General features: G+C 45.5%; 1 protein-coding gene across 5 annotated transcripts; it reads left to right on the top strand.

The window, feature by feature from the left end:
- The first annotated feature begins 20766 nt into the window (after positions 1 to 20766).
- On the top strand, positions 20767 to 47260 carry LOC118700427 (potassium voltage-gated channel subfamily A member 6-like). 5 transcript variants are annotated; one of them, XM_036404895.2, is made up of 5 exons: positions 20767 to 27486; positions 27795 to 27881; positions 28511 to 28622; positions 29415 to 29584; positions 44824 to 47260. In XM_036404895.2, exon 1 carries the CDS (start codon positions 21346 to 21348, stop codon positions 22900 to 22902), a length of 1557 nt encoding a protein of 518 aa, XP_036260788.1. In that variant the 5' UTR covers positions 20767 to 21345; the 3' UTR covers positions 22903 to 27486; positions 27795 to 27881; positions 28511 to 28622; positions 29415 to 29584; positions 44824 to 47260. The 5 variants fall into 5 exon arrangements, with proteins under 5 accessions (XP_036260788.1, XP_036260786.1, XP_054370761.1 ...); XM_036404893.2 differs by having other exon boundaries at positions 29394 to 29584; XM_054514786.1 differs by having other exon boundaries at positions 29394 to 29590.
- The last annotated feature ends 24078 nt before the right edge of the window (positions 47261 to 71338 follow it).

Raw genomic sequence — 71338 nt, 5'->3', positions numbered from 1 at the left:
AGCCAGCTCTCAGGGGTGAAACATGGGAAAAGAAGGTAAATGCATTCCTTCGTGTGTGGAGCTACCAGAATGGGGACTCTTACCAGCCAAGTGGGGGAGTCCTCCAGTTGCCAAAAGGGACACAAATTTGGAGGTCACTGTGAGTTTAGCTGAATGTGAGGCAGTGGTTCAGCCAGGTTAGTCCAGTGCAAGTGTGGTGAACACAAAGCCAAGCACTGAAATATTTGCAAGACTTTAGGAAATATTCAGAAAACAGAGGCTGCAATGCTTTGTGTCTCTAGTAGTTTTGCATTACCTAAATTCCTTCCTAACCTGGGGATTTGTCTCCAGGTAGGTTTGAAATTAGAGAAGATGTTACTAATTTTAGATTTCTGTCCAGGCTTGCAGCTGTGCACAGCTCTAGTCTAGTTACAGTTGTGTGAGAAGTGAAAGGTTCTGAGCCTGCAACTTCAGGTCTGTGGTGAGGACTCCTGTATCTTCTCTGATGTGATACAAGGAAAAAGGTTTTCATCGTGAGAGTTGTTCACTGTTGGTAAAGCTCCAAGAGACAGTGAAATCCTCATCCTTGGAGAGTCTCAAAACTGGGTAATTTTTCATGGAATCATATCAAGAATGGCTTGGCTTTGAAGGGAACATTAAAGATTATCTAGTCCAAGCTGTGGTTACTATGCTGGATCACTGGGAACCAAGCAGTGGCCTCTCCATCTCTGTGTGTGGATGGTGTGCACTCAAAGCTGTTACCAGTCTAAATAGAGCCTGAAGATATCTCTAGATCACAATTTAGACAGCTTTGGGATACAGGGAGCTGAATTTTACCCAGGAGCTGGAGTTCCTGTGCCTGCTGGCTTCATCCCAAAGCCAGGACCAGCACTGCACTTTGAAAGGGCTCTCCAGCACCCTCCAAGGAAAACCAGATTTGATGGAGAGGAGGAGCTGATCAGCCATCCTTCTCAATTTAAAAGGTTTTCTTTTCTCTGTGGCCATTTGTGTTTCTTTTTAATCACTGGAAACCACCCTGGGACTGCTCTGCCTTGGCTGCTGATTGTCTTGAGATTTGTGAGGATTGAGCTGCAAATTAGGACTGGTCAGTGTTGAAATGCTTTTTCATCCAGGAGGTTTAAGGCACCTGGCTGAACTTCCAGCCAAATCTCCTTAGTTCCAGCATGGACCCTGAGGAGAGATGTTCAATCACAAAATTCCACATGAGTTTCAGAATTAATTGATGGCAGGGCTGATTTCCTTGTTTTCTTTTTCCATGCAAAAGTGCCCTTTCCCTCCAGATTTTCCATGAAGTTTTGTTGGGTTTTTTTTCCTTGTTAAACTTTTCCACATCTCATTTTAACCCTTTGAAAATAAAGTGGGATTTCCCCTTTCTTCCCGCCTAAACCCTGTAGATGAGACACTAAGCCTATTATTACAGAAAAATTAAATTTCCCAGTGATATCCTGTGTTTCAGGAGTCATTCCCACAGCCTTGAAATCAATATCTGCCTGTCTAGGGGGGATTTCACCTCTTCTTTCCCGTGTGCCACAACGTCTTCCAAATCCTTAGGTCTTTGCAGTTGAAAAAATGCAACTCCACTTGTTCCTTGTAAATACTTTTTGAAAATGATGGAGAAAAGCTGCATAATTCATCAGAGAAGAATTCTGTTTTCTAAATAGTTGAGCTGCATCTCTTCCCACTTCCTACTTCTGTCTATATTCACCCCCTGATTAAAGCCAGGAACATGCAGTGAGATAGGCAGCCAGGGATTTAGCCCCAAATGTGTCTCAGTCACTTTCCAAAATGTTAACAGAGCACTCACACAAGTTCACAGCAGGCTTAACATGTGGCTGCCCTACAGGAAGAGCCTTTACTGAATTTCTCAGACAAAGCTCAAGATGCAGGCTCTGTGCTGCTGCCCCTGATCAGCAGCCCTTGTGTAACCACTGCAAACCTGACATTTTCCTGAGGAATATGTGTGCAAACACCCAGGGCACACATCAGGAGACACCTGAGCACTGGAGCTGATCACATCTTATTTCCTGCACAGGGATGAATTGTGAAATGATTCTTCTTTGTTAACAAATGTTGAGATTTTTTTTTTTTTCCTTTGGAAGGGGAATTTCTAGGCTTTCTCTCCTCTGTGGAAACTTGCTGTATCAGAGATTTATGGCCTTCTGGTGCTTTAAGTTGAAATCACGCAGTGGTGGCACTGCTAGAGAGACAAGGGCAGCTGCTGGGGCAGAGAGAAATCACGTGGCACTTGAGTAAAGAGCAGTTCTTGGACACTTTTAGCACAGGTCCTGCTCTGAGGCTGTGTTTTATGGCCTCTTTCTAGATATGCTGGCATGTGAACTGACAGGGAATGAGCTAGTGAGGGTTTCCAAGGCTGATTTGATTCAGGTGCTGCTGATAGTGGCCATGAGGAACCTTTGTGTCCTCTGGGGGAGCAACAGTGCTCTTGGGGAGTCATTTTCGTCTCACAGGTAGGAAAAGTTTTGGGAGCTCAGCTGTCAGTGGTTGGTGCCTCAAGATTCTTTGACAAGGGGTAATTTCACACACACTCCTATTCAGTTTGCGAAATTGGTCTAAAAATGTTACTATAAAAAGGTTCAGTTATTGTAAAATACAGTTTATACTGACACAAACCAAACCTGGCATGGGCAAGGACACCTTCCACTACCCCAGGTTGCTCAGAGTCCCATCCAGCCTGGCCTCGGACACTTCCAGGGATGGGGCAGCCACAGCTGCTCTGGGCAACCTGTGCCAGGGCCTCACCACCCTCACAGGGAAAAATTTCTTCCTGACATCCAATCTAAATTTCCTTTCAGTGTGAAGCCACTCCCCTTTCTCCTGTCACTACATGCTCATATAAATAGTCTCTCCCTCCTTAGCAGATTATTATTAAAATAGTAAAAAGTTGAGGAATAGATACTTGGCTAACAGATAATATGTCTGAAATTGATTATTTCCTCCCCACCCCCAATAATAAATCCAGCTCCCTGGATTTATGTCTTCGTGACAGTGCGAGAGTGCAAATATTCACTTGTATAGAACTTCCAGGTGAGAAAAGCTGCAGGTCTTGGTGGAGTAAAATTTCATAATGAAGTTCTTATTATAGAGTTTTGGTCTTAAAGTTCATTTAAGGTTGGCCACTGGTACAAAAATGTTGGCCTGGCCTCAGGATCAAACTTATTTTTAATTCAACTGATGGGAAAACACATCAGTGAGAGGTGTGCACCTCTCATCAACAGACAAGTTTCAAAATAAGTGTGTGACAGAGCTCAGCTGCATGGGATTTGAATGTGAATGACTGGCCGGGGCAGAAAAATTTCTGGCAGTGTTTGTACAGCATAATATAGCCTGGATGTTGCCTTTGGGAAATGTTTTAACAGGGACTTGAGGTATCCACTCACTTTATTTTGCATAGAATAGTCTATCTAACATACCTAATGATGATGGGTGAGAGACTTTATCTAATTTTTCCTGTATTGAACCTAAGAACTACTTCATATGCCCTCTCTAGTTAGGTATAATCATCACATTAAAAAAAAATTTGAGAAAGAGCAAAGTAATCCATGTGAAAGTCAGAGTATAAATGCAGATTTTTCTTTCGCAGTAAAACTACTAAATTACGTCTTCTCAGCCTGAAAACTCAGTGTCTGCATATGAAATTGCAGAGAAGAGGATATTTACTTTACCTGATCCCTTTGCTTTCCTACTTAAGGAGTGAAGAGCTTTGATCTGAAGTTAATAAAAAAGAAGCATAATCTGTATAAAGCAGATGTACCCAGGAGACTTTTCAAATAGCTTTTCCAAAAAAATTGGGGTTTTAATTGACAGATAGGAAGTTGGGCCAAAAAAGAGACCTTTTTCAAGCTGAGATGCACATCCATTTTTCTATCTGACTCTTTAACAGAGACTTCATGAGGAGGTATCAGTTCTTTGACTCCTGAGCTGATCTTTCTGCATGAAGATTTGATTCCCCACCTTCCTGCTGGAAAATTCACGTGGTGAATAGGATCTTTGTGATTAGGATGGTAAGTGGAGTGGCTACAGAGTTTTAAGAGGTCTGTTCAATGTGACTTTCATATGCACTTCTGTATGACCAGTGAGTTGCCAAAGTTCTGCTGAGGAGCTTTGGAAAAATCATGGAAGTGTTGGCTGGAGGGCACCTCTGGGAATCCTCCTGCAAGGGCAAATTGCCACCAGATCACATCAGCCACGGCTTTGCCTGTCTGGATCTTGGAGGCTTTTGCTGATGAAGTTTCTGTGACACAGAAGCCCTTGAAAATGATACCTTGTCATTTGTGTTAACTCATCCCCCACAAAAGCTTTGCAGGAATCCATGGCTAAAGGAGAAAAAAATGTGCCCACAGCTGCAGAAATAAAGATTAATTGGTTTGTTGCTTTTCAAATGAATTGGTGTATTATATTTTAATAGTTTAAGCTGGTTCTATATTTAGCACCTATACTTCTAGAAAAAATTAAAAGGCTTTTGTTCCACTGATCCTGAGGATAATTAGGCTTCAAATTGGAGATCAGGACATGTAGAATGGGTTAGGGGAGTTAATTATTCAGAAACTGAATGGCTCAGATTTTTTCCTGTCTTTCAAAAGCTCTAAAGCTTAACTGTTTTTCCCAAAATAGGAGATTTTCATAGAATCAGAGAGTTATAGAATAGTTTGGGCAGGAAGTAGCCCTTAGGATCATCCAGTTCCAATCCCCTGCCATGGGCAGGGGCAGCTTCCACTATCCCATGTTACTCAAAGCCCCATCCAGCCTGGCCTTGGACACTGCCAGCAGCCACAGCTTCTCTGGGCAACCTGTGCCAGGGCCTCAGCACCCTCACGGGGAACAATTTTTTTCCAATATCCAATCTAACCCTCTTCTCTGTCAGTGTGAAGCCATTGCCCCTTGTCCTGTCACCCCAGGCCCTTGTCAAGAATCTCTCTCCACTACGGACACACAGTTTCAAGAAACTCATGGCCTTGGTCTCCATCTTCTGCCTTTCCAGGGGTTGGTTTAGGGAAGCCTTGGAGGACAGAGTGACACATCCTGTTCATTATTAGTTTCTGTGTGTTTGCACAAAACACAAAACAAGTCAGAGCTGCACAGGCCTCTGAGCTACTACCATTTTATGGCATAATTCAGGGCCACAGGGCAGAATGACAGAATTACTCAAATTAATAAAGTGTTTCTGGATGTCCATAGTCCAGCCTGCTGCTCAAAGCAGCATTATATCTGAAGTGATAGCAGCATTATATCTGATAGTGATAGCTGAAGGTTGTGCAGAAATGTGTCAGGTTGGGTCTTGAAAACTTTTAGCTCTGTAGACTGCCTGTCACCACCACATTTCTACGCAGCCTGCTCCTGTGCTTTGATATTTTCCTGTGCCTTTTTTCCCCACCCTTATGTCCAGTAAGAACCCCTCTTGCTTCAATTCAAACCCCTTATCCATTGTTCTGAAGCTGGGCATGTGAGATCCCTGCTCTTTGGCCTTGGCAAAAGCCTGTCAGGGATTGGGTGGCTTTAACGTGTCCCCGGAGTTTTATTTTCAGGGTAATCAAGCTCCATTGCCTCAGCTTCTCCTCACAGGACAAACTCTCAAAGATGGACAACTTTGGTGCCATTCCACTAAAGTCATTCCAGGTTACTTTTAAAAGACTCCCTGAAATAGCCGTTCATGTTTTAGGAGTGGTTTATGATTAATCCAAAAGGATGGATAATCCTGGCTAAAACATTTTGACTGGCTTTCCTACAGGCCTGTGCACAAATATATGAACACAGCGTCTGTTTTGTGTTCCCTTGACCTCCTGTCTTGGTCATCTCTTTAATTTTGTGTCTCTCCCATGACACCCAAGAAATCCTATAGTCTTGCCACAGAGAAAATACAGAGGTTTTGCCTTGGACTTGAATGAAGCAAAAAAGTTTGTCTTACTCCTACTGCTTGTGTCATTAATTAGGCAAAACATCAAGAAAATGCTTCTTAGAAATGTACATCTGTGGTTCTTCAGGTAGAAAAGACCCTGGATACTACTGCATATGTCTTATTATCATGGTAAATGTTTAAAAGTGCAAGTAATGTATGTTTATATTGAGTTTTCCTGTCAATTCAGATGAGCACATTATGAATAAAGCCTGGATTCCCAACCCCTCATGCCACTACAAAATAATGTTCCTTCTCTTCTCAGACTTGGTCAAGAAAATCACTTCAGGAATAGAAATGAATTATATAAGGCTGTACCCTGGCTATCTGACAACCTCACATCTTCCCAGTAGGCACAGTACTAACTTTATCCCAGCACAGTGCTCAGGCTAATATGAGTCATCTGATAACCTCTTCATTGTGCACTGACCTCAACCTTGGACCAAAATAAACACAAATTCAATTACAAACCTCTCCTTGATGCTCTCACCCTTCCTCCAGTGTGTCTGAAGCTCTGAGCAGCATGGCAGACTCGGCTTGGCTTTCTTTCCCATCTGGCTGTGGTGAAATGGGAGCTGAGCCTTGGGATGGGTTGTGTTTGTCCTCCAAAGAGCCTCAGACTCTGATCCTGTGTTTAGTGGGTTCAGCACTTGCTCTGCTCAATGCACGTGGGTTGCTCCTGCCTGATGTTGAGCAGGAGTCCTGTGTGATATGGGGAAAGCCTTGCATCTCCCCCTCAAGGCAAGACCTGGTGTCTAATAACTCATTTCTTCACTTTCCCTACTTGCATTAACAGTTGGGAAAGATTTTTTGTAGGTTTATAATTTTTTGCCATTCTCCCTTCCTGACAGCCAGATGCAAGATGGGGATCTTCAGGAAGAGAATAGGGCACTTGGGGCAGAAAAAGAGCAGGAAGGATCAGTGATAGGATATTTTTGGGATAAGTTTTCCTCTGAAACAAGTCCACTTTGAAGACACAAACCTCTGTCTGTATCCAGGAATGACCACCTGAGATGTGCTGTGTGTGACAAGAGAGGGATGGCACATTGTTACACATGGATATGGACTTGTTAAAGCACTGCACCGAACAGTGATAACTCCAAGATTACTTCAGCCCTGCCACTGAGGGGCTTTGTGTCCTTGGACACTCAGCTTGTGCCTCTTCCCCATCTACAAAATAGGGCCCACCACTAAGCCTGTTCCGAAGTCATACCCTTTTAAGGGGAAGATTTAGGGTTTTGTGGTTTGTTTTGAGAATATTCCACGGGCCCAATCAATGGAGGGTGCTGAGCATCCCTGCACCAAAAACTAAGCTGCTCATCTTCTAAAGCCTTGATTTAAATCTCACTGAGCTGTTCTCTGTGAGTAAATTATAGAATAAATTACCTTCGTTTCTGGAGCGATCCAGTCCTGATCTGCCTTGAAATAAATATTTGAAACTTCACAATGAAAAGCAGATGTTAAATTCATGTTATTCTGCAGCGCCTCTGAACTGTTTGCTTGAAGATAAGCCCCCTTTCCTGTTCTTGCTGTGCATTGGTCGTCTGTTCTCCAATATCTGAAACCACTAAAGCAGGAAAGTCATCGATGCGGGGGAAAAAAGGATAATGCAACAGTTTTTAAGGTGCATTTTCAGATGCATCATGCAAAAACTCCCTAAAAGATTCAATAACATTGTCATGTGTGAATTTACAAGGACACATGTATTTCTACAGCCAGGGGATAATTCTGTAAATAAGCACAGCCCTGCAACTAAATATGCATGCAAACATGCCCAAATATACCAAAATATTCGTATGAAGCCTGCACTTATTTGGCTTTAATAACTGCCCCCATACCTGGGAAGAGTAAAGGTGAATTTGACAAAAATGCTAAGTGTGAGTCAAGAAGTTTGGGTGGAAGGCTCTACTGAAACATGGAATCATTCTGTTGAAGAAGACCCTTTAACAGTTGGGACTTGCAGACACCAAGCACCAAGCACTGAATGTGACAGAGAAAGAAAAGATTATTCTGTTCTAAGAAAGCCTACTCACTTAATTTGTACCCAAACCACCCCGGAATGAAAGGATTCTTTCATCTGAATGCTTCAGGCTCGATGCACCTTTTGTTTTACATGAAGCCTGAGGCATTCACCTCCTGTCACTTTGCTGGTGAGGTGCTTTACCTCCTTTATGATGCAATCTGAAGATCTTTGTATTCAGTAGAACGTTTCCTTTTCATGTCAGTTAGTTGGGGAAGAGCTGTGCACCTCACTCCTTTGAAAAATGGATTAATGATTCAGAAGTGCATTAACATTGAATGTACACAGTCAGGCGGCACCTCAGAGAGTGTGATCTTGACTAACTTGGAAAATTAACTTTCTCTTTCCAACATGGACTAAAACCACACAAACATAGCAGTTTCTTGTGGAAATGAAATAACAAGCTCACATATAAGTTCAAGTTTCTCTGGAAGCAACATTCTTGGAGTCTGGGGCAAGATTTTGAACTTGAGATCTAGTGTAGTGTCTCTGTAATAAGCACAGAAGGGGAAAAAAGGAGGTGGAGATAATGGTTTGCTTCCTAAGAAATCAGTATGAGATTATTTGGCATGGTGTAATGCTTGGAGCTCATGGAATTCCTTGGTGCAAGTAATGGCAATCACTTGGGAAGAGCAGAGAGAAATCCATCTTGTGATTATCCCTAATTTTTTGTTCCTCACCCAGTTATCTGAATTGCAATGTCACTCTGTGCCTCTGACTTTATGTGCAGTTCACCCACGGAGAAGATTGTGGAGCACACAAATTCCATCCCTCAGCAGTATTTAGGTCTTTTTCTCTTTCCACGAATTCGACCTGTTTTAATACCTTTTAAAGGAACAACTCTGTAGCTTAAATAACTATCAAGTTTATATTTGAAATTTAAACCTGTGTCTGTTAGAAGGTCCTTGTCCATTCATTTTCTCTTCTGATCCAGGACAAAGTTCTGCATATATTTGCCATCTTGGAAGTAAGATCCCAGTGTCCTGTGGGTTCCTTGGACCTCAATTACCTTGATGTAATCCTGATGGCTGCCAGCAAATGTCTGCATGTTTACCCAGGAATAATAAATAACACATTGGGCTCAGAAACAATGATTATTGACTGGAGGCTCTTCCATTTGTCTTCCTGTGAATTAAAAATTGATGATCAGACAAACCTCCTTTCAAACAATGAGGATGGTAGTCCATCCTTACTTGCAAAGATTTGGGAATTGCATTTAACCAAGGCTGACTGAGAATCTTCTGTGAGGACAGTTCTCTGATGGAAAATGCATATTATTAGCCATCAGCAGTAGCTGAGATTTAATGGCAAGGAAGCTTTTTATTTCCCCCTCTCTAGGGTGAATATAGGGAATGATCCTTCGTTCTCTGCTCAGAGGAAACTCAGGAGCAGCTGCCAGGTGGGCATGAACTGCAGCCACCTTGCTGCCTGTTCCACTCATCAGCATCCTTGGAAGCCAGGCACTGGGAAAGGGCAGAGGAGGCTGTTGCTCAGCCTTATGGTTCTTACAAACAGACACTGTTGGATCCTCTTTCTCCTTAGGAGCAGGTGGGGAAAATGGGGCAAGAAGGAAATGCATACATAAGGCACCAAACCCTTAATGACAAGCATGTTGAATTTCCACAGGTGTATTTCTGGTGCAGTGAACTGATAAAAAGTGGAAGTCAAGCATATGGTGTTCCTTTAGGTTATCATTTCCTTGGCTGTCAGAGGTCAGGTGAATTCATCTGACATGAGGCAGGAGTGGATATAGAATCATGGAATGGTTTGGGTTAGAAGAGACGATTAAGATTGTCTTGTTCCACCCCCCGCCATGGGCAGGGACACCTTCCACTATCCCAGGTTGCTCAGAGCCCCATCCAACCTGCCCTGGAACACTGCCAGGGATGGGGCAGCCACAGCTGTTCTCTGCAACCTGTGCCAGGGCCTCATCACCTTCAATTCTTCTCACGGAAGAATTTCTTCCTAGTACCCAATCTAAACCTCCTCTGTTTAAATGCATTCCCCTTTGTCCTGTCACTACATCTCCTTGTAAAAAGTCTCTCCATGTGTTTTTTGTAGGTTCCCTTCAGGTGCTGGAGGGCTGAGCAGTTTGCCGTTGCTTTGTTGCCACAGTGCTCAGCTGGATCCAGCTGCAATGTCCCCATAAGTCAGAGATAATCAGCAGAGCAGGAACAGCATGGCCACAGAAACCTCTGAATCTGTCACTGCAAGCTGGGAAGGCTTACATGTAATTGAAGAAATGCTGTAAGCAAACCTATTAAGTGGGTTTTCAGTAGCACCGATGTCCTTCTAACAATACAGCAGAGGAATGACTCAGGTTGGTGTTGCCCCTACAAGGAGGCTGGAGCTCCTTTCTCAGAACATGTTCTTGCATTACCTTTGCAGAAACATCTGCCAAAGGGGCCCACTGGAGTGGAAAGCAGCCTGATCCTTCCAGTGTTCCTGGGGGATGTGCTTGGGAGAGAGCACTGCTTGGCTGCAGAGAAAGAAATCTGTGCAAGAGTCATCCTCTGAAGGCTTGGCAACTATTTTTCTGGTGTAACCTCCCTCCTACATTGTTTGGGAGCACACAGGGAGTGTTTTACTGGGCTGCAGTGATCTCCACAGCCTGGGCATCAGGTGCTGCAAAGAGCTCAGCATTTGCAGAATTAGCTCAGCATTTGCAGAATTATTGGTCATTTTGGGCTTATAAAAATAGATGTGATCTTTAAGGCTCCATTCCAATAGCTGGCTCTGATGACAGCTCAAAATGCCTCACAAAATGAAGTGCAGTTAATGCTATTTCTGTCCTGAGCTAATCTATGGGTTTTTTGTTTTTTTTTTTAATTATTATTCTTAAATATTAATAGCAATGTCTCCACAAATGATCCGAAGTTCAGAATTCCACATTTCCTGATCATTTAGTCAATCCATTCCTTAAGCTAGGTGCTACTTATGCTAAAATGGCTGAAAGAGCACTTCTCAGCAGGGTAAAAACCTGAAGGATTGGGCTCAGTGTCCTTAGGTGAAATGGTTCCCTTGGGAAAAATCCTAGAGAAGCTGCTCCTGAGAACCTACTGGGAAATAAGAGTAGTTTTGTTTGCTTTTTAAAAGTCCAGAATAATTCATTTATTTTTAGATGTCTGGCAGTGAATCTGGCTGCTTTAGGGATGCTTAAGCTCTTAAATTCAAGTGCAGTTTCTTGTTTTTCCTTCAACACCAAGATGCCAGCAATAGTTTTGATTCCACAGACCTGTCAGTTCAGTTTTGTTTGCTTAATTGACAGTCTGATAAAGCCTTGTTTACAAATATTTTGGTTCCAAGAATTTGACTGGCCCATCACAAAGGTAGGGATTTATAACAGGAAAAGATTAGGAGATGATATATGTTGTAAAGAAAGCTTTTCCTAAAAATCAGGGGCTACTCAAAGCAGAGCTCTAGAAAGGGTTAGCATGTGATGATGTGTACAAACAGGAAATGAAATTTCTGGGTTTTCAGGGCTGTGGAACTAAAACATGATAGGAGCTTTATGGCTCATATTCAAAAACAGCTTCCATGATAAATTTAAGGCTCCTCTTCATCTTTTAAGAAATAATTAAGGTATTTTCCCACAGAGGATTATTGACTTCAGTGAGAGCCAAATCAGAAAAAAAATCCAGTCTGAACAGAAGCAACTGGAGTTTGAAACCTTGCTATGGGAAAGGCATTATGTATTTTTCATAGAAAGCAATAAAATATTAATTCCTTTTAGTGACTGAGATGAGCACTATAAAAAAAAGTATTAGAACTGGGGCAAAAGAATTGCATTATTCAACCACATCCTCTTCATTACATGTTATTAAAGAGATGCTTGATATTTTGAGAGGAAAAAGGCTTTTAGAGTTCTGGTTATTAGAGTAAAAAGTTAAAATTTTGTCAGTCTTGGGAGAGAGAGCTGAGGCTGAGGGAGATGTTCCCACTCCTTTCTTTCTAAAGAAGTGAGCATCAACATTATAATTAAGGAATTTTGTTTGACCCTTGTGCTGAAACAGCATTTTACAGAAACGTTCATCAGTACAGCCCTCAGCAGTGTTAGAGCCTGGCTCCACTGACATTCCAGGCTCCCTCCCAGTGATCCCAAAAGAGGTCAGAGGGATTCCACCAGCCAAGGAAAACTGCTCCCATGCCTGTCCCTCCAACAGTACCTAAATTACTATAAAAGGCTGCTCCTGGGTCCAAGATCACGTAGTATTTGTTCCTTACAATCACAGTCCATTGGGTGCTGACATCTTCACAGCAAGCCTTGACCTGGTCAATGCTATAAAAAGTTAATTTTATGGATTTCTCATTAAACTCCAAAGGGTGGTTTAGGAAAGTTTGTTTTACAGGCAGCTTGTGCCTGTTCAGTGTGGGGTTTTCAAAAAACAATAATGAAAGTGGTGCTGCTGTTGTTCCTCCTCCCAAGAGCTGAGGCCTGGCTTGGCAGGCATTAGGAAACTGTTGGATATAAGTGGATAAGACAGATCTAATGGGAAAGATGTCATGGAAAGAGCGTGATGCACTGCTTTGGGCTGTGCACAGAGCTTAAATCCTTGGTTTAATCTGGTTCCAGCTCCATTATAGCTTGCAACTAGGATAGAGAGCTTTTTTCCTTGGCTTCTGGTGATCCTGAAACTCTTCTCCTTTGGAGGAGCCTTTCCCACATGCCTCAGGTTAATCACATCCCAATGAGATAATTACATATTGGTTCTGTAGATGTGTTCTGCAAGCAGCAGCTGGAGCTTGAAGAAAACACCCTTTCCTTGGAACCCTTGCTCTCAAAGAGGTTTTACAGCAAAGTTCTCCCAGGTCTGCTTCCAAGATTAACACAGAAGGCTTTAAACTGCATCTAGTGCTTAAAACTGTGACTCTGCCAAGCTCCAAACCTTGAAAAAACCTAATATTGGAGTTCTCATATCAGACAAATTTGCAGTATAGCTCTCTTCCACTGCAGTTTAACACATTGCTCAGATTCCATTAAGCTGTAGCACAGGACATAGCCAGGGAAGTGCAATGGCTTTTGTTTCCTAGATAAAGGACATTAAGGATGAAACAACACTGTATTCCTGATAAAACAAGGGAGGCAACATTGCTGGGAAACTAAAGAAAAACCCCAAAAATCAGTGGGCACCTCAGACTTTCTCCTGTCATTTTTCTCTACCTTCCCTACCTCACTGAGCAATTTACGTATTAATTTTTTTTTTTTTGCCTTTTTTCCTTTTATTTATGGAGTCAGTTCCTCTTGCCCTGAAATCTGATTCAGACTGAAAGAATCAGAACTTGTGGCTCTCCAGTGGTTTCTAGAAAGTCCTGGAGCAGACACAGATGATTTTTGCATGGGTGATTTCTGTCAGATATTTTTCATCCTCACCTTATTTGTGACTCTCACATTTCTTATTCAGTTTCTCTGCAATGCCCCACTGCTTTCCAGCAATTTTCATTCAGGGGAAGAGATGGGTTTTGTTACAGAGCTAATCTTACATCTGTTTTTATTGCTGTGTATTTGAAGATCAACTTTGTGTTCCAGTGGTCAAGAAGAGGGGAAGTCATTTCTGCCCTTTATAGCCAAGAAGGGTGGGAAGGCTGTGTGAATGGACTTAGTCTGATACTGAGTTTTGTACATCAGGTTGAGCTTTAATTGAATTTGGTGTCTATTTGCTTTTTATTCAGTAATAATAATAATAATGATAATACCAAAATACTAAGTTCAGTGATCATGCTAATGTTATTTTGAGGAATCTGGTAAAGCCCTCTCTGCCCCAGCTGGAAGGTTTCTTGTTGATCTTAAGACTGCTCAAATGAGATTTTTTTCATGTTGCTTGTCTACCTCTGAGCTAATTTGCTTGTTTGTTTTTGTTTTGAAAGCTTCTGCTAAAACAAACCAGAGAAAAAAAAAGATTTGGCTGTCTCTAAAACAAAGTTGGTGGAAAATGTTTTGCTCTGCCTGTCAGAAATTATTACACTCATTTTGCTACAAAGCTCTCCTACTTTTTGAGTAGAGCCAGAAAATTTGGCAGGGAGGCTATTCTGATGTCATGGTGGTCTCTGCCATCCTTGAAGAAATTTTCTCAAAGCATTTTTTTTAACACGTATTTCATTACAGACTTGTCAGAGCTTTACTATAGAAGTGCCTGAGGATTTCTTAGCTCTGGGATGATCAGATGTTCCCATATCAGTTGGAGGGAGCTGTTCTGGCTGGCCAAGACCTGCTGCTCCTGGCAGGGAGAGATGGGATAACAGGTGGCAGGCCGAGAGCTGTGTCTCCAGGGCTCTCCATGCCTCAAGCAGGACACTGGGAAGTGGGAGGGCACAGAAATCAGAGAATGGGATGAAGGGAGAGGCAGCCTGAGGTGAGAGAAGGAACACAGTGCTGTCAGCTGTGTCCTCACAGGTGGGGACATAAACCCCTTTTGGCCAGATGACCTTTGGAAGTCTCATCACTTCCATTCCAGGGGTGAACAGAGATCTCTGTGAAGGGCAATTTGAAGTCACAGAAAGGCCAAATCCTTTCCCTTCTCTTTGTGGCTGGGGACTCTGGACAGGCAGAGGGGGTAGGATGGATGCATGACACACAAGGGATGGGGCTTCTCTTGCAACAGAGAGTTCCCTTCACATCAGAGCGGTACAAATCTCATTAAAATCTTTCTTTATTGTTCCTTCTTAATAAAAGAGAGGGTGAGTTTTATGATGATACAGGCAACATCTAACAAACTGTTAGAACTTGTTAAGGACTAACAACTTCTAATGAAGTAATTTAAATGTAGCGAATTTCCACAGCTGAGGTGTTTTGCTACTGTTGGTTGGTTTTCTCTTGGATTTTGTCTGTCTCTTTTGGTTTTGTTTATCTTTTTAATAAAGTTGAAACAGGCTGCAAGTGCATGTGACTTTAGAGATGCCCTCTCTAGTAGGCATCTCTAAAGTCACATCATCTAGTCCATCACCCAGTGGATGTTTCACTGGGTGGTCTCAGCCTCTCAGGGATGTGTGTTAAGGGATGCTATAAGTGGCCAGCAGCTCCTAAACTCTCCCCAAGTTTTCCAGACTTTCACAGGCCCCCCTCAATTGTCATGGCTCCTCCTGTTCCTCATTGCCCTCATCCATGGAAATTAGTGACTGAAAATTTTTGGTCTTTGTAATTTCTCAGTTATCCCTTTGTGTCTCTGTGTGTTTTTTTTTTTCTTTTTCCCTTTATTATCACCTTTCATAGAATCATAGATTCACAGTATGGTTTGCATTGGAAGGGACCTTAAAGATCATTTTGTTTCAACCCCCTGCCATGTGCAGGGACACCTTCCACTACCCCAGGTTACTCAGAGCCCCATCCAACCTGCCCTTGGACACTTCCAGGGATGGGGCAGCCACAGCTGCTCTGGCCAACCTGTGCCAGGGCCTGCCCACCCTACCAGGGAACAATTTCTAATTTCTTTCCAATATCCCATCTAAACCTACTCTATGTCAGTGCAAAGTCATTCCCCCTTGTCCTGTCCCTCCAGGCCTTGTCAGGAGTCTCTCTTTGCATTAAAAGGGTCCTTGACTGGGATGCCTTAAAGAAGCAGAAGCTTTCTCCTTCTGCATAGCTTTACACAGGATGTAAGGCACTGATCATTTCCTGGACCACTAAGAAAACATTGCACCGCCAGCTAAAACCATCAGAGGTGCCACTGGCAGCATGTACAACCTGCTCTTAGCCAGAACTCCTTGCAAGGGCATTCTGGACTTGGGCCAACATAATTTTCCTCACTGTATGTTTGGAAGCAGTGGATGGGCACCCAGATGTAGAGGGACTAAATGCCATAGCAGAATTCTCAAGAATCTCTTGTCATTTTGGAAATATGACAAGAGATTTTTCTGCATGGAAGCAGGCCTTCATTGAAATGTTGGGGTTTTGGTTTTAGCCAAAGTTAAATGAAAGGATTGGAGCAGAAGGAACTGGAAAATGGGGAAGGATAGAAGAGCAAACTAAAAGGCTGGGAGAAGATAAAAACTGGGAAGGAGGATGGAACATGGACAGGAGCTGAGGGACAGGATAAAAGGATAAACACTTGGGACCACCTCAGGGCCTCTAGGATGGAAATAAATTAAAGAATGTAAATTGAATATTGGAGTGCAGGAACAAAAGGGGTTGAACAGACCCACAAGAAGACAAAGTCCAGTTGAAGCATGACCAGAGCTGTCCAAGTAGTTGCATCGGATGCTGCAAAACCTGACACAGTATTTGTATACCTCAGTCATTTTAAGCTGCCTGGCAGAGAGCTGTGAAACCCTCTGTCTTTCCCTGGTGAGGGGTCTGCACGCTGCTGTCACTGCCTGTCACACTCATTCATTTGCTCACACACCACAGAGTTGTGTTGTGAACCTAAAAACTATGACAGGCCAGAATACTTTTCCTCCTGTGATAAACAGAAACGTGAAGTCCCTAAAGTACATCCACAGTGTCTCTCTGGGAAAGGGCATTTGAAAAAACCCCAATGTATGTACATGGGAAATACTTAAGAGATTTAAAAATAAAGGTTTAAAAGTTACTCGTCTGTAGATAGAATTTTGGGGGGAAACCCAAGACAAACACAGTATTAAAGGCACTTTGGGTTAACAGAAGTACTTGAAAGCTAGAAAATATTTGTGAGAAAGTTTCTGGTACAACCTGTTTTGTCTTCCCCTCCCTCATTTATCCCAGTATTGTGACAAAATCTTTAGTTATACCATTATATATTTTTGCCAGTACATGAACCTGTCCTCATTCAACAAACAGAAAGGACAGCATTCCAGAAATAGTCTGGGCTAATCCAGGGAATAGGATGTCACCTTCACTTCGTGGAAGTGCAATTCTTCCTCCATCAGTGGCAGTGGCACAAGCACCCCTTTCAAAGGGCAGCACAGAGACTGCCCAAGGCCTGGCTGCATGGGACTCTGAGCAACCTGGGCTAGGGGAAGATGTTCCCCCTGCCCATGGTAGGGCTTTGGAATAGGATGGTCTTTAAGATCCCTTCCAACCCTGGCCTTTCTGTGATTCTGAGATGGGGATGGAGGGTTTCCCATCAGAGAATATTCAGGTTTGCTTCTTTTTTGAGAAAATTGGGATTTTTTTTTTTAATCCCTGCTCATTGTGGTGATACATGAAATCATGATTGATACGTGGGTATTGTTAGATGCCCCAGCCTTCCTCACCTTGTCTGGTTCTTTGAGATCTGCAGTTACATGAATTGAGAACTCTTTGAGTACTTTCTTCTCTCTGGGAGTGTAATAAAAATAGGAAAGCCAAGGTTTCATTGCCCATATGCAGTGAAATCACTGCTCTTTCCTACCCTAAGTGACTCTGGCATTCTGTGAGATGCAATGTTTCAAACCCAGGCCTTCACTTGGACTAGAATAAGGAGGCTGAAGGCCTCAGGGATCTGACCATGAACATTTTATGCCGCAGGAGTTGATGCCTGGAAGATCATTAATAAACATCCTTCAGGTTTCTCCTGCTTTCTGGTGAGAGAACAAACCAGGAGAACTCCTGTTTCCAAGTGGTGTGCCCAACAGCGCTAAGGCTCAAGCTAATTCTGCTTCCCTCCCCTGTTCAGCATTCTCATTTATAGATTTATGGCTCTGAGTAAGAAGGGAAGTATGAAGTTGGCTGTAATTGGTACTGTGCCTAAGTGTAAATTACCATTTCAAATGGGGATGCTCTGCCAGCTATTGCATTTTTTTTTCATTTTCTCTGTCTATTGCTCTTTTTAGACTGGGGGGATTTGTTTGATGTGTAGAATATTTTGGCTCCTGGGAAATGAATCCTACCCCAGGGCCTCCAGCCTGTGGGAGGTTCTGTTGTGCCTCCCAGCCTGTGCATTAGGGTGCTGATGGATGATTTTAGAGGTGCATTGATCACCAAAATATATTGCAGGCATGGAAGGTGTTCTCGTGTCTCCATTTAATGGGGGTGAGAGTTACAAGATGTCACATGAGCAAAGCATGTCAAGCTGTTCTGCTGAAGGCCCAATGGCCATCCAGCATCCCCAGCATGTACTGGGCAGCCTTCAGCCCCAAAAGGAGTTTTGGAAAAGGGATATGAAAAGTATTTTGCTACCGGGTTGCAAGCAAGTGAAGAAACTGTAGTAGGGTTATAGGGACGAGAAGCTCCATAACTGGGAAAAGTACCTGAATGTGGGAAGCAGAAGATAGGGGTAGCACAGGAGCCATGAAGGAGGGAATTGTAGAGTTCAGGAGATGATGAGGTGACTGGGAAATGCAGGAAGACAAGGAAGTGGCTAAGAAGTTTTGCATGCCCTAGCTTCAAACCTGGATTCCCACTTGGGATATCTTAGTTTTGGAGTGAGTGTCTCTGGGTTTGGCTTTCCTGAGAAAATGCTACACAGACACAATTTTTTGGCAGCTGCAGTGCTGATCACATCAAATCCTGCAAAAGGGAGCTAAAAGAAATCCAAAGGTGGCAGTGTTACCCAAAATGCTGAGCCACGTTTGGGGGTGCATCCAAAGGAATGGTTGAAACTGAACTCCTATGCTGCAGATTGACAGTGCCAGTATGGACCAGGCCTGGAAGGACAATGTCCCTCCAGTTTTTGGAGCAGGATGAGGGCCCAGAACTGGGTGTCCTGTGCAAGCCAGAACAATTCTCCCCATGAATCTCTGAAGGGATTTTTGTGCACCTTGGCATTAATGATCAATACAGCCTGCGGGAGGATGTGGTCATCAGAAACTCTTGAACCACAGCGAGATGCCAGACCTGCGTTGGAGATGTGATCACAGCTACTGCCTCAAAGAGGAGCTTAATGGCACTCTTAGGTGGCACAGGCCTCATGGTGTTGGCTTCAGAGCCAGCACCCAAATCTGTCTCCAGGGAGCGTTATGGTACAGCAGTGTGGCTTTTGGGGACGCTGTTCTTGTCCCTCCCGACATCTCCGCATCTCCCTTGCCTCCAGCTCCACAAATTGTGTGCCATCGGGATCTGCTGGCCCAGCAGGATCTGCACAGAGGCTGAATTGTGGCAGCTGGTATTGCCTCTTAATATAGAAGTGAGGGAGGGGTGTGGCTGCACAGGCAGCGCGGTGCGGAGCCGCTCGGGAGCAGGCTGCTTGCTGAGAAGAGTTGTGTTGCACGCTGCAAGGACTTCTGGCTTTAACACTGAGCCTGAGCACACCGTGAGTGCACCAGAGGGACAGTGGCTTCTGAAGGGCTGTCAGGAGCAAGCCCGGGTGGTGCAGAGCAGCCGGAGCGCCTGCTCGGAGCTGGGCTGTGGCAGGAGGGTTGGAAGGGATGGGATGTGGGAGCACCTCGGCTGCCTGGAGCACGGCTCGCCCAGGTAGCGGGAAGCCCAGAGCTGTGGCAGCATGGAATGTCTGTGTGGGCTGGAAAATTGTCCTGCAAACCGGTCTGGAGCTCCACGCTGACTCTGCTCTGCTGACTGAAGCTTGCTCCTTCAAACCCAGCACAGGGTGAGCTCCATCATGTAGACATGCCCTGTGTGTCCTCTTAGAAACCTCGGAGCTTTCTCATCCCTCCTGAAAGCTGTTTTGAAAGGATTTCTCAACAGTTAACCCTGCAAATGAATAAATCATAATTATGATTCAAATAATCCCGGGAATGAATAATTCATTGTAATAATTGAAAAAGAAATTTCAGCAACAAGCATTTTACTATTACAAAAGCAAACATTGATCCTTTTTTTTTTTTTATTTTTTTCCAAAGACTAGGTATATTCTCCAGCAAAGTCTTTTTCATCTGGCTGCCATACCCCAATTATGTTTAAAATGAAACAAAAATACACTTCCTTGTGTGACAGCCATCTCTCCATAAATGAAAAAATATGCTTTCTTTTGCAACAGCCATGTTCAATGCTAATGAGCAAGAAAGGAAAGGGGATTAAGTGACATTTAATTCATATTCACCTTCTTCCTGAGAACAGAGACAAAGAAAGCAGCCACAGTCAGCTGATCAAAATGTCCAGAGCCTGAACCAGGAATTGCCAGCTAGTTAGGAGGGACTGTGAGGAGGGAGGCATAAAAAGGGGAATGTTTTCCTCTAGATCTGTGCTGCTAAGAGATGGTGTAGGCTAAGCACATGGCTTGCAGCCAGCAAAGGCATCAGATGCTGCGATGGTAAAAGCCTGGTTAATAACGTTTAGCACTGACAAAGGGCTTTCAAGGGAAAGACAGACTTTTGTCCTATGAAGGATGGAACCAGAGTCACCTGTTAGCCAAATTTCTGTCTTTCAGGAGAAAGTACAGCGTCGTGAGTTTCTCTGTGCTTTCAAATGCCGAGCATGACAGGGATGGGGCAAACCACAGGTTTCTAAAGACAAAAGGAGCTGGTAGTCTGATTGCTTGTGAAATGCAGATTCTGATTTTGTGATTTTGGGAACATTTAATGCTGGCTTTGTAGTGATGGAACAAAAAAAAAAAAAAAAAAAAGCAAGCTTATGTGCTTGGTATGTGGGAAAAGAGGCAAACTCGATCCACCCCAAATGAGGAAAGAAACTGCATTTACCTGTATCTTTCCCCGGTTGCACTGTTCACCGTGACAGGTTGTCTCCATCTGCGGATGGTCCGATGCCACCGTCGTGCTTGCATCATGGCAATGACATTTATAAATGGAGGTCCACGAGCCACAGGCATGGAGTGACTGGCTCAAGGTCAACTCCAGCCTGCGGCGGGGACGGGAACAACACCGAGGTCAGCCCGGTTCCACGGCTGAGCTCTGAGCCCTGCCCGGAGCCGGCGGCGTTGGACAGCCCCTGGCAGGGGCTTGCCTGAGGGGACAAGGGCAGGCTTCCAGGGGGGAGAGGTGGGCGAAAGAAGGGAGCCGGCGGTGCCGCCCTTTGGACCAGCTGTTGCGAAGCTCCTGGCCGGAGAGCTGATCCGCCAGCGGCTTCCCCTCGAGGGTCTCCCCCGAAAAGCCGGCGCCCCTGGGCTGGGGCTGCCGCGTCCTCCGCGGCGGGGGGAGAGGTGGGGCGAGCATCCCCCGTTGGCGGGTGCGCGCATCCGTCTGTAGCTGAGCGTGTCGGCGCTGGCGCGGCGTGCGTGTCTGTGTCTGTCTGTCTCCGTGCGGGTGCCTGCCTGTGTCTGCGTGTGCCCTTCTCCCCGTGTGTGACACCGTGCGTGTGTGCTCGCACACCTCCCTCTCCCGCTCTCTGTCCCGCGTGTCTGTGTCTGTGTGTCCCTGTGTGTGCGCGGGGAGCGCAGCGCGGAGCCGGGCGCGGCAGCAGCGGCAGCAGCAGCAGCGGCGCGGTGCCCCGAGCCCCTCGGCCGGAGGAGGAGCCGCGCCGGGAGCCCCGCGGAGTCGCCGGGCGAGCGCGGCCGCACCGAGGCGCAACAGGCGGATGGCGACGGGCGGCGGGCGCTGAAGGCGAGCGGGGCGAGGCGGAGGGGCAGGGAAGGGCAGGCGAGGAAGGGTAGCGCCGGGCAGAGCGGACGAGATGCGGGCGGAGGAGCCGCTGGCGCTGGCGGCCCCGCGGGCGAGCGGAGAGGGGGAGGCGGAGGCGCCGGGCGAGGAGCGGAGCGGCGGCAGCTGCTGCAGCAGCGAGCGCCTGGTGATCAACATCTCGGGGCTGCGCTTCGAGACGCAGCTGCGGACCCTCTCCATCTTCCCCGACACGCTGCTGGGCGACCCCAGCCGCCGGGTGCGCTACTTCGACCCGCTCCGCAACGAGTACTTCTTCGACCGCAACCGACCCAGCTTCGACGCCATCCTCTACTACTACCAGTCCGGGGGGCGGCTCCGCCGGCCGGTCCATGTGCCCCTCGACATCTTCCTGGAGGAGATCCGCTTCTACCAGCTGGGCCAGGAGGCTATCGAGACATTCAGGGAGGACGAGGGCTTCATCCCAGAGGAGGAAAAGCCCCTGCCACAGCACCACTTCCAACGCCAGGTCTGGCTGCTCTTTGAGTACCCCGAGAGCTCCGGGCCAGCCCGGGCCATCGCCATCGTCTCCGTGCTGGTGATCCTCATTTCTATCGTCATCTTCTGCCTGGAGACCCTGCCCGAGTTCCGCCAGGAGCCCAAGGGACCCCAGCCTGGCTTCGGGGAGGCTGCGCCTCTCGGGGACGAGGCATTGCTGCTGCCGCCGCTGCCACCGCCGAGCGGGACGCCCCCGCCCCTGCGCCCCGCCGCCGGCTCCGGCCCATTCTTCACAGACCCCTTCTTCCTCATCGAGACCCTGTGCATCATCTGGTTCTCCTTTGAGCTCCTCGTGCGCTTCTTCGCCTGCCCCAGCAAGCCCGAGTTCTCCCGCAATATCATGAACATCATCGACATCGTGGCCATCATCCCCTACTTCATCACCCTGGGCACCGAGCTGGCCCAGCAGCAGCAGCAGAAGCAGCAGCCCGGGAGCAGCAGCAACAATGGGGGCCAGCAGCAAGCCATGTCCCTGGCCATCCTCAGAGTCATCCGCCTGGTCAGAGTCTTCAGGATCTTCAAGCTCTCCAGGCATTCCAAGGGGCTGCAGATCTTAGGGAAGACTCTCCAGGCCAGCATGAGGGAGCTGGGCCTCCTCATCTTCTTCCTCTTCATTGGGGTGATCCTCTTCTCCAGTGCTGTCTACTTTGCAGAGACTGATGACCCTGACTCGCTGTTCACCAGCATCCCTGATGCTTTCTGGTGGGCAGTGGTGTCCATGACCACCGTGGGCTATGGGGACATGTATCCCATGACCATTGGTGGCAAGATTGTGGGCTCCTTGTGTGCCATCGCTGGTGTGCTCACCATTGCCCTCCCTGTCCCTGTCATTGTGTCCAACTTCAACTACTTCTACCACCGAGAGACTGACCATGAGGAGCAGTGCCAGTACACCCACGTCACCTGTGGCCAGCAACAGTCACCCTTCTCTGAGCCCAAGAAAGGGGACAGTAATCAGTCCCTCAGCAAATCTGAATTCCTGGAAGCAGAAGACCTGGAGTCTATGAAATATTCCAACTTCATTCCTCCCAATAACCAGGGATATAAAGAGAAGAAAATGCTGACAGAGGTGTGATGGGTTTTGTTGTCCTGGGTCCAGACACAGAGCTGCAGGCTGCTGTTACAGTTGTCTTCCTACAAGCAGCTGGATCTATTCAGCATTTACATGCCAGACTGTGAATTGTGATACCGTAAACAGAATGATTGTGATAATGGGCTCTTCTGGCCTGATTTGCTGTTTCTCATTACTGTGTACAGCCAGAAATGTTCTTGCTTTATTCTGTGGAGTGCTAGCTGTCATCCCCACTCCCTTATGCATTTCTTTCTCTGCTTTTGATGACTGTTTTAATCCAACATTTGCTCAGAGACCAAGTCTTGTAACTCCACTAGCAGAGAAGTCCTTGCCACTACTTCAGTAGAGTAAACAGTTAAAGGGGCTACAAACATCTGGCTCGAACCATGCTCTCAGTCCCTGTGCCAGCACGGTGCCCTTGGCTGTGGAATCAGTCACGCCTGCCATGCCATTGCCTTTGAATAATGGAAACGCTGCAGCCAGGATCACAGGGAGCTCTGCAGCTCTAAGGGAAAGCCAGCAAGCAGATGCCTGCCTTCTTTGCAACCCTTGGCATGCTAAAAGATCCTCCTGGTTTGTGTTTCAAAAAAAAAAAAAAAAAAAAAAAAGAAAAAAAGGTGCATAAATCTAAAAGCTCTTTGCTACTTGTGACCATACATCATGTATCAAAAACAGGCTTAAAGCAGTCAACAGGCTTGGTGAAGATTCTCTGTGTTTTGAGCTTATCTCAGCCTTATTTATGCCAGTGCCCTGATGTTAATTGGCTTTTATAGTACCAACTTAATCTTCATAGTGGTAAGTGCCTTCTGATACAAGGCGTGTTTGAGTAAATTCATTTGTTATCTGCAGAGTTCATCTTCACACAATAGCATTTAATGAGATGTGCTTTGTACTTCAGATACCCAGCTCTGTATTCGGGCATATGAGAGCAGTTGACCCCTCTGCTTTTTTTAATTGAGCATTTGTGTAGCTGAGGGAAGTTTGCATGTTGGTGTTTTGTTGATGTGGCAGGAAAATCCCGACCACAGAGAGCTCTGCACCTGTGCTGTGTGAGGATCGTGCTGGTTTAGCAAGTAACAGGCATAAAATGCTCCAGGGTGAGTGTGTCAACATTTGAAACTGAGACTGGCATGGATACAAACTTCCCTAAGCTGTCTCCAGACCCTTTAAATGAGGGGATCCTCCAGACCCTTTAAATGAGGGGATAAACAGCGAGCCCTGAAGAGAGGCTCTTGCTGTATTGCTGGCCTAGCCAGTTCCTGGTATTTCATGGATAAGAGCGACGGTAGTGTTTTTGTAATTGGTTTTGTGAGAGCAGTTTACGTCAGCCATGCAAAATATGCATAGCTTGGCCTGCAGTGCCGGGTTTGCCAAGGGACCAGAGATTTCTATCTTCAAATACGCGTTTTACTTCCCAGATAATTTCATTAGTTTCAGTCAGATCAGCCTTACACCTAACTTTAAAAATGTTTCAAGCTCTGCCAGCAGGTGAGAAAGGGAAATGTATGCTTTCAGATTCCACTAGCAGATTTTCCTGCAAGGAAAAATCCTTCTTGTTTGCATTCTAAGTGTTTATTCTGCATTCACGTGTCTGCATGTGTACGAAAGCAAAGGCAGCCATTAATGCCTTGCATCACACTGTATGAAATGCATATTGGAATGTACTGCATATTGCATGGCACACGTGTAATACATAAACCAGACATAATGCCAAAGTGCAAAAATACAGATAATAGATTTTGTATATATATTGTGCTTTTCAGCCATAAGACTAAGAATGCTAAAGGCATATCATAGAATCATAGAATGACCTGGGTTGGAAGGGACCTTAAAGGTCATCTCTTTCCAAAGAGGGACACCTTCCACTAGACCAGGTTGCTCAGAGCCCTATTCTTTAATATAGTAAAAACTGGCTATAGAACTGGTTGTGAGGTGGGATCTGTTTGCATCTTCATTACTCTCCCTGTTCTCAGTTGTATTGAGATATGGCTCCATGCCTAGAGTGCTTTTGTTGTAGCCTCTCTCCATCCTGGCCGTGCTCATATGGTAGAAGTTGTTTGTGCAAATCCTAACTACTCCATTTCTCCAGAGTGCTGTTGCCTTCTCAAATGTTTTTAGTGTGCAGGGATATCCCTTGGGGTCACCACACAACCATTATATTAAAACCTCTGCTCTCTCTCTCTTGCTGAAATTAGTAGGGAATTGCCACTTCTCTCCAGCTGGGAGACACAAGTTTGATGTGTGTGTGGAGATTCTCAGTTCGGTCGAAGAAAGAACAGAGATAATTTCTCCCCGGCTGAGCCTAGGAATCGCAAAGGAAAGAATTAGAACAGTTATTATCTCTCCTTCTGTAACCATTGTTTATAGTTATGGTTTTCCACAGTGTGCTATTCATAGTGCACCAATAGTGTGAGATGTTTCTACTTTAAAACCAATCAAGTATCACCTTAACAAATCACATTATAAAAAGACCCGCTACTTTCATTAAAAATAACCTTCTAATCCACCTGAAAACTAAAATCTTTCTTTCCATCCCTAACTCAACAACATCAGATGTGGTGAGGATTCATAGTTCAGAGAAGCTGCTATTTAAGAGGGATGTTTTGAGGCTGCTGCCCTCTCCCAGCAGAATGCCCATGTTTGGGGATATTTTATGCCTGAGTCTATCAGCTGATAAAAGTTCCCCCAAAGTAAGATATAAAAAACTCAGGTTGAACACAAGTTCAGGAGGAGTCATGAGACACGCTGAGCCTATGTCAGAGAATTCCTGTGCTTGTTTCTCCCCCTGGGCCTGGCCCCTTTGGCCTTGCCAGGCGGGAGCCCTCCGTGCCCAGAACAGGTTGTTCTCCTGACCAGCATGACAGACAGCTGGACATGGAGACTCTAACAAGAAAAAAAGATCACTGGTAGCACAATCCCAGCATGTCTTATACAGATCCTCTTGGAAAGAGGTGTCCTGCCCTCGGGTGGGATCCAGCAGTGAGTTTCCAGGTGGAATCCAGCAGTGAGTTTCTAGTGGGCATTGGATTCTCTGCCCACAGATCACACCCAAGGTGTGAAGGAATTTTGTGGTGAGGAAGGCAGCTTTGTGCAGTTTTTGTGAGCCACGTTTGTCTGAAAAGTTCTGAAAAGGGCACATGAAAATGTCTAAAGCAGGAGGGGTGTTTGCTCCCTGGGTTTTCTCTAAGAGAAATACAGACCACCAACAGAAGCATGGAAACTGTAACCTTGGGACTCATTTAGGGCATGTAAATCCTTCTCAAAGCACCTCCTGAAAAGAAGTGAAGTCCCAGAGTCATCAGTAATGCTATATGTTACAGAACTTGTGGAATCTGACTTTTAAGGAGCCTTCAGATTTTTTTTTCACGTGACTGAAATGACACAGTGGTACCCATTGACTTTACCAGAGGTCTCGTGCCACTGATCACAGAGATGCTTTCAAAAACCTTACTTCAAGGTCTCAGCCTTTAGCACTCCCCCCGGCTGCTCAAAATGCAAATCTGTTTCCTTCTGAAGGTAGAGCACATCCCTGAGAAGCCAAGTAGGCACCTCCAGGGACTTGTTTCCATAACAACCTCCCGGACTGTTTCTCTCCATGCTGTGATTGTGGCTACAAGCGAAAGCACTGAATTTTGTATTCAGATATCAGCACCTTATCTTTACAGATGTTTTCTTTGCCTACTGGAGCTGATCCTATCACCTTATATCATGTACAGCTGCCCTGTCCAGCTTCAGGTGGGCAGTTTCCAGTTTCTTTTGAAAGCAGAGAGTGCAAACCTAGAGATGTGAAGAGATTTTATTTGTCCATCCTTACACATAGAGAGCTGGAGAATGTGTGAAGAACAATCTGAGCACTCAGCCAGGGAGCTGAGGGGCAACTGGTCTGATGTAGAGTCATCTGGGCGCCTGGTGACAAGGAATACGGGCTAAAGCATTACATTAAAGATCCAGAAATTCCTCTTGCAGCAATCTCACTAGGAAATAGTTTTGCACTGGAAGAGACTATTGCTCCTTCCAGATCCCCTGGCTGGTTTGTGACAGTTGGTTCCCCTGATCATTTTCCCACAGGATGTTTTTCACCAAAGGAGAACAGGGCATAAATCATCTCCTTGGAGGTGGGGAAGGAAAGAAGGAAGGAAGGAAAGGAAGAATTTTACTGAGGACACAATTTTTTTATCCACACAAGGGTCTGGAAGCATGAAAGGCATGAAGACCGGTTCTGTGGTGTTTTACTGTTGGAATCCTGCTCTTATCTCCAAGATGAAACTCCTGTTCTGCTCCTTCTCAGAAAACATTGGAATTCGGGATTTTTGAGGAAGTTTGGGCCTTTAGATCCAGCATTCATGGATAAAAATTCACTGCTACAGCAGCTGTGGGGGTGAAGGTGACTGAACTTGGTCTTCTCTCCTGGGTACTCTCATTCAGAGGTCCCTATGGGATAAAGAAGAGTGAGTGTAAAGAAAATTCAGGGCAGCAAGAGACGGGGTAAGGACTGAAGTGTCTTCCACACAGTGATGGAAAGAGCAGCATCAACCCTAAAAGCAAAGGAACAAACAGCTCCAGCATCTGCTGCTGTTGCAGAAATAGGTAAGGTTTCTTTCTGTTCTGGGAAATTACTGACCAAGAGTTTCTTGAAATTAATGAGGAAGGATTTCCTAATTAAAATTTGCAGCCTAAAGGGAGAATCTGGTTCTAGGTGAAGAAAGAAAGATAATTATAAACTACAGAAATGTAGTATGAGCCAGATCCTCACCATCTGCTGATTCAAGCTGGCAAAATTCCTTTTAGTACAACTGCCTTGGATTATATCAGGCTCCAACTTTAATCTTCTGCATCAAATCCAAGCACATGTACTGTTTGTTAAACTGCTTATTTTTCTTTGTTCTTTTCTTGAGGTCCTGTTTACATCAGGGAAAGATCTGCAGATTACAGCAGGAGACAACCACAGCTTTCCCAAAAGCTCCCACCTGACTCAAGTCCAAGTAAGTCCTACCAAACTCAGAAGAGCTAAGTTAAACTTAACTTTTGAGTTTATATTGACAGAAATTAAAAGCAGCAGCATTTTATACATTTTTTTCCTCACTGCTGGAAAGATGTGGACAGATTCATGGGGAATTGGAAGATACTGCCCTCAATGGCAGCCCCATGAGCACAAGATATCTCTGTTGGTGCTGCTGTTGTTGCTGTAACCAAGAGCACAGCCTTGAGCCGTTCATTGTTGCTCTTTGAAGCTTGCACTAGAGGCAGATCCCTTCTGAAGAGATTTGCAGCCATGTTATCAGCAGGTTCGCAGGAGAATGCCTGAATTGCAGGCACCTGCTTTAGGCATAAAGAGGGAAGCAGGTGTTGGCAGGATGAAAAGACTTAATCCCCTGATGAAAGGAACCAGGGGATGCGGTGTGTCCTTAGCTGCCACCAAAGACAGTGCCTGAGGAAACTGCCTGCCAGTTTCAAGGAGCTCTTCTTGTTCAGGCTAGGGTCCTACAAGACCCTACCCAGGGAGATAAATCCAGAAAAATATTTTTGGGGAAAGCAGACAGGGACTGTGCTAATTAACAGTGCAGCATATGCTGTTAGTACATGTTAATTCCACATGCTTTTCCCTTTTCAGGTGGGTTTTCCCTTGCTCCAGGGAAGTCTGTCTTGGGCTTGTTGGATGGCACAAGGAGTTTGAATGTCACAACATGGCTTTACATTTTGGGAAACTCATAGCTGAGATCAGTGTGAGTTGTGCTGTCCTACAACATTCAATGATGAACCCTCACCACTGGACATATTGAGGTTGTCTGTAGTGCCAATTAATAAGAGGGGGCCAAGAAATAATTGAGCTTTGCTGCGTTAAACTTCTTCATAGTGAAAGGAGAGAAAGAATTTGCAGGAGGGAAAGTGCTCATCTATTTCTGTGGTCACCATAAATACTGAATCTGTGTTGACTATTCATTGGAGATGAGAATTAGGGGAAACTTTTGTCTTCACACAAAGAAAATTCAGGAAGTCCTTCTTTGGCTTCATTTTCACTAAATTAATATAAATATATTTATTCAGTGATATAAAATTTTGGAACACCCTTAGTCCAAAACTGACATAAGTCACAATTTTATCGATTTAATTATCAAATCTAGCCATTGACTGTTTAACAAAATGAGGGCCCTCGATTCTGTTCCCTACCCAAGGTTAGATAAATGTTTCCATAGGATTGTGGATGGTATGACTCCTGATTTCAATGAGTGTGAGAGAAGAATCAGGCTCAAAGAAGAGGGCTGTAAGTGCACATGACTAGGCTGGATCTCTTTAGGGTGCTGTAGGTGCACTTTGGTCCATTCACCTAAAAGGTTGTATACAATTTTACACCAACAAAACGTCTAGCTTTTAGAGTACATATTGGTTTATTCTCTTACATTCTCTGGAGGGAAATTAAATGGTATTTTACAAGAAAATGGGAACATTACCATCCCTTCTTGCTGCTCCTTGATGCATCTGTTGTTTTCAATTAGCTTGATGGCATCCATTTTCAGAAAGCAGATGCTGCCCTCTTTTACACTGGTGCAATTCTGGAATAACTCCACTGACGTCAGTGAAGTGACTCCAAATTTATCCCCAGCAAAAGCAGAATTGGACCACAGTCTCTTTGTCTGCCTCTTTGCTCTGGAGCTCTGGGGAAGGTGTGCCACTGCCACAACATAAGGTGAGGGTGAGTGCCTGTCTGCTGTGCTGTGCTTGGCATTTTTGTGTCCTTGACACCCCCACTCACATGCGTGGATGGAACAGGAGCCAGGCTGGCCACCAAATTCCTGGTGCTGAATGTAGCACTTTCTGGCTCTGGATTCCTGACCACTCTCCATCTTAGTTTCCTCTTACCTGGATATGTTTCCCAAGGAGACAGCTTTTTAAGATGAAGAAATGTAGTTGCAATTCTTAAGTAATAGAACAACAGAAGGGTGGCAGAGGTAGATGTGGAGACAAGCTCTGCGCCTCCTACATTTTTTTTGCTGATAGGGCTATGTGAAAATCATTGCAGTCCTGGAAGGTTGGCTTTACATCTGCTGGTTTCAAAGTCTCCATTTACAGGGAGTGCTAGGTTAGAAAAAATAGGACTTACCTGCTCTAACTCTTCTGATGTCAGTTCTGCCTTCCCTGAAACTGGACAGAAAGCTTTGTGTAAAATCACCAGTCTGCTGTAAGGGAAATACCACTGGAGATGGGACAGATGAGGGTGAGTAAAAGGAATAGTTGTGGAATCATGGAATGGCCAGGGTTAGAAGGGATCTTAAAGACCATCTCCTTCCATGCCCCTGCCATGGGCGGGGACATCTTGATTGCTCAGAGCCCTCTCCGGTCTGGTCTTGAATATCTCCAGGGATGGGGCAGCTACAGTTGCTTGGGGAAATCTGTTCCAAGGCCTCACCACCCTCACAGGGAACAATTTCTTCCAAATATCCAATCTAAATCTCCTCTGTCAGTGTGAAGCCATTGCCCCTTGTCCTGTCTCTCCAGGCCCTTGTCAAGAGTCTCTCTCCATCTTTCCTGTGGGCTCCCTTCAGGCACTGCAAGGCCACAATGAGGTCACCCCAAAGCCTTCTCTTCTCCAGGCTGAACAATCCCAATTCCCTCAGCCTTTCCTCCCAGCAGAGCTGCTCCATCCCTCTGATCCCCTTGGTGTCCCTGCTCTGGCCTGGCTCCAGCAGCTCCCTGTCCTTCACTCAGCCAGAGTGTCACTAACTAGGTGGCTCAGTTAAAAAAAAAAATCGAGGTGCAAGTCTTGGAAAGTCTCAGGACAAGAATGTTCAGTAACACCTGGAAAATGTTAATTCTGCAAGGCCTCATCTGGAATGCTGTGTGCATTGTTGGTGACCTAAATTTGGTCAGGCAGGATGCACAGAAGAACAGCAAGAATTACCAGGTAGATGGAATGTGCTTTGCTAGTGGAAGCTGGAAGAGCCTGACTTTTGTAGGCCAGCAAAAACTGATGAGACCTGTAGTTAGGAAAGTACTGGGGGCAAAATAACCAAAAAAGAGGAAAAATATGAGAAATTTTAAGATCTTCACACGTTTCTTGTGTCTCCAGATCAGTTCCCATATTGCACATTTATGTACAAAACACCAAATCTTGGTGATTTTACTACTAAATACTTGGGTTTTGTGGGTAGGAGAGGAACTGTGAGTCTTGGGAGGCTTTTTCCTCTGTGGGACTGAGGAGAGAGAGAAGGAAGTCTTAGGAGAGGGGTATAATGGCCCAGAGGATACCATATTCCCTCCAGGAGTTAGTCTGGAGGCAGAAAGCAAATTCACACCCTTTAAAAAACCCCACCAAACTCTGTTCACTGTTCTTCCCCTCAACCTGGAATGGCTGCTCACCTTGTCCAGTCCTTTCTCCCTATCCAGAGCTCTCCAGGTCTTTGCTGATCTTCCTTCTTCCTGAAATCTGTCGTCATTCCTCACTCCCACGAGCTTCTGGAATCCTTGGAATGGTGCATTGCATCTAATGTTGAGGAAAGCCTTGAAGCAGCTCTGCTGCAGCTCATTTTATCTAATGCATCATTGTTATTATGCATCATTTATCTAATGCATCATTTTATTATGCATCTAATGTTGAGGAAAGCCTTGAACCAGCTCTGCTGCAGCTCAGTTAGATTATCTGATTTGAGTAACCTGCCCTGGTGGAAGGTGTTCCTGCCCCTCTGGCAGGAGTATTGGAATGAGGTGATCTTTAAGGTCCTTTCTAACCCAAATCAGTCTGTGATTCTGTGGTTTGTTACAGAAATAAGCAGTGATGTCTTCAACAACTGCTGCTCACAGAATCATTGAGGTTGGAAAATACCTCCAAGATCATCGAGTGTAGCCTTCAGTGGAATATCACAATGCCCAGAAAACCATATCATGAAGTGCTATGTCCACACATTCTTTGAATAGTTCCAGGGCTGGTGACTCCAGCACTTCCTTGGGCAGTCTGCTCTAATGATTAACTGCTTTTTCAGTAATTTTTTTTTTTCCTAATCCAATCCTGTCCCTTGTTCCCCTGGAGAAGAGGCTGACCTTCACCTGGCCACAGCCTCCTGTCAGGGAGTTGTGGTGAGCAGTATTGTTGGGTAGGAGGTCAGAGCAGTTGATCCCAATGGCCACTCTGGCCTGAAGAGATGAGCAGAATAATTTCATATTGCACGCACTGTTCCGACACAGAACAAAATTTCACATTTCCACTCTTACCTCTCTCACCTCTCTCAAATCACAGAATTCACAGAATTCACAGAATCACTAGGCTGGAAGAGACTTTAAATATCATCAAGTCCAACTTATGCCCTGACATCTCAAGTAAACCATGGCACTGAGTGCCACATCCAGTCTTTTTTTACACTTATCCAGGGATGGTGACTCCACCACCTCCCTGGGCAAGCCATTCCAGAACTTCACGACTCTTTCAGTGAAAAACATTTTCCTAATATCCAACCTATATTTCCTTGGCACAGCCTAAGACTGTGTCCTCTGGTTCTGTCAGTTGCTGCCTGGAGAAAGAGACCAACCCCACCTGACTACACCCACCTTTCAAGGAGCTGTAGAGAGTGATAAGGTCCCCCCTAAGTCTCCTTTTCTCCAGGCTAAACACCCCCAGCTCCCTCAGTTGTTCCTCACAGGGCTTGTGTTCCAAGCCCCTCACCACTCTCATTGCCCTCCTCTGGACACACTCAAGGGTCTCAACATCCTTTCTAAACTGAGGGGCCCAGAATTGTTTCCCCTTGTGGAGATGAAGATCCTCTTAAGCTCACGTGGCAGACAAAATATTGACTGAAGTGAGAGCTTCATCCATTCAGCCAGCTCTGCGCCACAGAAGTGCCAGGAAGGAGCTGTCCTTAGATTTTGTCCTTGAGATTTCCTGCTTGTTGATGCTCTTTGTTCACTTCAGTGAGGAAACCATTGTCTTGTGATTTCCATCTTTATTTTGGCCAACCAGTTCTGCTCTTTAGCTTTTTTCATGTGAGTAGTAAGATGGTGAAGGGCCTGGATAGGAAGCCACACATGGAGCAGCTGAGGGCACTTGATCTGTTTAGCTGGAGAAGAGCAGACTGAGGCCAGAGCTCACAGCAGTTCTGCAGCTTCCTCACAAGGGGAAGAGGAGGGGGAAGGCCCTAATCTCTGCTCTGTGTGACCAGGACCCAGGGAACAGATGGAGCTGTATCAGGGAAGGGTTAGGTTGTTTAGGAAATTTTCTTCCCCCAGAGGGTGCTGGGGCACTGAACAGGCTCCCCAGGGAATGGTCGAATGGTCATGGTCCAAAGGCTTCCAGAGCTCCAGGCACGGGGTGGGATTGTTGGGGTGTCCTGGGGAACAGGAACTGGAGTTTGACTTGATGATCCTTGTAGGTCCCTTCCAATTCAGGCTGTTCTATAATTCTGTGATTCATTGAGGAAAAAAAGAAAAGCCAGGCAATGGAAATGTTATGAATATCCATGCACGTCACAAAAGCCTATGAATGTGGACACCACTTGTGCTCTATCTGTGGCATTGGCAGGATGGTGCACACAAATCTGGTGGCCCTTAAGATGTCTTAAGAACCTGTCCCAAGCACTTGGCATCATTTGAGTCATGGCAACAAGCCACATTAGAAAGGAGCTGTAAGAAATACAGAGTAAGCCAAGGAGTTTGATTTGAACCATGAACACAGTTGTGCATTTTTTTCTGATCTCAGTTTACTCACAGAATTATGGAATAGCCCAAGCTGGAAGGAACCCTTAGCAGTGTATAGTTCTCAGGCTCTGAATTATTCTCATATTTTAGTGTGTCAGAAATAGCACTGTCTGGCACATTCCTTTGAGAACTGTAGACTATGGCCTTTCATGCTTATGACAAAGCAATTGATCTTTGTAGCCTGTCCTTGGAAGTGACTTTGAGAAATGTTTTGGAGCGTATTCACTGCCGCATTAGTCTGGTATTTGATGACCTAGTCTTTAGCAGTGGACTGCAAACATTTCTCCTGGATGTATTTTCAAAAGGTGCCCCTTCCTCAAAATCAGCTATATTTGTGTGAGAAGTTTCATTTCAGTTCATTTTGGTACCCTTTACAAAAGGCATGTTTGGAAAAATTTATAATGTACACAATCTCTTTCTTAATATTCTAAATATTTTTTGCCTTTTTTTTAATAAAATGCATGTAAACAAGGTAAAACACAAAATTTGGCCCTGTTTTGGTCTTTGTTTGGTTGGGTTTTGTTTGTTTGTTTTGGTTTTAGGATTTTTCTTTGGTTTTTTTGGGGGGGGGGTTTGTTTGTTTTTTTCTAACTTTGATCTGGAATGAAATACATAACATGCATTTGGGGTTTATGTTGGTTTTTTTTTTCTTTTGGAAGGAAGGGGATATTCTCGGTTTAGGGGAGTTTATTTTTAATAAACTCTTTTTTTAAGCAGTGTAGTGGTAGGCATTAGTTGTTCCTGTTCATTACCAGCGTGGCTCCAGTGTCAGCTCCAATCAATTCCTTGAATTGATACTCAAATGCTCCAGAAGAGATGGAATGACAGCCCAAAGCTCATTGGTAATTACAGCATGTACTCCCAGTGACAGAAGGGATATTCCAGTGCTTTGGCTATGGCTGAGCCAAGCCAGTTGTTCTTTTCTGCAGCTGCAACACCTGCCCAGTTGAGAAAGTATTTTTGATGAGACCAAACTGCTTTTCCAGTGCTGTTGGACTTGTTAGATCATGTCATTCTGAATTGCGAGCTCCTCCTGTTCCCACTCAGCTGGTCAGCTTTTAGGATCTTTTTACTCCAAGATTATGTGATAAGAAAAAAAAAATTAAAAAACTACAAAAAGCTTGTTATTGAAATTTTCTGGGTGAATTGAGAATGGAAGGAAAAGGTGCTATCTGCAGAGGACTGTGGCTGCTCCCTTACTTTTTTCTTGGCTCTTTAAAAACCAAACCTGTGCAGATTTGTGAGCTGCCACTAACAATTAGCTAAGGGGATTTCAGAGGAGATGAGTTGGGAGTTCCTTCCACAGTAACCACTAATCAGCATCCCCATAGAAAATGTCTGAATACATATTGATCAAGCCAGCTGCAGCTGAGAGGGGTTCTGGAGGCTGATGCAGCTTTCCTCCCCATCCTCCATCCCCAATCATGGAAACTGTGTAAAAAAAACACCCACTGGTACTTCTGGCCCTGGCATTTCTGCTTCTTGTAATTTCACAAAAAGGTTGTGTGAGTTTTTTGACAGCTAAGAGACTGCTTAGGAAGGAAGGTGATTTAAATATTGGGCTTGGAGTCAAGGGGACAGTCCCCAGTTCTGTCACATGTCCTTTGGATGTCCCTCACATCTCAGTGCCTCAGAAATAAGATGGGACAGTATAAAGCCATTGGTTTCCTTCTTTTCCCTAAACCTTTTGGACACAGAGATGTTTCTGAGTATTCCTCATCTCCTTCCTGACACCTGGATGATGTCAGGCACAGCTGGGGACCTCTCCTCCCTCAGGACACAGTGTTGTGCTGCTGTCACAACAGCGGTGACAAACAGATGGGCAGTGAAGATGAAAAAAACACAAGAAAATATTTGTCCCTGTGCATGGGACTCATGGAATACCCAAATGCTGACAAGTCCTGCTGTCACCTGGCTCTTTGTTGGGCTTGGCTGATCTGATCCCTGTTTTTCAGGCTCAGGCACAAAACACTCGGAGCAGGCCCCTCATTTTGACTCTCCCTTCCCTTGCAGGCTGCCTGATAATTAAAAGTGTGCAAAAATATTTCTGTCTGACAAAGACCAGAGCTGACTTAACTGCAAGGTAAATTGAAAGCTCTTGGAACGCTTGCTCCATGGAGATAAGAGGCTGACATCACTTTTCACAGCTAGTTCAGAAAAAGGGAATTGAAACAAGTTCTTCTCTTCTACCCCCTGAGTTCCCCTCAGGGACCAAGGTGTTAGAACAGCAGAAGAAAAATATGTTGGAGGTGGAAGGAGTTCACTATCTCTTTCAGAGATTTGTGTCAACTCTCCAAGCATGAAGGACTGGCACTGAGCAGTCAAATCTGCATTTTGAATCTGGCAAGATTGGGGTTTTTTTTTCAGATATTCATTGGCATTGTTAGGAACTAAACCTCCTAAACAATTTGGTAGATTTTTTTTTCCTTTATGGTATTTCAGTGGGATATGAGGATATGTAGAATAGCAATTACAGCTCTTCATGGTTTATATTTAGTCATATATTGGTGATTCAGAAACAAGCATATGTAAAAAGGCCCAGATGAATCCTTTTGCAAATTCCTTCCTGTCCTACAGCACATTTAGGTGCTGGAGACTCACAAGGAATGCATGAATCTTACAAAAACCTTATGTTTTTGGAGAGGGAGTCATGCCATGTCTTTGTGTCCACCATAATGCATGAAGAATTTTTTTTGATGGCTGAAATGTTTTAACAGCCCTGCTGATACAGAGACTTAATTTCAGGCAAATGGAGCCAAATTCTCAGCTGGTGTTCATCCATCAGCACATTTTTCTTCTGATGCCAACTAGGCAGCATGGTACAGGGTGCTTTAGAAGCCTTTTTTATCATTTAGGGGTTTTTTGGGATCTATTTACTCTATCATTGGGAAGCAATACCTGTTTAGCTTGAAAATTCAATGTTTTGAAGTGTAACTAAAATTGCCATTTGAATGTTTTTTGAGTTCTGACTGTCAGATGTGCCACACCATGCCCATCTGTGGACAGACTGATGCTCACAGGCACATTCTGGGTCAGGATCTGGGATGGATCTAACATTTCATTTTTCCCATACCTCAATTCCTCTGACTCTGGAAGAAAAATAACATTTTTCTCTCCTCAGCCTGCAGTTGGGTGTTTATCAGTGGTAAAGTTCTAGGTACATTCATTTGTCTTCAGATAATGCAAATGGCCATTTTTTTTCCTGCAGGGAATCACAAGTAGATGGTGCGAGACAGGCCTGGGAAATTAGAATCATAGAATTACAGAATGGCCTGGGTTGGAAGGGACCTCAAAGATGATCTCATTCCTGCCATGGGCAGAGACACCTTCCACTAGACCAGGATGTTCAGAGCCCCATCCAGCCTGGCCTTGGACACTGCCAGGGATGGGGACTGAACCTAGATGTGCAGCGGGGGCAGCTGCTTACTCTGAGATCTTCAAGGAGCTTCTCTGATCTCTTCCTGATTTCACATGATTATAACTTCCATAAAGGGTATTGTTTTCACAGCTGCAAACAGGATAAATGGGATGTTGGCCCTCTTTACTTGCTTCAGTAATGTTGCTGCCATTCATAATTTTATTTTAGGCAGAAATTCTTCCATGTGAAGGTGGTGAGGCCCTGGCACAGGTTACTCAGAGAAGCTGTGGCTGCCCCATCCCTGGCAGTGTCCAAGGCCAGGCTGGATGGGGCTCAGAGCAACTTGGGGTAGTGGAAGGTGTCCATGCCCATAGCAGGGTTTGGAATCAAATGATCTTTAGGATCCCTTCCAATGCAGGCCATTCTGTGATTCTCTGACTATTTCCCTGTGCCCCTACATCCCTTTTCATGCTTTCTGTCAATAATTGGAAATCTCACTACTGTGTCTTCAGGCGACTATAGTGGGAGTATAAATACTTAACTAAGCAGCCATACACTCAGGAGATACCATAAATTCACACTTCCAGGACTTTGATAGAAGGTGGCATTTAAAAAATGCCTAAACACACCATGGCCATTGCAAAATTTTTAAGTGACTTTAGTGAAACAGAATTGGAGCAATAGCAAGTGCATTTGAAAATCCTGCCTCTTGCTCCAAGCAGTAGGTCAGGAGTGATCCTGCCCAGCCCTGTGAGGCACATTTGGAGTGCTGTGTCCAGCTCTGGGCTCCTCAGGTCAGCAGGGACAGGGAGCTCCTGGATTGGGGCCAGTGGAGGCTGCAGAGATGATTTAGGGCCTGGAGCATCTCTGGCAGGGAAAGGCTGAGGGAGCTGGGGCTGTCCGGCCTGGAGAGGAGCCCCAGCTGAGAGGGGCCCTCAGCCCTGGGTGTCCCTGCCTGCAGGGAGGGCTCCGAGCAGGGCCCAGGCTCTGCTCCAGGGGCCCAGCAATGGCACCAGAGGAACGGGCAGGGACTGAGCCCAGGAGGTTCCACCTGGGCAGGAGGCAGAACTTCTGTCCTGGGCAGACTGGTCTCCTACACAGAGGACATGAACTTGCTGCTTGTATTGTAATTGCTGGCTTTGATCACAGGGGAACCCCAGAGACCCTTGGGACGAGGGCAGAGATAAGGAGTGGACATAACTGTGATCACTGCCACAATCATGGCAGGAATTCTTTGTCCCTAAGCCCCTTTCCCACATTTCTCAGCAACAGCTGCCATCCTGGCCTCCCAGGGCTGGGCTGGCAGCAGGACCATGGCTGTTTTGCTGTCCCCAGCAGGCTGTTGTCCTTAGCAATGCTGTCTTTGCCTGTGCTGCAGAGGGATATTCCAGACCTTGTTGCTCAGTATATAAAGTTGGGAAGAAGAAGGAAGAAAAAGGTATGTTCAGGGTTTGTTTTAGTGGGATTTTGTGTGTTGGTTCCCTTGGGATATTTCAAAAAGGCATTTAAAACAGCAGTGAAGAGAAGAGAGATGAGGATTTAACGAGGGCTAGCAATGAGGTTAAAGCTGATAAGGAAGGTTGGATTCAACTTGAGTAGAACTCTGGTTGCTTCATCTTCTCAACCACTTTAAGCTGAAAACATTGACCTTTGTGGTCCTTTCCAAAAATATTAATAAGGGCAAGCATATTTTGTTGAATTTTAATTTAAAGTCATTAACTCTGCAGTTGTCCCAAAATATTGCTCTTAAAGGGATACTTTGTGAGCCAAGGGAAACATCTAAGCCCTGTATCATAAGCTCCTCTGCACAGACAAGAAAGCTCCTCTGCTTTGAAATCTGCACAGCCCAAATTTTAACGTCCGTGGTTTGGCTGCATCTTTGACCCATAAATGGGAAAGGACTGGGAAACTCTGTGGGTGCTGTACCAGTTGAACAGGAGCTCATGTGTCAGGTGTGTCAGTGCTTGTGAAGGTGTGGTGGACATCAGTGCTGGAAAGCTGTAGGTTCCCCAAAATGCAAGTTTTTGCAGTTATCTGAAGTAAAATGCAAATGGTGGTGTGGTAAATAGCAAGATTGCAAAGTGAATTTGGTTTTGTACAGTACTTTGAAGTGTGTTGGAAGCAGTAGAATCAGAGAGTAATTGAGGTTGGGAAAGACCCCCAAGATCATCAAGTCCAGCTGTCTGATCCCCACCTTGTCCCCAGACCATGGCACTCATTCCCTGGACACCTCAGGGATGGAGACTCCACCCCCTCCCTGGACAGCCCCTTACAATGGCTTACTACCCCTTCCATGAAGAAATTCCTTCTGATGTCCAACCTCAACCTCCCCTGGCACAGCTTGAGACCATTTCTTCTCATCTTGTCCCTTGTTCCCTGGGAGCAGAGCCTGACTCCCACCTGGCTGTCCCCTCCTGTCAGGAAGTTGTGCAGAGCCAGAAGGGCCCCCCTGAGCCTCCTTTTCTCCAGGCTGAGCCCCTCCAGCTCCCTCAGGTGCTCATCACAGGACTGGCTCTCCAGACCCTTCCTTGTTATTAATTAATCTCAGGGTTTACTGAATACAGTTTCTCAGCAGCAAAAAACCGTAGTTTTTCTGGAAGGTTGGTGTGTAGCTTCCAATAGAGCCTTTTCTGGGGGGAAGATCACTGATGTTTATTACAGCAAAATGCCCACAGAAAGAGAGGTGACCTTTCTGGGCAAAGACATAGGCGATTCTGTGGAATTCTACTGAATTCCGAAAAGCCTGAAAATTCAAAGGAAATTTGAATTGCAGATTGCAGTGGGAAAAAGTCTGACTTTGGGAAAAATACTGACTGTTGCTGTCAGGAAGCGGCCCCGAGAGCCCGGGAGGAGTTTATGGAGTGTCGCAGTGCCATCCTGTGGGCCACGGAGGTATGAGACAAGGGACACCTGCACGGGTGCCCGGTGGGTGCTCCCTCACTCCCCACCAGCAGGATACGGGAGAGAATGGCAAGGGTAAAGCTGGAAAACCCCTGGGTTAGGATAATGGCAGTTTTCTAGGGAAAGGAAGAGCAGTGCACACAAGCAAAGCAAGGAATTAATTCCCTGCTTGCCATGGGTAGGCACATGCTCGGCCATCCCCAGGAGAGCAGGGGCCCATCCCACCTAAGAGTGACATGGGAAGACAAATGCCATCACCCTGAACATCCATCCCTTTCCATCTTCTTCCCCCATGTTATGCACTGATAATGATGATGCCATAAGGTCCGGAATGTCACTTGGGGTCACCTGTCTCAGCTGTGTCTCCTGGCACACACCCCCAGCTCTCTTGCCAGTGTGGCAGTAGGAAAACCAGTTGGGTCTGTGTCAGCACAACCAAAACCATCCCAGTATTATTAACCCCAGTACAAACATGAAATATAGCCCCTGGGAAGGAAATTAACTGTACCCCAGCCAAAACCAGCCCAGCCGCGAAGGCTCCGCTCGCATGAGCAGCACTGTCTGCCTCAGGATTTATTAATCCATTTCCTTTTATGTAGAAAAAAAATCAAGATTTTCTGTGTTTTTTGTCTTCAGAGTTAGCTTTGAAGGAGCTACTTTGGTGGCATCTGAGGACAAGAACTTAGGCTTGGGTCGGATTTAGGGAATGGATGTAGGACTTGCCACAAGGTGCATTTTCTGGAACAAGTCAGTGCAGTCTTTGCACAATGTCATTAAACCAAACAATGTCCTTTTAATGTCAGAATTAAACACAACATGTTCTGGAAAGTCGGGATTCCTCAAGGGAGCCCCAGATGGTTCCCAGGGAAAGAAGTGTGAGCTGCATATGGCCAGCACTGTGTGGGGTTAAACTGGGGGTTTAATTTGAGGAAAGATGGTGCAGTGTTGGGAATTTCCTTGAATATTTTGATTTGTTCAGTCAAGCTAAAACAAGCAATCTCACATGAGGCTGTGCTGGATCTTTCCACTTAGTTATGCCAGATTATTTGATGTGTGCTTTGCAACAGAGAAACACTGGAAGGAGTTCATCCTCTCATTAGGAACAGAGCTGCTTACTTCACATTCTTGCTGCTCTTTTCTGCTTCTCTGCTTTAAGATGGGCACTATAAATATATTGGATCTGGTCTGTTTAATCACCTCTCCCTTATCTCTGCACAGTGGGATAGCCTGGCTGCCACAGGGGTCTGTCCTAATGAAAGTGAGTAAAATTTGCTTCAGTGGAGTTACATCCACTTGAAGTAACTTTCCCCACGTTTTCGCCATACCCAGGGACATTCAACGCCTGAAATTATTCTCAGTTAACTCATTAGAAGTTGCTTCTGTCTGTAGATTTTCTTACTTGCTGAATGTACAGTCTGAATGGGATTGCATATCTCACCACTGAGGGGGATTCCAAGACCTTGCATGGTAGCAGGAGTCAGCAGTTTGGTTTTAAACATGAGTGCTATTCCATGTTTTCAATTCATAAATGTAGAAAGTGTCTGAAATGGGTTTGAAAAGCTGCCCAGGTGAGTTTAGATCCCATTACAGAGCATAGTCCAATTTTTCACGTCTCTGGTCTCAGAAAACTTCACTGAGGAGTGGTGAACTATTTATTATGAATTGAGGCATCAGTATCAGGCTCTCAAAATCAAGGACAATAAAGGATAGAGAAATGGGTGCCCAAAATTAACCCCCTGCAACCCTCTACAAATAAATGAGGTCCACTTTGTAAAAAAATAACAGCAGTTTAGCAGGGTTTTTTTGTGTACAAGACCTGCATTCTGCTTTCTGGAACTCAGCCCCTTTAGACTTGAAGGTGAGCATTCAATGCCATTCACCACATGGGAAATTCTTGGTTAGTTTTGTACTTTAAATGGTATTTAAAAGTAACTAAGCAATAACTGAGTAACGAGTAAGTCATAGGCAAGGAGTACTTTGGTATTTTGTTTCTCTTATGCTTCACATTTCACTTTTTGTTTCTCTTATGCTTCACTTTGCCTTATGCCCTTTCCTTTTAGGTGCTTTGTTACTTTTGTATTTATAGAGTTATAGAGATAGAAAAATCTTCCTTGTTCCACCTGCCACTCTTCTGGCCCAGTCAAAACCTTTCCTGCTGCTTTCTCTGTGTGAGTGAAAGTAATCATTATTTTGATGGTGCTTTCCGACATTGTCATAAATTTGGATATAGGATGACTTCATGCCAGTCTCTGCTGTGCTGTGCTGGCTAAACCCTGGTTTAGTGGACAGATTTACAATGTGAGGTTTGCTGGCCACAACTGGTTGGGTTTTTCCCAACATTTGCTGTGCTGAATGATTGTTCTACTGTAACTGAATAAAACAGCTCAGTTATACTTTCTAAGCTGTTTGCAGAGATCTGCTTAAGGCTGCAGTGTTTGACCCCTGCAGATACTTTGTTTCTAGAACACTTAATGAAAGGTTGGCCAGAAAAATTTAGACTTTGGCTTTTCAATTTACAGATAACTCAAGAAAATTTTTCATACTAAACTCAAAAACCTGTTTATAAAATTCATTACTTTTTTATTTACTGGGACCATGGTTCTTTTGCACAACCCTTGCTTTGAACAGGAGGTAACATAACACACTTTAAACATGCAGCACTTCAGTTCAAAAGGAGTCATGTTTGCTGCCAGAGAGTTTTCCCAAATGAATTTACAAACCATAAAGGAGCAGGAATCATCTCCCTGCAGGTCAGAAACAAGCTGTAAAAGAGTATATTTTACAATTTCTAAGCATTTTTCGATTTTTAAATACACAATGGATAAAAGGAGATCCTAGACATCAAATATTGACTATTTAGAGTCTCATCCTCTCCTCTTTCCCAGTGGAACATCTCGACTACCTTTGGGGAAGATTCATGTCATTCACCTAAGTGTAAAACTAGAACAAGAATCAGACCAAACCACCACTGTGATTGCTCAGTGGGGAAATCCAGGCATTTGGCAGAGGTTCATGTAGCTGCTGCAGACATATCTTTCTGCCTCTGGATTGTCTGATTGGGTCTCTGCTTTACCAAACTCCAAACAATCAATGGAATTCAATTATTGCTGATCTGAATCTCTTGAAAACTGTGAGCTGGCTTCAGTATCTCAATTTTTTGATTCTCTGTAATCCCTGGAGTGAAAACTCTCTTCTCCAATATATAAATCCACAGGGAAAAAACTGACATGAAAGAAAACTCGCTGGGGGAATTTTGCTTTGAAGATCAGCACATATTTAGTCTGGAAAGCAGAGATTGCTCACATTTGTGGTGAACTCAAAGCAAGCATGTTGTTCATTTTGTTGGTAGACCTGGCTTCTCTTTGTCTTAGAAAACTTTTTGAAGAACAGATGCAAATGTATTGGTGTATATTTATCTTCATGTAAGGATGCATATTTATTTTTATTTTGCTGTTGACATTTTCTCCTTTTGGACCTAGGCAGAACTCCTGATAAATCTTGTTCACTTAGTAGGCTTCTCCCATCTCTGATGTTTCTCTCACTTCTTTCTCCTCCTTTGGGCTTTGGCAATGTGACAAACAACCTTCTGGCCCAGAGCTTTCTCACTGCCACACTTTTTACAGCCTGTTCTTTTTCTTTTTCTGGCTACTTGAGTCATTGCCAAGCAGTAGCAAGAGCTGTGGGAGCTCAGGACGGGAAAGTGTATGGTTTTCATCATGGAATAAGTTGCTTTCAAACCCCTGCACTGAGTAGGAAAGGGAATTATGGTGGAAAATGCTGTGTAAAAACATAAATGGTGCAAACTCCTTGCAGTGCAAGGCTTGAGCTGCTCAGCATTTTGTCAGGCACAAGCTGAACTTCTTTAAGCTCTTTACTAGCCCTGCTCCCACAATTAAGTCTGGACCTCAGTTTTGTTTAGCACTCAGGAGTCCTGAAATGGTGAATTTAAGATCATATCCTATCCATGTAGCTGTGGTGGGTTAACCCTGGGTGGATGCCAGGTGCCCCCCAAAGCCACTCTGTCACTCTCCATCCTCAGCTCCACAGCAGAGAGAAAATATCATCACAGACTCCTCACACTCTTCCTCTAGTCCAGTAGGAGGTCCCTCCCATGGAAGTGAGTCCTACAGGAACTTCCATCCATGAGCCTTTCCCATGGGCTGCAGTTCTTCATGATCTGCTCCAGTGTGGATCCCTTCCACAGAGTGCAGTCCTTCATTTATTCCAGTCATTTTTTTCTTTCTCCTTCTTTTGTCGTGGAAGACTGCTGATACTTTTAATAACTTATTAATAGCCTTTTAGGTTTTATGAATCACCAGTACAGATGCAGCTGGAATGGACTGCACAAAAGTGTGACAATGGAGAAGTCTCTAAAGGAACAAGAGTTCTTGCAGAGCCAACTTTTTTTTGTTCTGCTGTCTCATAAATTGTTTCAGATCTAATTAAAAAAAAATAAAATAAAAATTTTAAATTCCCTTATCTGCTTTGATAGACTTTCCTGCCCCTGGCACAAGGGAAAGACTATAAGGCAAATTGTCATTACAGATCTATCTTAAAAGGACCTAAAATTAGATGCCATGAAAATGGCTCTAGGAATTCCCAAAGTCCCAGTTACAGTAAGAATCAGACCTTGTGCCTCTGTCCTTGAAGAGCAGAGCACTGCAATGCATCCTAACAAATTTTGCAACTTTCTAATAAATATATTTCATCTCATGCAAGAAGACAGGTGTGTAATTCCCATGAGCTGCAAGGAAAAATTGGCCCTAAAACCAATCCCAGTGGGCATCAAGGTAAGCAAAGGAATGTAGCACTTTCCATTTTAGCCAGCTGCAGTTTACAACAGATTTCAAATTCATCCCCTTCAAACATTCTCATGAAGAAATAAACCCTTAGGTTGTTGTGGCTTTACTGTGATCCATGTAAAATAACACCTTTTTCTTGTGCATTTTTTTAACACAACACCTTTTTTTATTTTTCCTTGCCAGGCTGGATTCTGTATGCTGCAAGACTGTCATGTCAGGATGCTGCAAAAGAGGTTGTTTCATCTTCTTCCTGTAAAGTTGATGGAGTTTCTCTCTATGCAGGGGGTACAACCTTTCCAGCCAGGAAACTGTTTTCCTTGCTCTGTGATTTTCTTGCTGCTGCTGCTGCTTTTAAAGGGGTCAACACTCTTAGTTCCAGGAAACTGAAACTAAATGTGAGCAGTGGCTGGAGGAAGGAAGCAGAGAGAATCCCCTACAAGATTCCAATACATCTTATTTCTGGGAAAACTAAATAAAGCAGGATTCAACTGCCAGTGGCTAAATAGCAGCAATTTATGAGCTGTTCCTCAAAAGCCCCAGACAAGCACCAAGTCCTGTGGGAAGCTGGAGATTGACACAGGACGCCTCCAGAAGAGACTGCTGTTGAAACTTCCTTTAAGCCTTTTTTTCAAGTGGAGCATCCAGACCTGGCAAATGCATAAGGTCAGCCCTTAAAAGAGCAAAGAGCTCTCTCTAAGAAAACCAAATGAGTGGCTGAAGTCTGTTCATTTGTCTGCCTTTTTGGCCTTGGATTACTGTGCTTTTCAAAGCTGTGCTTTCATAACTTGGATAAAAAGGTAGATGTTTCATATAGTTCTACAAGTAGTAATCATCCTATTAATGCAAAATATCTGCTGCTTGAGGGATGGGCCCAAACCAGAGGTGTTTCTCATTTACCTACAAAGCATCTAGCTTCAGCATCTGTAGTCAGTTTTTGTGAACCTGTGAGTCCATTGCCTGCTCTAATGGAGTTAGTGACTTATTTTCAGTGGTTGTAGAGAGTTTCACTGAAATAGCACTGTTTGTAGTCCATTGTGTGACTTAGGAGACACAATAGCCGGACAATTCTGCAATTGTAATATAACTGTACATGGCGTTCCCAGAAAATGCTCTGAAGTCTTCTCCCTTTGCACCATGGTGATAAAAACCTCTGCCGCTTTTCAAGCTACATGAGTCCATGCTGTGCCATGCTGAAAGTGATAGAAAACCCAATTAGCTCTGAAAAGTAAAGGGCAGAGAGGGGTGCTCTGGCCTGGAATTCCCTCCCTTTGGCAGCAGCAAAAGTCAACCGTGCAGCCAAATTTCCGTGACCAGGTGTGAATCCAGCTTGTTTGTGTTGCCAGGTCTCTGCACAGAAGAGTGGGAGGTGGGGTAGGAAGAATTGATTCTGGAAGGGGAAAGCCTGAGAGGAAGAGTAAAGTTAAATGTGACAGCTGGGATTCCAGAAGGCAGTTTGATGGATGCTGGGCATCCAGCTTCTCTAGAACTCTTTATCAGTAACACCCTCTATATCTCCCTGAGTGACTTTTAGCCTGTCTGGCACTTTTCAGCATCAGTGTGTGAGGGAAAAGAGATGGGAGGCAGCTCTCTCTGATTTGGCAGCTCTGGGACTTCATTACATCTTTGTGCTGCTGGCTGAGGGTCTGGATCTCTGAGGAGCTTCCTGACTACCTGTGGCTCCCACAGGCTTGTGGGCTTAGAGAAGCCCTGAGCTGCCAGATGGAGACTGCTCCTGGTGCAGCTCTTCTGAGTGGTGCTGGGTGTGGAAGTCAGCCTGCAGTCCTTGGGAGGCAAAATGCATTCCACAATCCCAAGGGACCTGCTCTATCTCTCAGTGCAGGCCAGCTGTGGGAATCCTCCAAGTTCCTTTATCCTGATCTGTGTGTCAAGGCCATGTGGCTTACCATGAGTGACCAGAGCTGCCATGGACCCTTCTTGCAAGGGCAGTTGTCTTCAGAGTCAACGTAGGTTCAGGTTATCTTTGGAAAAGTGTGAATATCCTGGGGAAATCCATGGGGCAGAAACCTTGGGCCATACTATGTGCCTACCATCAGCAGGCATGATATTGACAGGCATGCTTTCCTTTTGGTGTGAAACCTTGCTCTGATGCATCATTCTGAGGAAAACAGCTGGAATTTGCAGGCCAGGTCATGTGGTGAGATAAGTAATTCCAGCTCCCTTACTGGACCTGATTTATACAGCCCAGGTCCAATATTTCTAAGAAATTGTTGATGGTGGGGGCTTTTTTGTTTGTTTCACTGAAAACTTGAACCCTTTCAAATAAAAACCAAATGAGGTATAGGGAATTTTTAGCTGGACTATGCTTCAGGATGTTTGCTGCATTCAGGCTTTGAGAACACAAATTCTCTGCAGACTACCCCACATAGAGTGGGAAACGAGGTTATTGGGCTTGGAAGTGCACCAGGGAGATGGGACTCGATTGAGCTTTGAACAGCAATCATTGTCATTAGTGGTGGTGCCATAATATGTGCTTGACTCAAATCCAGCATTGCAAGGCAAGAACCTGGTGAAACCTTGTACCGCGATATTTGTTGTTGTTCCTGCCGGTGTGATCCACTCTTGAATAGGTTAGACATGAATAAAATCAGTATTTTTTAAAGTGTTGTGTGGGGTTTTTTATGTCAAAAAGGCTAATTGCCCTCTTGGACTTTACTGTGTTCATATTAAATGTTTGATGTGGAGTTAATACGGGTCTGCAGCTTTTTTAGCACAGTCCACATCCCCTTGCAGAATTTCACCTTCCTCAGAGGGGGGTGCTGCAGTGCTGCACTGAGCTCCTCCCACAGGGAAAGATGTGAAGATAATTTGGCATGTCCCCCTGCTGGTCCTGCAGGGGTGGTCCCTCTGTGCTATGACAGTTCGGCTTGCCATCAGGTTGGAGTGAACTCCTGGCTGGAGATCAGTGTAGTGCTGGTGAGGGATGTGTCTGACTCCATTCCAGCCCTTGCTCAAGGAAAGATGAAGTTGGTGAAGATGCTTTTGCATCTCCCACGTCCTGTGTCTGGTTGGATACCAAGACTAAACAGAGCCAACTTGGGCACTCCACAGAGTGTTACCACCTTCCATGAGACCTCTCCTGCTCCATCGTGGGCACTGCATGTGTTCAGTGGCAATCTCCAAATTACTCCTCACTCGGCTTTTGCTTGCTTCTGGACTCAGGAGCCACAAAGGTAAGCCCATGCACGTGGCATTTATCCATGTGTCTGCCTCACAGTCACGCTGGAAGAGAGCAAGGAGACAACAGTCAAGGAAAAAGCCTCATTTTCCCACTGGATGCAGGAGTCTGTGTCTTGCTGAAGGGCAATGGTTCCCACACAGATTTGCTTTCTTTTTCTTCTCCCCCACCACTGTGGCAGCATTGTTACTGGTAAGTACATGTGCTTGTCTGCTCCCTGTCCCTCACCCAAAGCCCTCACTGCTTTGAACACATTTGCACATTTGAGTTAATCCACATATTTTCCTTGTTTTACAAAGTCTTTTGTTCTCTCAGCTGTCACATTTCAAACTACACTTGCTAACTTTACTTCATCTCTTTCCCTTCTTCACTTTACTTCATCTCTTTCCCTTCTTCATCCAGCCCAGATGATTCTTCACTCCCCTCTGAAGGGAGGAGTGGTCATCTCACTGGCATCAGGCTGCTGCAGGTGGTCACTCATCAGAACTGTAAATGGGTGATGGAGATAAAGGCATTTCTGGTCAGGCTGCAAGCACAGCCCTGATCTTCACTCTTGTAAATACTCATTTCATGGCTTCCTTCTGAAATCTGGGATTTAGGGAGCTCCAGCAAAAGGTGAGGCCACTCTAGAGCTGTGTCTGTGAGCCCCAGGAATCCTACATTTTTTCAGTTCCTTGTGTGGTGTTAAATTTTGTGACACCCTCTTCAATCTGACTTACTGCAGATGAGATAACAGAGGGTTTTTTAAACCAATCTGGTTTAGGGTAAGTTTGGGAGAAGGTTTTTAGAGAGTGAATTATGAAGGCATAAGCTGTGCAAGGCTGACCAGTCAAGCTGCATCTGCCATAAGGGCCCACAGAGTATTAAACTGCATTCGTGGCAATACAGGAGGAAATGTCAGGAAGAAGGAGAAGCAGGGAGAGGTATAAATGTATTAATTTTGAGTACAGCATTTGTATTTTCTGTCATAATTGGTCTGTTAAAATGATTTTCCTAGAAGTAAATTAGTGATCCCAGTAGAGAATACAATTTGGGGAGTCATTGAATTAGAAGAAATTAAATCAAAGACAGAGTAGCATCTCTTCTATTGAATAACTGTGGCAGAAACTGTGTTGCAGACAGACTGAATGCTGACAGATCATCAGAACTGAGTGATATTCACTCATGACTTTCAAGGGAAATTGTGGAATTACGTACAGCACTTCATTCACTTAATCCTCCATTGTTGCCTGAAGTCTGCAGAATATCAAAGGTGGTGACTTTCTTTAAAAGAGTTTCCATAGGTGTATCTAGGGTACTGCAGTCTGGTAACTTTAACTTCTGTAGGAGGACAGTTAATTGTATAACAAGGAATTGAATCAATGAATGCCTGATAAATACAAAAAATATCCTTCATAAAAGTCACCATAATTTCTGTTATGGAAGGTTTTGCTTTAGGACACTGATTTCTTTGGAGAGATAAACAAGCACAGTGGTAATGGTGAGTCTCCTTGGTTAGGTCAGAAGATTTTAGAGGGAAATGTCCAGTCATGGGATCAAAAGAGAAAGTCCTGGAATGGTTAAAAATGGGAAACAGTCAGCTTCTAGGTTTAGGTGATCTGCTTGTGGTCATTCTTCAGACTTTAATATTCATGCAGAAGTTTGGCAGAAACAGGAAACTTATGTCTAGATCAAAATCAGCTCATCTTCTACAGTTAATGGTATTAACTGGTGTTATATAGCTTTGACCCTTTGGAGAGATCTATATCTGACTTTTCCCAAGCTCTGAGTAAAATAACTGTTTCCCAGTCTTTATTTGCAGATACTATAAATATTGTTGCTGGGGATGAGAATAGCAATACAGTAAATGCTGACAACCAATTATTTTTTCTTAGTGACCTTTATGGGCTCCTTAAAACTTGTCCACAGACCCTTAAAGAGTCTTGAACCATAGCTTGACGGACATTGGCTGCACTATGTAGAGTTCATACCTAATTTTCAAATTTATTGTAGGCAGCAGACATCCACTCCTGGAAAAGGAGAAAGTAGTCACAAGAGTGAGAGTCTGAAGCTCATGAATAAGGAAGAGGTGAAGTTCTCACCAGAGAAATGTGACAACCCTGTGTCTATTTCTCTTTGTGACCTGGTCAAATCTGTGTGAAGTGTTGAGGTTTTTGGTGAAACCATCAGGTCTGCACAGCACTCTCTCTTTCCAAAGGGGGAAATTATATTCCATACCCCAGACCAATCCAAACCAGTGTGGCTGCTGTGTTTGCCTTTGAATGGAGCAGACAAACTGTCTCGGTATCGATTTTGTGCACATTAACAGCTCCCCATAGCCCAGGCCATTTGCTGAGTAGCAATTTGCATATTCATAGAGGAATCATTTCCTTGTTTATTACTGGAAAAATTCACCCTTTCCAGTAGGTTTTGATACTGCGTTTCAGGAAGTCACTTCCTATCCTAAACTTGATATATAGGGATGTGTAGCTGTAGCTCCTTTCAAATCAACCAGGTGCTGTTTGCCTCCTGCAGCTGCTCACTTTGTGACTTCTGATTGCTCTGCAAACCCCGTACAGTCCTGCCATTTGTTTATATGTCCATGTAGGAACAAAACCTGGGCATCACAGAAGGAGGGAAGAAAGCTCCCAGGGCTTTTCATCCACCCACACTCCTGACCAAGCTGCAGTTCCAGACTGGAGGCAGCCCCAGGTGTCAGAGGTACAAGTACACTGTGCTGTAAAGGGCTGAGTCTCACTGATACCTTTGTCCTGTGCATCCCTAGAAGTGGGGATGGCCATTCCAGCATCTGGTGATCTGCCCCTCCTGTGAGTATCCCTGAAACCAGAAGCCTGGAGAAGTTTGCAAGGATAGCTTGCCTTACGTCTGCTGCACAGTGTTGTTGTTGGGACATGAGGGGACATCATGGAACTTCCTGGGGAAGTGGCTGCAGTGAGTTGAGCAGCACAGGTGGAGGTGGAACCTTCCCCAGAGGCTGTGCAGGCAGTGCTCTTCATCCAAATCACTGATTTCACCTGTGCTTGCAGAAAAGATTGGCACTGTTCTCAGGCATGCCAGAGATTTCTGATGATGTTTTAGTAAACCTGAAATTCCAAATTCCCCTCTGCTGTAGTGTCCAAATTTTGGGGTCTGGTCTTTGCTGTGAAGTGAGCTGAGACAGCCCCAAATCTCTTTGTCCATCCATCCCCCTCTGGTACCCCGTAGCAAGCAAGTTCCCCCCCTCATCACCTATTGTGCAGTGCTTCCTTTTCCCCTCATTAATAACCTTTGCACTGTATTATATCCCTTGAGCTTTCTCCCTCCTAGCTGCCTGTTCCCAGCTCTGACCCTTCCATGGCACATCTGTATTCCGTTCTCTCCTCCCTGGCTGGGCTGGCATGAGCTAGCTCCAGCAGAGGGCGAGGGATCCATTCAGGAATAAGCTGTTCCAGGCTGTTCCACACAGCCTGATTATCTTTTTTTTTTTTTTTTTTTTTTTTTTTTTTTTATTCTGCAGTGCTGTTTCAGGTGTGTGAATACTTGCCCCTACACACTCTGCCTCTAGGACAGTCTCTAGATTTTTCTCTCTTCTTTTGCTGATGGAAGTGTGGGGTGTTTGCCTGCTAAGGTTATTCTATTAAGGGTACCTTAGAATCATAGAATCATTGAATAACAGAATCATTCAGGTTGGAAAAGACCTTTAGGATCATCGAGTGCAACCTGTGACCAAACACCACCTTGTCACCCAGCCCAGAGCACTGAGTGCCATGTCCAGTCATTTCTTGAAGACCGCCAGGGATAGGGACTCCCTGTCCTCCCTGGGCAGCCTCTTTCAATGCCTGAGCACCCTTTACATGAAGAAATTCCTCCTGATGTCCAACTTCAACCTCTCCTGGCACAGCTTGAGACAATTTCCTCTCATCCTGTTCCTTGTTCCCTGGGAGCAGAGCCCAATCCCCCACAGCTGTCCCCTCCTGTCAGGGAGTTGTGCAGAGCCAGAAGGGCTCCCCTGAGCCTCCTTTTCTCCAGGCTGAGCCCCCCCAGCTCCCTCAGCCCTTCCTGGTGCTCCAGACCCTTCCCCAGCTCCATTCCCTTCTGTGGACACGCTCCAGCCCCTCAATGTCCATTTCCTGTCCTGAGGTTCCCAGAAGTGCCCCAGGATCTGAGGAGTGGCCCCAGCAGTGCCAGCCCAGGGGACAGTCACCGCCCTGGCCCTGCTGCCACACCATGGCTGGCACAGCCCAGGTGCCATTGGCCTCCTGCCCCCCTGGGCACACCTGGCTCCTGTCCAGCTGCTGTCCCCAGCACCCCCAGGGCCTTTCCCAGCTTTCCAGCCCCTCTGCCCCAGCCCGGAGCTGCAGGGGGTTGGTGTGACCCAAGGCAGGACCGGGCCTTGGCCTTGTGGAATCTCAGAGCACTGGCCTGGGCCCATGGATCCAGCCTGTCCAGATGCCTCTGCAGAGCCTTCCTGCCCTCCAGCAGATCCACACTCCCACCCAGCTGGATGTCATCTGAGAAATGACTGAGGGTGCACTCAATCCCCCTGTCCAGATTGTCATTTAAAGAGAACTGGCCCCGACACTGAGCCCAGGAAACACCTATGGATGTACTGGCCACCACCTGGATATGACTCCATTCACCGCCACTTCCTGGGCCTGGCCATCCAGCCAGTTTTAACACAGTGAAGAGTGGATTTTAACTTGTGTATACTAACTTGCACGTTTAGAGGACAGGGAAGGTGCAAGGCCGACACTGGGAGAATTCCTAGCTGCCTTACAGAGGTGCTCTACCAGTAGGTTGAGATTCCACTGCTCCCTTTTCTAAATAAAATACATGATCACAGCAATCTTTTATGGCTTTAAAATTGATGGCAGATGTACTCCCCAGATAATGAATCTCATAAAAAAACTGTATGGAATCTCCTGTTGAATTCAATAGCAGAGGTGCTGTTCCAATTTAAAGGTTACAGGATGACGCAAAAAAAGAGCTAAAGAAAGGTTCTCGTTTTCCACTCAGCCTCTGAAACCTGGGTTATTACAGAGCTGACTTTGCCAACACTAAAGCAGATGCTTTTGGATGACTGAAAGCTCTCTGTGGACAAGGAAATGCAGGAAATGCAGGAATGTTCCCCATGTGTGAATTGCACAGAACTGCAGAGGGCCAAGGGCTGTTCCACCATGATTTTGTCACCAAGCTTCTCATGGCAGAGCAGTGCCACCTAAAGTTTCTCTGAAAGGAAAGTGAAAAATCCTCTTTTTTTCAAACTGGAAGTATTCTATCACATGGCATCATAGAATTTTAAAAATACTGTTAATCTTGGTGGTAGGTATTAAAATAAAATAAAATAAAATAATGACAGTACTGTTATACTGTCAACTCTTTTTCATTATTAGGTATGATGCCATCTTTTAGACAGGTTTGTAGCTTAGAGCTTTGGCAGCAGATGCTCTTCAGCTTCTTTTCACCAAAGTCTTTTCCCCTCTTATCAGTGAAGGATGGGATGACTCCATGGACCAGGTGTTTAAAAAAGTCTGGATGTGGCACTTGTGGCATGCTTTAGTTGATAAGGTGGTGTTAGGTCATAGGTTGGAGATGATGATCTCCAAGGTCTTTTCTAACTTGGCTGATTCTGTGATTCTCTAAATCTGTGACCAAAGCCCTGCTCTGACATTGGTGCCATGGTGGAGCTTTCTCTTTTTCTTGGGGTAGTGGCAACAGCAGCAGATGCCTTTGTTAGGGTGTGTTACAAGTCTTTGGTCCCATGCCCACACAGCTGTTTGAACACAAACATTCTTCTTAAAAGCCTCAAACATGAGCATGGCCGAGGCTTCTATAGAGCAAGAGAGCAGAGAGCCTTCATGTCTTAACATATCTTGTGTCAAAAGGCTCTTATTTTCTTTTCTCTTCTTGTGGCTACCACAGGTGAAGTTATCCTGAGTTTGGGATTGGGGGGGATACTATGGAGCACAGGAAAGCAGATTCAGGGGAGGAAGGATAGTTGCTGGCATGGGAAGGGTGGGAGATCTTCCAGACATCCAAGGTTTAGTGACTGAAATCCCATTTCGTGCCACTAGAGGATACTCAAACTGTTGCTAGCTCATAAGAAACAGCTCCTTAATCTCTGCTTTTCTGGAAATCAATTGCTAGGAGAAGGAAATATCTTTGAGAGGAATAAAGGGAGTAGATGTTTAGGTACATCTAAAATTTTTCTTTTAGATTTCAGTGGGAGTTCAGTGAATAGAATCACGTGCACAAAAATTGAAGCAGTGAGTGACAGCAAATGGAGCTGATGAGCTGCCTGTATGTCAAAGCTGAGGCTTTCTCTGCATTAGAAAGTGGCTGGTTCCTAGGAGGTAGAACTGATGAAGCAGCCACATCCTGTTGTGAGAGAGGCTGGCAAAGCTGGTGTGGGAGAGAGAAGGACATATAAAGAGGCTTAGAGAAGGTGCTGGTGGGACAAGTCTAGATTTTGTTCTGGTTGGAAGCTGAGATCTGGTGCAAGCCAGAGATGTGGTCTTGATTCCAGTTAACATTGTAGAGTCAGAGGGAGCAGAGCACTCAACATTCACTGCACGACTCATTGCTGAGGTGAATGGCAATGGGGGTCTTGCATGGGGAACCAGGTGTGGTTTAACTCCTCCAGAAAAATCAAACCATTTCAGACAGGGCAGAGCCCAATGCTGTGATGAGTTTCTCAAGGAACTAACAAGAAACCACTACTTTCTGACTCAGGCCAAGCAGGGCTTAAAGTATTTTCTTTCCCTGGCCAAGCTTGGCTGCATCAAACACACCAGCAATGCTGCTGCTGAGTCTGACAGTGTCACCACAAATCCTCCAACTGGGGGGGATGCAGGGAAAAAAATTCCTCTCTGACCTCTAGTAACATTCCCTGCTCAGCAGTGTCTCAGTTGTAGAGGACTGTGATGGGGATGGTTATCCTGTTACAGTCTGATTTGCATATTTTGGGGATGGTTAAACTGACAAAGGTGCTTAATCTGGCAATTGGAGCAACACAGACTTCGTTAGTAATCAAAGAATTTGTACTTCTCTTGGCAGACCCATGGCAGAGCTCTGTCATGTATAGTCACTCTCCAGCATTCCCATCCAACACAAGTAGGACCAATGTCTAGGATACATTCTGGGCCTGACTTTTCAGTCTGTGTCTTCCTTTTAAAGGCTACAGTGGTGAGAATGAGATACATACCAGGAAAAAATGTCTCCAAACAATTCCCTTCAGATACTGGAGATAACTTTTCTCACATGGGGTGGTCAGGAATGCAGCAAAAGGATCACAGGCCAAAAGGCTGTGCTCTGTGATGGAGCTGCTGGAGCCAGGCCAGAGTAGGGACACCAAGGGGATCAGAGGGATGGAGCAGCTCTGCTGGGAGGAAAGGCTGAGGGAATTGGGATTGTTCAGCCTAGAGAAGAGAAGGCTTTGGGGTGACCACAATGATGTGGCCTTCCAGTGCCTGAAGGGAACCTCCGAAAAAGATGGAGAGAAACTCTGAACAAGGGCCTGGAGGGACAGGACAAGGGGGAATGGGTTCACACTGACAGAGAGCAGGTTTAGATTGGATATTGGGAAGAAATTTTTCCCTGTGAGGTTGGTTAGGCACTGGCACAGGTTGCCCAGAAAATCTGTGGCTGCCCCATCCCTGGCAGTGTCCAAGGCCAGGCTGGATGGGGCTCTGAGCAACCTGGGATAGTGGAAGGTGTCCCTGCCCATGGGAGGGGGTTGGAACTGGATGATCTTTAAGATCCCTTTCCAACCCAAACCATTCCATGATTCTGTGATTATAAATTAATGTGACCCTCCTTGCTAACCAAGGATTTCCTGACTGTTTCTCAATGTTGTTCCTGCCCACCTGGATATCATCTGTATGCTGCTGGCATGAGGACCTGTTTCTACTGTTCTGAAGGCTGTATATCAGTGTTGAATAATGCAGCCAGAAGTCCCTAGAGCTCATGTCCTGCAAGTCATCAAGCTGGATTGACTGGCTCCATGCATGGTTTGGTAAACAAGCTGTAAAACACTGATTTATTTTCTCGATTGCAGTAAATTCTGCTGTATAAAACCAGAGTATCTCCAGTTTGCATGGAGACAGTTTGTTTTAAGGTATTTAAAGACACCATTGCTCTCTTGGTTAAATTCTGGTCATTTCTCCTCCCTGTCATCTTGATCTCAAAGCAGTATATAACACACCTGAACTTTTTTTTTTCTGGGCCATTGGAGTGCTTTTTCACCCATAGGAAGTTTCTCCAGTGGTGCCTCTGTAATCTTTCAAAATTTCTTCCACAGTTCCTTCTTCTTTTTCACCTGTTTGATCTTCTTCTTTTTTCTTAATAACCCTGCCAAATGCTTCCTTGAGTTCTTCCAAATGCACCCCTTTCATTCTGTCGATGGATTGTGGCAGAGTGATTTTTTTTTTTTTTTCCTTTTGTGGTATCCCTCCCAGAATAGAAATGATAATTTTAAAGCCATTTGTGGATAGGGCTGCTGGGGGAAAAAAATCCTTACTTTTGCTCACTGATGTCTGAGGACCGAGATATCTGTGGTGGGAAAGAAGAAAAGAATGGAATGGACAAACGAATTTTCTGACTAATCTTCTTCTGGCTCTTGGGTTTTCATCTGTAGAAGGCCATACCAGGCTCATGACTCTGCAAAACTGCATTTCTAGAGGTTTTCCCATTATTTTCTATTGTTTCCCCCATTTTAAGTATATTGAGGTTTCTGGAGAATAATTCAGCTCATACTTATGTCCTGGGTTGTTTTTTTAATGGCATCTCTGTATTCAGCTTGATTTTGAAGGTCCATGAGAGAATATTTAACATAGGCTGAAAGATTAATCTTCTCCCTGGCATCAAAAAGTGCCAGCCCATTGTGCCAGCTAGGAATATCATCCTGGTGTTGGGAAGCTCTGTGGAATGGAGCACTCCTTCACTGTCAGCATCTATGAGTGGGCAGGGAAATGGGACTGGAACCCTGTGGGGAAAATCTGCTCCACACTTGGTAAAGTTTCCTGTTCCTCTGGAGAGTTTGTCCCAGGAGCAAAGAGAGCTGGGGTGGGGTTGAGGTTTATGCAGCCTGTGAGGGAAGACTCTGCCATGGCATTCCTCAGCTGGAGAAACCCAGAGCAGCCTGGATCTGCTGCTGAGTGTACTCACCCTTTGAGGAGGGCACTAACAATCAGGAGACTGCATGGCACTTCCATTATTCCAGAGGTTACTCAATTTCCTTGTGGTTTTGGGAAACAAAAAACAAAAACCCACCACCACCACCAACAACAACAACAAAAAACAAAAACAAAAACAAAAACAAAAACAAACAAACAAAAAAACCCCAAAAAAACCCAAAAAACAAACAAACAAAAAAAAAACAACCAAAAAAACCCCCAAAAAACTGGGGTGATCAAAGTTAAAGGAAGGAAACCCTAGATAAGAAAACCTGCTTAATTTTGTAACAGAGAGCACCTGGCAAGGAGGGTCACAGCAATAGGATAATCCCAAAAGGAAAGTGCTGTCACACCTTCAGGATCCACGATTAGGAGATCCTGAGACTCTGAATGACACACACACACACAAGGCTCAGCTTCTGCTGAATCCACTCCTTGATAAATAACACAGAACTGGAGAAAGAAGAGGTGCATTTAGGCAACTGACCGAAGAAACAAAACATCTACACCGAGCAGATGTTTCTAAGACAGCTGCCTATAGTACAGGCACAACTTCCTTTGCCTGAATTTGGTGCCTACCTTGCAGGAAGAAAATTCCTTGGAGATTCACAGCTGTCCTCTAAGGTGGCAGAGCAGCATTTCTGGAGTGCCTGACCCGTGGCTGTGCCCATGGCTTGCCTTTCCATTGCACTCCTGTCAAAAACTCAGGCTAGCCTCTTCCTCCCCTGCCGCTTTTTAAGGGAAATCAAGTTATTCCCAACAGGTGACCATAGCCATTTTAAGTGGCTCCCTGTTTTTATTGGTGTCCTCTCCACTAGTGATGCCAGGATTTTAACCCATGGGATCCCATGGTCCTCACGTGTGTCTGTCCCAGTACATCCCACTGACTGCAGCTATCCAGTCCTTCTCAAACCAGTTGCTGGCTGGTGCCAAGTTAAAGTAGGGCAGCTAACTTGGAGTCCATCTCTGGTTAGCCTCCAGCAAGGTTACTGGTGTGCTTTTGGCCACTGGAGGGCTCTGGATTTATTTCATAAAATATTCCATATTTTCTCATTCTATGAGAGAATGATACTAAAAATTACCAGTGTTGTGGGCCAAAAGGAGGGTCTAAACTCTTGCAGAAGCCTCATGCCTTATCCTGATACTTGGGCATGAAAGTTGAAAATGGGTTGTCCAGCTTGATGCATCACAAATAACCAAGAATCTGGGATGCTTACTGGCAATTAATTGGGTTATTACAATGATTTTCTCAGCCTCCTGAGGTCTGTCTTTGTGCCAGTGAAGCAAAGATGTGCTCACAAAATCTGTTTTTATGAGAAGGAACACTGGCATTGGAGAACAGAGGCAGGGGTGTGTGTGGAGGGAGAAGCAAAGGGAGATCCACACCACTTCTGGGAGACGTTTTTATCAAGGGCTGATCAGGGGTAGGAAGGAGGGGAAACCCTAAGTTGTACCTCCTTGTATTTGCTAAAATTGTGCCCTTTTCCCTCTTCCCCCCTCATTGAGACACCAGTGCGGCACAGGAAAACCTCAGAGAGGGAGCTTTCATTCATTGCAAAGCACTGCTATGCATTAATTATGTGTCCTTGAAGGAACCTCACATTTTGGAGCTGACCCTGAGCTTTAGCATCAGGAAAGCTTTTTTTTCACTCTTTTTTTTTTTTGGCCTTCCTCATCTCTACTCCTATTTTTAGAGCCTGTCGTTTTCTCAGGGGCTTCACAGTCTATTTTTAAAAAGACTTTGCAGGCTGCCAGACCATTGTTATTTTCTCTAGGGTGATGTCAACACAGTGCCTGTAGTAAACATGCCTGGCATTTACCATAGGTGATGCTTTAGAACAGATAAACATTAATGTTGAGGGTGAAAAATAATTTTGCAAGCAGAGTCCCACTGTGAAATGTTTAATTTCCACAGAGCATCTTTTGCTTGCCTCATGGCTTTCCCCTTTTCTGAAACACTGTTGGTCTGATCGTCAAATTGCTCACTGCTGCATAAACCTGATCTGTACATTATTAGATCATCTAGAGTGACTGTAAATCAGGTTTGGCCCAAGTCTTGCAGCATATTTAATGTTTTTACAAAGTTTTTTTCCCCTTGCGTTTTATATTGGCAATAAATTTAACAGCCCAGCTCTGAAAGAAAAATGGGGAAAAGTTTAAAGGGCTTAAAATATGAACAGCAGCAAATATTGGTAATAATTATCATGGTGTCATCAATTTTGGTGGAATTTCTCGAATGAATCCAGCATAATCACAGCTTCTTTTTACCTGTGGGGAGGAGGGAAAAAAAAAGGGGGGAAAATTCAGAAACAGTTATGTAAAGATGTGGGAGCATATGTACTGCTGGTGTAAGCTGGCACTGCTCCACTCATGTCAGTCAAAGTAGTTGATGTGGGGGAACATTTGTCTGCAAGGGAAGCAAGATTTATCAGTGAGCTCTGGTGGCTCCATAGAAATCACAGAATGGCCTGGCTTGGAAGGGACATCCAGGATCATGTGGCTCACCCCCCCTGTCATGGGCCCATCCACTATCCCAGGTTGCTCAGAGCCCCATCCAGCCTGGCCTTGGACACTTCCATGGATGGGGCAGCCACAGCTTCTCTAGGCAACCTGTGCCAGGGCCTTTCCACCCTCACAGAGGATGATCACACATCAGTTGAATGTAGTATTTGCCTATGTCATGCTCTGATCCCCTCACAAATGTGAGGGATGATGTCTGTATTTAATCTTTTTATGGATGCTTAAGCCAATGTCTCTTCCATACTTCCTGCTGTAGACTACACTGCCCAAGAGGACAATTCCTGCCCTTCAACCACATAGATTTGTTCCTTGGGCTGAACTACCTCAGCTGTGCCTTTCAACATTGATTTTACAGACCTTGGACACATGTGAAGCACCTCCTCCATCAGCCACTTGTGTGGATGTCATGGGAAGGCTGAGCAAAAGTCTCTGTGGGAGATGGTAAGCCACCCTTCTGCAGAATCACAGACATAGAAACTTAAACTCTCTTGTTTCAGTAAAACTTGAGATTGTAAATACTTTTGCACTTTTGAACCCTGAGTGCTGGTCAAGGAAATAATGCAGTACACGGGAATGACTGTGCTGCTCTTGCTCTGAATCCATTACCTAAACCCAGGAAACATCCAGAAGCTTCACAAGTTGGTGGAATTTATTTCAAATATAAACCTCCAAGGGATTTCACTGCCATGAGTTTGACCAGCTGAACGCTTCTAAACAGCTACCGTTCACAGCATCCTGCGCCAAGGAGTCCAAGGCCAGGTTGGATGGGGCTCTGAGCAGCCTGGGACAGTGGAAGGTGATCCTGCCCCTGGCAAGGGATTTGGAAATGGATGATCTTTTAGGTCCCTTCCCACCCAGCCATTCTATGATTTTATGATTCCTATCCCTCCTGTCCCAACCCTTCAACTCCCATCATATTTTCAGATTCCTACAAGCCACTCCTTGGGACAGCAGGGCTCCAAACTGCTGATACACAGTTTGCAGTGGAAGAACAGCAGTGACCTGGAGCTGCTGAGTCACCGCCTCTTGGACAAACCTGCCCCTTTGTTTGGTGCCTCCTTACTCATATCTTGATCTCAAAGGGCTGCTCATGGCTCTAAATTTCCCAGCTCCCAGTTCTGGTTCTCAAAAGGCCTATCTCAAGTTCACCAGGAGACCTTTGAACTTTTGTGAACCTAACCTGAGACTGACATTTGTTACCAAACCAGGGGAGTTTTGCCTACGTTTCCATTTCATGGCAGGTGCCTCATGCTCTTCTTATATTTCATGCCACTGGACAAAGAGCAATCATTTGGAAGCCCCCAGGAAAACTGCCTGACTTTAAGTTCTGTTGGCAGCAGCCCCCATGCTCTGAGAAGGCACCAGTTCTGCTTCGTGCTGCTGGCAGCTGAGCTGGTTGGCTGCCTCTGAAGGTACAACTGCCACGGCAGATGGCTGGGAGGTTAGCAGGGAATTTATTCAGAACTCCACATAAATGAGGCTGCCTTTCCTCGGACAGAATGGCAGTCAAGAAAATGCTCACATCCCCCCACCCACAGCTGCACGGTGACATCCAGGATCTCTGTGGTGACCCAGGAGAGGAGGAGCCAGCCTGTCTGTCACACACCAACTCCTTAGCACTGCTCTAGCCCACTGTCTGTGCCAGCTCAGCAGGGCTGTGGGCTCCATCTGCACCACTGAGCAGCAGAGGTGTTCCAGCGAGAGCTGAACCCACTCTGTTCATGGGGGAATGGAGCAGAGCCTCCGTCTCGGGGACATCCCTGCAGACACTGACCTGTGCCCCGTCAGCAGCTCCAGGTCACTGCTGTTCTTCCACTGCAAACTGGGTATCAGCAGTTTGGAGCCCTTTGTACCCAAGCAGTAGCTTGTAGGAATCTGAAAATATGATGGGAGTTGAAAGGTTGGGACAGGAGGGATAGGAATCATAAAATCATAGAATGGCTGGGTGGGAAGGGACCTAAAAAATCATCCATTTCTAAATTCCCTGTCATGGGCAGGGACACCTTCCACTAGACCAGAGCTCCATCCAACCTGGCCTTGGACACTTCCAGGGATGGGGCAGCCACAGATTTTCTGGGCAACCTGTGCCAGGGCCTCTCCATCTTCACAAGGAAGAATTTTTTCTTACTGTCTAATCTAAACCTATTCTCTGTCATTTTGAAGCCATTCCCCCTTGTCCTGTCACTCCAGGCCCTTGTCCAGAGTCTCTCTCCATCTTTCCTGCAGGCTATCTTTAGGTCCTCGAAGGCCACAATGAGGTCACCCCAAAGCCTTCTCTTCTCCAGGCTGAACAATCCCAATTCCCTCAGCCTTTCCTCCCAGCAGAGCTGCTCCATCCCTCTGATCCCCTTGGTGTCCCTGCTCTGGCCTGGCTCCAGCGGCTCCCTGTCCTTCCTGTGCTGGGCCAGGGCTGGAGGCATCTCTGCAGGTGTGGTCTCACCTGAGCGGGGCAGAGGGGCAGAATCCCCCCCTCCCCTCCCCTGCTGCCCACGCTGGGGGCTCAGCCCAGCACAAGGGCGTTCTGGGCCCCAGCACACACAGCTAGGACAGGGCCAACTTTCACCCACCAGCACCCCTAAGTCCTTTCTGGCAAAAATTCCTTCCATTTTCCTCAGGAATACTGAAATGTTAGTTGCTGGTGTTGCAGTGAAGATGGCTGAATAGAAGGAATGCTGCAAACCCTCAAGAGGTTTGCCTGTTTTTAAGGGTTAAGCATCTGCACCATGAGCTGAAGCAGATGTGAAAGGCCCTTGGTCAGAGGCTGTGTGTGCTTGCAAAGATACCCACAGGTAATGGGATTTGAGCTGCCAATTCCTTGACTTCTCCATCTGCCCCTAGAGTAGCTGCATTAATTTTTATCTTTAAACATTGCTGCTATGCAAAAAAATCCCCACTGATGTTACCACCTCTGAGTCATGCCAGCATATTTGTGTGCCGGTATATTTTAGGAGCAAAGATGATGGAGTTCAATAAGTGTAAAGCAGGACTTGATAAGCAAGGTAGTAGTAGCAGGCTATTTAGATAAGGAGATGTAGTGTGCTGTCAGTAAGTACTTGCAGTATTGCTCCCAAATGAGTTTGGCCCAGTCTGTCTTTCAGTCCCTGGATTTCCTGCAGGTTATATTCCTTTCCTCAGGTTTGGAGGACATATTAGTGTTATCAGCCTGAGAGATCACAGAATACAGAATTGTAGAACCTCCTGAGCTGGAAGGAACCCACAAGGCTCACCAAGGCCAGCCCTTAGCCCTGCACAGCACAGCCCCAAGAAGGTATGCTTTCCATTGCTTCAGATCTGTTCTTACCAGTACAGGCACTTGAAGACCTTGTCTGCTAAGTGATAAGACTCATGTATTACATCTGTCTTCTCTTCTCCTTTCAGCCTGTTTCACAACTAATGATCACTGATATGGGATTAAAGCAGTGTTGGCTCATCCAGCAGGACCACTGGAAAGAAGGCATGGATGTTCCTCACATTTCTGCTGCACTATTGACAGCAGATGTGGGAGCTGCTCACCAAAGCTGCAGGAAGAACAGTACCTGCTCTGACATAAGGCTGGTGGGACAGTTATTCTTGTACATTTTGGGCTGCATTTGAATGGACACTTTATGTGCTTTTGCTCTGTGTCTGTGCCATATTTGCTTTAGCAACAGAAATCCTCAAAGCAATTCGCAGTGTCCCTTCATGGGGTGTAGACTCTTGCTCTGTCCTATGCCTGTGCCTGTACCACAGTGGGTGTGTAACCATGATCTGAAGTGTGGGTGGAAACCTGTGAGGCATCCCTGGACCTGTAGTGCCCTGCAGTTGTGCTCCCCAACTCCCTAGCTGCTTTATTCCAAAGAAATGGTCATCACAGAATCATGAATGGTCTGGGTTGGAAAGGCTTTGAAGTTCATCTCATTCCACCCCCCTCCATGGACAGAGACACCTCCCACTAGCCCAGATTGCTCAAAGCCCCACCCACCCTGGCCTTGATCCCAGTGATTAGATCAGTGCTCTGCCTTTTCAGTCCTGTCCCAGAAACTCATCTGCTCCCCTGAAATACAGGAGAGAAGCCCTTCATTCAGTCTCCATCTCTGAAATACAGGAGAGCAGGCCTTCATTCAGTCTTTAACTGAGCCCCTTGCGCAGATCTGCGTGCAGACAAGCCCTGCTTGTCAGGCTGTGGTTTCTGGGTTGCTGCTCTGCAGAGCCCTTGCTGCTGTTCCAGGGGAATTGGCTGGCTTCAATGTTACTGGTTACCTCTTTGCTTCCAGCTGCTAGGGAGCATGGCAAGAAGCTAAAAATACCTCTGAGACAACACCTAATGTCACTTCTCCTCACGAGGGGTTTCTGCAGTTGCCACGGGGATCTTAAGCCACAGGGGAGGGGATAAATCTCTTTATTTTTGTGAATAGAGGGGGAGGTGCCCAGGAGAAAAATCCCTCTATGAAAAAGTTGTGCAGCCGCGTGCTTTGATGCCTGGGTTGAAAAAGCTAAATGTCCAGGGATTTAGACCAGCCAATAGTGTATGAGTGCTATATTTGGAAAGCACAGTGCAGAATTATGGCACATGCATCACATGTGAATTGGGAAAGTGCAAGCTATTTTTGGAGCCTGTTTGCATATGTGCTGAGTCAAGGTTTGCACTCAGAGCAAGGCTGCACCTAGCATCTCTTAAATCTACTTTAGCAAGGTTATTCGTTTTCAAGCAAGCTCTGGGTCCCATAAAAATCCTTTCTCCCTCTGATTTTATTAGCATCTCAGCATTGCAGGGAGATTAATTAGAAAATACAAAAAATTAAGAGCAAAAGGAGAGGCACAAGGAAAGGAGAAGCAATTTAGAGTTGAAGGGGGATGGGTTCTGAAAAGATATTACCTAGGTAAGTACAGAAATATCAGAACAGCATAAAAATATGGAAGGGCAGGAGGGGCTCATAAAGAAGGTGGAAAATGTACACATTGTGCTATTATTCCTGAAGGAAGCCTATTTACAGGAAGCAACCCCTGGGGAAAACAGGAATTAGGGAAAGAAATTGGAGCAGCATTGCATGCATTATAGCCAACCCTTGTGCTAGTTTGAAAACAAACCAATGGGAGATCCCAAGTCAGAACAGACAGCCTGTTGGTCAGGGTGGTGGTAGCAGTCCCATTAAATGGTGTCTGCAGTCATCTATCTTGAAGTGATAGATGTGGTTCTGTTGAAGCAGTGATCCTGTAGAAGAGTCGGGTCTTCCTCTGAAGGTCTGGTGGTGGTTATGTAGCTCTTGTCCTCTGGGAATGCAGTGGATAAGGCTGCCCGTGGCATTCCAAGTCTCAGATGATTCTATCCTGGTAGGAATGCTTGGCTCCTCCCCCTGGGCGGAGCATCTCACAATGGGATGATGTAATTTTATCCGTCATGCATTGAGACTTGATGGCCCATTAACAGAAGACAGCCCCTGGAGTTATCAGGGATGAATCATGAAGGAGATAAGGAACACTGCCCCACCTGCTTTAACAGCTTCTGAAGATGGTGGCAGAATACATACTTTGGTTACATCTTACACTGTAACCTAAAACAGCTCTGGATTTGGGGGCAGGGAGGAAAAGACCCTAGCTTGCATGGCAAAGGGATACCAACTGAGGATAACACAAAACTGACTGGCTGGGGATGGTCTCAGTGAGGGCACTCTGTTCCCAGAGGACAGCCTTTTGCAGTGCCTTCCAGAGCAGTGCTGTCTGTCCTCACAGATGATGGACGCTCAGAGTTCCTTGGATGGCCAGAGATGTTGCCTTAGCAAGGGATATTTCTTATCAACTGTTTCCAGGAGGCAAAGATGGGAGACAATTAGACTGCTGTGGTCATTGGGGAGAACTCGAGGTTCAACCAGGCCAAGTTCTGGGTCCTACATTTTGGCCCCAACAGCTTCCTGCAGTGCTCCAGTCTGGGGCAGAATGGCTGAAAAGGGAAAGGGCCTGGAGGAGCTGGTGACAGTGGCTGAATGAGAAGCAACATGTGGGCAAGAAGGCCAAGGGCACCCAGCTGGGATGAACAATGGTGTGGCAAGCAGGATCAGACCAGTGATTGTACCTGAGTACTGGACACTGGTGAGGCCACATCTCAAATCCTGTGTCCAGTTCTGCACCTGTCACTTCAAGATGGGCATTGAGGGGCTGAAGCATGTCCAGAGGAGGGAATGGGGAGTTGGGGAAGGGTCTGGAGCACAAGTCCTATGAGGAGCAGATGAGGAAGCTGGAAAAGGGTCTCAGCCTGGAAAAAAGGAGGCTCGGGGGGGAACCTTCTGGCTCTGCACAACTTCCTGACAGGAGGGAACAGCCAGGTGCTCCCAGGGAACAAGGGACAAGAATAGAGGAAACAGCCTCAAGCTGTACCAGGGGAGGTTCAGATTGGACATTAGGAAGAATTTCTTTACTGAAAGGGTGATTAAATATTGGAAGGGGCTGTCCAGGGTGATGATAGAGTCCCCATCCTCAGAAGTGTTTAAGGAAAGACTGGACATGGCACTGGGTGTCATGGTCTGGTGTTTGGTCACAGGTTGGACTTCATGATCTCAGAGGTCTTTTCCAATTTGAATGATTTGTGATTCAGGTGTTCTCTTATGCCACAGTTTGCCTTCTGCTGGTGGGAAGAACCAGCCCAAATCTGCAGAGTGGGTGGTAGTGGGGCAGATGGGAGGCTCTGTCCATTCAGGTATGGCACTAGAGGACTTTCTTGGTCTGGTGTGTACAGAAATAGGGTTGCAGACACAGAGAACACAGCAGCAGGCCCACCAAACAGACAGGAAGGGAGCAGGAAGGTGCCTGGGAGCTCTGGGAGAACAGGAAAGTGTTTTGAAACTACGTGACATGAGAAGCAGAGCAAGAGCAGCCTGAACACTGGCTTGTTGGTGGAGGTCCAGATGAGGTCCAGAGCAGAAACATTCTGTATTGTTCACACACAGTGCAGTCCTGCAGAGTTTATAGGGATATTTTAAAGCCCTTAAAGTTCTGGTGAGTTTGGCTGTAGAGATTGACCCCAGGTGAAAGAGGAAAAGGGAGCAGCAGTACCTGGACACAGATAAACATCCCTGTAATGTTGATAATACCATGTCATGCAGCAGGATACAGGGAAGAGGTGGGATTCATGCTGATCTTTCTTGACTCAATTTATGATTTCAGTTCCTAGAGACACAGATATCATCAGACCTCACACACCTATAAACAGGGTAATGAGCACTGAGAAGCAGCTGATGGCACTTCTCCACTTCAGCTGGAGAAGAGGAAACTGAGGTCTCCTCTGAGCACCCCTGGCACACTGCGTCCTATGTTTGTCCTCCTGGAGGCTTTAATCCTGATAGAACCAGACCTACATGGTCCTTTCTGCCTAAGTACATGTGGTTCAGAAGAGTTTGGTAAAATGATACCTGTTCTATTTGTCCTCTTTCAATCAGAGAAAATAAAAACTGAAATCAACTCCAGTGAAGAAAAAAAGTTTGAAATACACATGGAGTTTCAAGTCCTTGTCTTGAAGGTGAGCCTGAGAATGGGTTAAAACAAGAATAAAAATGCAAATGTTGATGTAATTTCCCAATTTGGAAAGCAGAAACAAGCCAAAAAATGCCAACATTATAATGCCCACAAAACAAACCAAATCAGAATTACCCTCCAGTTTCCAGCTTGAACAAGTATCCAAAATCTCAGGAGAGGCAGAGGAAAAATGTTGCTTTAACACAATTTTATTCTTCATATGACCAGATAATAGAAAGCAGAACTTTTCCAGATCTTAGTTTGGAGTTGTTTCTAGCTAAAACCACTTGGGTTCATCACCTTCCTTTCTGCAACTGTAGATCCCCACCCAGAGAGATGAGCTTGAGTCTAAACATGACTTGGATCTGCTGGAAATCTGAGCACTCATTTCACTCAGTACTCAGATCCCATCCTAGAACTTTGATGAACTCAACCTGAGATTTGTGCTGGTAATCAAACCCCAGCAGAGATCAGTTTTGCCTGGCTTTTAGTTTCAAATAAGAAGGTGCCCACCTTCCTACCTGTCTTCACCTTGACCAGGTTGTGAGATGGCTGGCTATCTCCTTGCATATCATCATTAGCATTTTGGGATATATGATCAGCCCCCTTGTCCTGTAATTTGTAACCCACCCATTTGTGCTTTGTTGTCATAAAATCAGCTTATTCCCTGCAGTTGACATAGCCACAGAATCACGGGATATCCTGAGTTGGAAAGGACCCACAAGGACCATCCAGCCCAACTCCTGCCCCTGCGCAGGCCACCCCAAGAATCCCACCCTGTGCCTGAGAGCGTTGTTGAAACACTCCTGGAGCTCTGGCAGTCTTGGGGCTGTGACCATTCCCTGGGGAGCCTGTTCAGTGCCCCAGCACCTTCGGAGGGAAGAACCTTTTCCTGATATCCACCCTGACCCTCCCTTGACAGAGCTCCAGCCATTCCTTTGGCTCCTGCCCCTGGTCACACAGAGGAGAGATCAGGGCTTGCCCCTCCTCTTCCCCTCGTTAGGAAGCTGCAGTGTGAGCTCTGACCTCAGTCTGCTCTTCTCCAGCTGAACAGACCAAGTGCCCTCAGCTGCTTCTCATGTGGCTTCCCGTCCAGGTCCTTCCCCATCCTGGTGGTCCTCCTTTGGACACTCTCTATCAGCTTTAGATCTTTCTTACATTGTGGCATCCAAACCTGCCCTGGCACTCAAGGTGAGGCTGCCCCAGCCCAGAGCAGAGTGGAACAATCCCCTCCTTGGCCTGGCTGGCTGGGATGTCCTTTCTGGCTCCAGGTCACTGCTGGCCCATGTCCAACTGGCCATCGACCAGCACCCCTAGGTCTCTTTCCATAGCATTGCTCCCCAACATCTCCTCCCACAGTCTGTCCATTCAGCCAGGCTGGCTCTGCTCTGGGAATGACTGCCCAGATGGTAATGAGCCTGACAAGGGCTCTCTTCACAGCTGTGTACAAATGATGCCATTGTGGATGGATCAGAGTCAACAACACCACGATTGCCATCCCACGCAGCCACCTCTGCACAGCAGCATTCCAGCACTATGTGGAAAACAGAATGCCTGCCTGACCCACACAAGTCTGCTGTGCCAACAACCCTCACCAGCTGAGAACAGAATCAGAGACAACACATCAGCAGCTGAAATCACACAGCTCTTCTTGTTTGTGGCAGCAGAATGGCCATTTTCCACTGGAGAAACTGAGCTACAGCAAATCAAAAATTCTTTGCAAAGGTCAGCCCTACACCCAGGAATAGTGACTGCATTGTTGTACAAAAGTGATGATTTTGTTATTTTTGTGTTTTCTATATTGCTTTGCAAAAATCACGTGAAAAAATCATTGTGTTTGCATCCTCTCTGCTCTCAGATTGTCTTAACTGTCTGACCCCTTGTGTCTGAAGAAATATGTCACAATCTCAGGGGATTATATAGTGCTCACAAATAGGTGTCTATCAATAAAATATTACTTAAAACCCCAGTTACGTTAGCCTGCATAGATCAGGTAAATAAATTGCAGTCTATTCTGTTTCTGGATATCTGAATGTCTCAGATGCTTAGTGGCCTGAGAGAAGTAGTCTCATCAGTACCTTTAAAATGGACTTCCTTTGGTTGTTTTGAATAACTGACTTTGAATATTCTGCTTCTTGCAACTGTCTGACCACTAGGCTTTATTTTTATAGTAGAGTATTTAATTCACAAGGTTTAAAATTGTAGCTTGACTAATAACTCTCATAAGCAATGGGGCTCTTGGTACAGGATTTTTGGTTTCAAAGCAAACATAATTCTTACTTGTGTCAATGTCAGTGGTAAATGTGTCTCACTAGGCCCCTCTCTCTTGAGAGGATAGAGCAAAAACCTCTGGTCCTTGACACAACCAACTCTTCTAGAGCAACAAGGTCCAAAGTAAATAAGCAGTGAGCTTCCTAGGGTATCCCAGAGGTGCTTGGGGAATTACAGCATGGAGTGTGGCACTCTTCTGCAGCAGGAACTGAAAGTCAGAGCAGGGACATCCTTGTCAGCCTCAGATGGCATCAGATGTCCAAGATTAAGCAACTGCTTTGAAGCATGGAGATCCCAATGATGGCCAACAGAGCCAAGAGAGATCTCCTGATTGTCTGAAGCAGTGTTGGCTGGCAGTCAGCTGTGTCACTGGGTTGCGGGAGCCAGCATTGCCTGGATTTCCTGCATCTGCAGATCCAACCCAAACAGCCAGCCTGCAATATAGGCACTGCCACAGGCCTGATTTGCATCTTGAGCTCAGCCTCTCCCCAGCTGAGATGGCAAATGAGGTTGGGTAAATATAATGGTGTCCATGTTTTCACTGGTTAGAGATGGAAGAATTAATAGAAGGAAGAATGAGGTACACAGGCAGTCTGAGGAAGATGTTTTGGAACATCACTAGTAGGCATTCCATGAAGACTGAAAATACTTGTTGGTACTTGGTCAGATGTGCACCTGGAATTTCACATGTATAATAATGCGAGCTATAGCAGATCCTTTCCAAGACTAGGGCTAAAATAGACTCTGCACTGTGAATTTCTCTTGGCTAAATATGTAAATAATACACCAACAATAACTAAGCTTTCAGGAGGAGGCACAACTCTGTGATGCTGGTCTTAATATTTGGAGTGGAAGTAGCCCTGCTGAAACTGATGAAAAACCAGTACTATTTGAACCTGGCCTAAAACATGCCCTCATCTCCCTCTGGGTGACCGGAATGGTGACCACTTCCACTGTGTGGCACCTGCACCATTAAATACCTCCACGGTTAAGGGCAGCAGAGAGGTTTTATGGGCATGGATCCAGCAAAGAGTGCTTGAAACACATCAGGAGCATTGCTGACTTCATTAAGATTCTGCATATTTAAACAGCTGCTTGGGACCCCTGGTGGATGAAGCTTTACATATCTAATAAAGAGCCCTGAAGGTCGAGGTTTGCCTCTGAAAGTAGCTTTATTTGGTTTAAGCCATCCATCACATTGAAATAATGCTGTTGTTGGGTAGGAGACATGACTATTTTTATGGCTGTGTGTAATATTTTCCACTGTCACCAAAGTGCCTTTCTGAGTGATAAATGTGTAGATTTCCTTCTTCCCTGGGCCTGAAGGAGCAGAGGAGGGATGGTGGGATGCAGTGTGTTCTCCCTGTTGTACAAGCAGTGCTGGTGGGAGGGGGGAAGCTTTGGGGCTGGAAACTGGCAGTGCTCAGGCTGCAGATGCCCTCTGGCAGGAGGCACATCAGCAGGCTGATGCAGAACAGGAATTTCTTGTTTAAACAACTCACCATCTGCCTGGAATTTGCTCCATCTTCCCATCTTTGTGTGGAAATAGGAATGCTGCACCTGCTTAACTCATTGTAGCTTTTGGAGAAACCAAGGTCTTCTTGCTGTTCTGACAAGGAAGAGTCCTGCCTGGAAGAACTGCTGTAATCTGGGCCTGCATGACACAGTGGTAACCACTTAGTGCTAGAAAGATCAAGGGAATTAGGCTATAAATGGAAATGGAGAACTGATTCTGTGTTGTAACTTGCTGAAGATTCAATGGGAGAAGTTTCATACAATCATAGAATGTCCTGAACTGAAAAGGAGCCACAAGGATCATCCAGTCCAACTTCTGGCCCTGCACAGGACAGCCCAGGAATTACCATGTGCCCGAGAGCGTTGTCCAAACACTTCTTGAACTCTGTCTGGCTTTGTGCTATGAGCGCTGCCTGGGGGAGCCTGTTCAGTGTCCAGCCACGCTCTGGGGGAAGAATCTCTTCCTGAAATCCAGCCTGACCCAGCTCTCTAATAGTTTTAGATCTTCCTACTATTGTGGCACCCAAAGCTGCTGCAGCCCAGAGCAGAGTGGGACAAT

This window comes from Molothrus ater, chromosome 5 (genome assembly GCF_012460135.2).
Source record: "Molothrus ater isolate BHLD 08-10-18 breed brown headed cowbird chromosome 5, BPBGC_Mater_1.1, whole genome shotgun sequence".
Lineage (NCBI taxonomy): Eukaryota > Metazoa > Chordata > Aves > Passeriformes > Icteridae > Molothrus > Molothrus ater.
Note: the sequence above shows the minus strand (reverse complement) of the source record. Positions and strands in the feature narration are given on the sequence as shown.

Coding starts and splice junctions, on each gene's coding strand:
- LOC118700427 (XM_036404892.2), top strand. CDS start 21,346: ATGCGGGCGGAGGAGCCGCTGGCGCTGGCGGCCCCGCGGGCGAGCGGA.